General features: G+C 41.9%; 1 protein-coding gene across 2 annotated transcripts; it reads right to left on the reverse strand.

Moving 5' to 3' along the window:
- Positions 1 to 2,521: 2,521 nt before the first annotated feature.
- opn5 (opsin 5) lies at positions 2,522 to 50,015 on the reverse strand. 2 transcript variants are annotated; one of them, XM_080193286.1, is made up of 7 exons: positions 49,845 to 50,015; positions 37,899 to 38,049; positions 25,705 to 25,824; positions 18,082 to 18,252; positions 17,663 to 17,997; positions 13,836 to 14,083; positions 2,522 to 3,337 (listed from the first exon to the last, which is right to left on the reverse strand). In XM_080193286.1, exons 2-7 carry the CDS (start codon positions 38,029 to 38,031, stop codon positions 3,274 to 3,276), a joined length of 1,071 nt encoding a protein of 356 aa, XP_080049412.1. In that variant the 5' UTR covers positions 38,032 to 38,049; positions 49,845 to 50,015; the 3' UTR covers positions 2,522 to 3,273. The 2 variants fall into 2 exon arrangements, with proteins under 2 accessions (XP_080049412.1, XP_080049413.1); XM_080193287.1 differs by lacking the exon at positions 49,845 to 50,015 and adding an exon at positions 49,628 to 49,688.
- Between the last annotated feature and the right edge of the window lie 22,074 nt (positions 50,016 to 72,089).

The following is a 72,089-nucleotide window of genomic DNA, read 5'->3' on the forward strand; positions in this document are numbered from 1 at the left end:
GATGTTAATGTTTAAAAATCTCCGAAATGGAAACAATTACCAATAGGCAAGCCATAGAAAATTCAAGCTCTGCAGAGTACATGTCTCGTCTTTCAACCAAGAATACATAATTAGATAAAAACACAACATGCTGGGGAATATAAAATCAGCAGGCCTGGCAGCTTCTGTGGAGAAAGAAACAAATTCAACATTTTGAGTCCTGATGATTCTTCTTCAGACAGTACATAATGAGACTTGGCTAAGAACTCAAAAAGTGACCAGTGATTTGAGCCCCAGAGAAAACATTTCTTGATTGACAGTTCTGACTCTGATCTCTTCAATCGATTTCACAAAGTTTGTTTACACAAGACTAAGAGGTTTCAAGTGTCTGCAGTTTTAGCTATTGGGCAGCACAGTGCCTAACACTGCTGCCTCACAGCACTAGGAACCCGAATTCGATTCTGCAATTTCAGCTATTGGGTAGCACGGTGGTAGCACTGCTGCCTCACAGGGCCAGAGACCCAGATTCAATTCCCGATTTGACTCACTGTCTGTGGGGAGGTTGCACGTTCTGCCCATGTCTGCTTGGGTTTCCCTCGGTGCTCCAGTTTCCTCCAACAGTTTGAAAGATCTGCTGGTTAGATGCATTGACCCAAACAGATGCCGGACTGTGGCGACTAGGGGAATTTTATTGTATATTAATGTAACCCTTACTTGTGACTATTAATTAACTTTAACTTTTTGAAATGTTAAATAGTCTGTACGATTGAGACTCTGATTGGGATATTGTAAAAATTAGTCTTTTTTTGAGAAAGTGGTAAGTTTCAATGAGTGACTTTTTCAAACCTTTTTTATTTAGGCACCCTATTGCCACTATAGGGTTTATTGGTCTACAGAGTGCATAGCTGAATGGGCATGGAAGTGCCATAGCACATGATGGGAGCATGAGGGACCAAAGGGGATGGTTGTGGGGCACGCACTTACATGGGTGAACATGATGGACCATAAGGAATGGATGAGGTGCTTAAGGCAGCATGAATAGAGCTTGAGGTGTGCTCATGGGGTAAGCAGGTGTGAAGGGAGAAAGTTGGAGGTTCTTTGTGTTTTATTTTAACTGGGTTGAAATCCCACAGCACTGAGACGGACATCTCAAACAGCTACCTCAGAATCCAACAGCCCTGTGACTGCATCCAAACTTTTTCCCGGGTCTGCCGCAACCCCTTCCCCACAATGAAAATCCCATCCATGCAAGCACATTCTCCTGTGGCAGGTGGTTCAAGAAGTTTCCCAACTCGCCCTGCCTGCCTCAAAGATGGAAATCCAGATCAAAGTCACCATTTTCCTCACAGTGGTTGACACATGGAACAGACTACACTTATTGGTACCAACACTGTTTAGTACTGTTATTAAATAAATACTACTCTTCTCTGTCTTGTACCTCTCATTATAACACGTATTGTATGTGAATCACCAGGTCAAACTAGACGGTGCTGGAAAAACTCAGCAGGTCTGGCAGCATCTGGGGGGAGAGAAAAACAGAGTTAATGTTTTCAATGCAATCTGACCTTCCAATGGAACTGATGAAGTGGGGAAATGTGATGGGTTTTATGCAGCTGTAAAAAGTGCAGGGGTTCGGGTCTGGTAGAACAAAAGGGAAAATCAGGCCAGAGAGAGCCACCCTGTTATCCTCACTGCTGATATCCCTATCTCATGCCTGCGACATCTATTCTATGACCCTCAGTCTGCCATTATTCACCTGTGCCTTGGGCCGCTCTGAGATCTTGAATCTCGGGTAGGTGCATTGCTAATTGCAGCTATCGCGCCCCCTACTGCACTGCTGACCAATACACAGCTGCCAGTTGTTGACTGGCCAACAGCACACAGGGCTGGGATTTCTGTCCCTAGAGTCCTTGATCCCAAAGTTGTCCTGCTGCTGCCCATTTAACCCATTGTTTAGCACTTAATTCATCAGGACTTTCCGAAAGAGGGTGCTGGGGCTGTGACTAGTTCTCCAGCAGGTAAGGCCACCGTTGCTTCTGATAAATGCTGCCCACGAAATGCCATATCTGTGAAACCAACTGTGGGTTGGTGCATCTCAGACAGCAATTTTTAATTTTCTGCAATTCAGGGCACATTTTCCTTTACTTGAATTTGCAAAGATATCTGTGCATAAATAATTTTGGGCAGTATCACAGTTACTTTGATAGAATAGCATTTCATAAAGTGATGTAACGATAAATTAATCCCAACTGTTTCAAGTAGTTTAAGCACATCTCTGGTGGCAGTGCTGCTGACAGTCTCCTGAATGGTGATAAGACTGAATATGAGCACTGTTTGCCATAATTGGATACATTTTGCCCAGTTTGACTGGGCTGCTGCACAGAGCTCTTGAACCAGCAACTAACGTGGGATAAAATGACCATTTAGCATAGTCAGGAAGTAGTAAGAATAGTGAAATTAAAAGTAGGAAAAAACAGACGATATATTTTTTAAAATTTGTAATAATACTGAAATGTATTCACAATATATTTTTTCTGATAGCATTACATTTTGAAGATACAATTCAACAGTAAAAATGTTCATAGCCATGATAGATTGTCACTCATCAGCAGGAAACAAATATTTTGGTTATTATTACTCTATTTTGGAAATTAAAATTGTACTTTGTACACAGCAGTACTTGAATATTGAAAATAAATTAATGCTAAATGATTTTTCATTGCATGATCGTGGATACTACTACATAACATCTTTCACATATCTTTACTTGATGGTTATTAATCATAATATGAAGAAAATATAATTACATCAATCACAAAGAATACTTGCCTGGAACGCTATCTCTATTGATGTCATAAATGTCATATTTTAAACATGTATAGAACCACAGACTCCCTACAGTGCAGAGAGAAACCATCAGGCCCACTGAGTCTGCATTGGTTCTCCGAAAGAGCATCTCAGCATACTTCAAGCAAAACAAGTCAGTAGGTTCGTTCATTGCTATGTGTAATAGTTGTGATTTAAAATATTGAATTAGCAGTTATCTATTGTTACTGTGTTTAAATATGTATTGTCAGAAAACTGTTAGCATGATTTATAGGTTTTGGCAGATTTATCAAGATTTTTACAGGCGAAAAAAATGTTTTCCATAGCAGTAACCACAAGCTGCTACAATTACAACCCAAGACATGTTTATTGCCTACTTTTGGTCTTCACGAATTGGAACATGCTCAGAAAAATCAACTGACAAGGTGAAAATCAGAAAAGCTTTCAAGGAATGAATTTAGTCCAATTTCAGCTGCCCAGCTTTGTCTCATTCACTTCTATGTAACTACAACGTCCAGTTACTGGGGCAGATCTAAAACAAAATAAAGACAACAGTAAGAAGAAAAGTAATATTACATGAAACTACAATTAAAATGATGGTTAAATTTCAGTTCTTAAAATCTGACATTAGCTACATTTCCTGTGTTCAACATGTGTGGTCCTTGCTCATTCAACAGGATAGGATTTAAGCAACTTTCAGTATTCTCCAATATACTTCAATATTTATCTCTTTAATTAAACTTTTGTTTTTGCACAGCATTATATTGGAATATTTTAAACTAATCCACATTGTTGCAATTTATCATTTATCCAACGTTTTTAGCAATCATCATCCAATTCTGAATAGAGGAAATCAGCCAAAAGATTTCTCTTCCACATTAATGATTCTACATGGCTTATTCTCTTTCTGTTAGAAAATATGACAAAAAAATCTGTATTTTTGTAGCATATAGAAGTTTCTATAATTCAGTTGCTAGTCATCAATGCCAGTAAATATGGTAACATTTACTAAAACCATTGGGATGTACACACAAGTTCCCAGTGATACCCACCATAAGCATTAGTCTATTCTTGATTATCAGTAAAGTGATGGAAGGGGTCATCAACAATGCTATCAAGTGGTACTTGCTTAGCAATAACCTGCTCACTGGTGCTCAGTTTGGGTTTCACCAGGATTTTGACCTCATTATAGCCTTTGTTCAAACATGGAAAAAAGACCTGACCTCCAGAGAGATGAGAGAGTGACAGCTCTTGACATCAAATCAGATTTGACCAAGTATGGCATCAGGGAGGCCTAGCACAAAGGAAGGTAGTTATGGTTGTTGAATGTCAATTATTAATTTTAACACAGAGGGTGGTGAATATCTGGAACAAGCTGCCATAGTGGTAGAGGCGGGTACAATTTTACCTTTTAAAAAGCATTTAGATAGTTACATGGGTATGATGGGTATAGAGAGATATGGGTCAAACACGGGCAATTGGGGTTAGTTTAGGGGCTTTAAAAAAAAATGGTGGCATGGACAAATTGGGCCAAAAGGCCTGTTTCCATGCTGTAAACTTCTATGACTCTATCTCAGTTCCAGGACATTACTGCAAGAGTTCCTTGGGGTGGTGTCCTAGAACCAACTATCTCCAGCTGCTTCATCAATAATTTTCCTTCCATTTAAAGGTTAGAAGTGGGGATGTTTGCTCATGATTATACAATGTTCAGCACCATTTTTGATATTGAAGCAATCTATGTAGAAATGTATTAGTCCTAGGCAATTTCCAGATTTGAACTGACAAGTGACAAATAACATTCATGATAGACAAGTGCCAAGCAATGACCATCATCAATAAGAGACAATCTAGCTATCATCCCTTGACATTCAATAGCATTACCATTGCTGAATCCCCCAGTATCAACTTTCTGAGGGTTACCATTGACCAGAAACTGAATTGGACTGGCCATATAAATAGTGGTGCCCAGATCAGGTCAGAGCCAAGAGATCAGATGGAAAATAAGTCACCTCCTGATTTCCCAAAGACTACTACGTGGCAGAAGCCAGGGGTATGATGGAACACACTCCAGTTGCCTGGATGAATGCATCTCCAACAATAGTGAAGAAGCTTGACATCATTCAGGACAAAGCAGCTCAATTGATTGTTTTTGGAAGAAGTAGCAATCAACCCTCCACCACCGATGAACAGTGGCGGCAGTGTCTACCCTCTACAAGATGCAATGCAAGAACTCACCAAGGCTCCTTAGGCAGTACTTTCCAAACCAACGACCATCTCCATCTAGAAGGACAAGGGCAACTAATATTTGGGAACACCACCACCTGGAATGACCATATATTCCTTACTTGGAAATATATGGCCATTCATTCACTGTTGCTGGATCGAGATCCTTGAACTCCCTACCTAACAGCACTGTGAGTGTATTTACACCACATGCAGTGCAGAATTTCAAGAAGGCAGCTCACCACCACTTTCTCAATGGATGGGCAATTAATGTTGTCCCAGCCAGCAACGTTCACAACACATCAATGAAAAAACTCTATATTTCAACAAAATCTCTTGATATGCTGTCACATAGGAGATTAATCCAGCACATTGGAAGGCAAAAGATCAAGAGAAGCTCCACAGAAATTCAAAATCAGCAAGTCACAGATTTCACCAGAGGGTGTAGTATCACATGAGGAGGGAAGATAAAATGCTTAGCTGGAGGAATACAAGTGTATGGAGTTGACTGTCACACAAATTGACAAGTAGTTGGAGAAAAGAAATACTAAAAAGTTAGACTCTTGGAACAAACTGATTGACCACAATAGCTTTTCCAGGTTCTTTACATACTTAACTTCCATATTACAATCTCATGCCACCACAATTCCATTTGCTCAGAAGGACCACACAGCCAATTAACATAACCATTCCTTCTTTTGGGGGGGTCACTGACGAGCAAATTGGAAACTGGAGGTCTATTGAATAGGACATGCCAATGTCTCCACTTTCAGTGTGGTTCATAAGATGTCCCTTGACGGGAAGGATGCCTGCATGGACACCACTTGCACGTGCCAGAAGTCTCGGAATTAGCGCTGCCATGACATGAAACCACTGCACTGCTTGATTTAATGCACTATTTACAAACTCAGACAATAATGGCCCAGTTAAATTATTTACTTGTCTCTTACCAGTGAACATATGTTCAGCAGAAGGGGATTCAAGTAATATGGTTAGTTGAGGGGCTAGTCACCCGACTTACAGTACACATAATTTAGAACAATTTCTGCTATTGCAAAATCTTTGGGAGTACTCCACAGTGTTTCTAGTGGTGAAGTGGTGAATTCCTGTATTTGACAGGAGATACCACTGCATTGCAGCAGGGAGGGGAAAGCAGTTGATAACTTGCTCAAGGAAAGATTGTAACAGGTATCAAGGGCAACAGTTGCAGTGTGCTGGGTCTGAAAGATGGCATGGAAAGGAAGCAGACACAGCAGAGAGGGCAAACACTGTGTGATGTCTTCTGCAAACTTAGAGCTGGGATCATTCTTCAGTGAGCTGGCACACGAATTTGCCCTTCACCTAGCCCGGTGCAGGCTCCTTGTGCCCAATGGCTTATCACATCTTGATTCAAACACTATACTCATCTCCCAGATGGATGCAGTGCCAGTATCAGAGTTGGCCACTGTGCTTCTCAGAGCAAGTGATCAGACTGCTTCATCAGAGCTGTGCTGTTGCTTTCTCTCCTTGTCCTGAGGCTACTGTGACAGAAAAGACAGCTGTTCTTTGTTTGTTAAGAGCAAGAAATCAGAAGGGGAAGATTGGAATGTGAGTTGGCGGCGGCAGGGAGGAGCAGGGATGATGTGGTGGAAAGCAAGATGTCCTTAGTCATCACACCGTCAGCATCTTGCTGCTCATGCCAGAAAGCAGCATAAGGGTGAACTAGGAATGGAGAAAGGACTTAATGTCAGAACATGCCATCATCCTCAATGCTGCAGTGATACAGGATGCTGTTGCAGCCAGCTCCATAACCTTGAGAACCATTTCCTCTTATCAACCGAGAAGGTGCAAGTATCCTTCGCCCCCATTTCTCCGCTCTGCTTTTGTCTGCTTTGTTGGCGGCAATGGGAAGGACATAATACCAGTTTGCGTGTTTAGGAGCGGTGCGACTGGGTGCCAGGTTGGCACTCAGGTTAGCCCAACTTGGGACAAAAATACAATCACGAAAATGAGAAAGCAACATGTTTGTTCAGCCTACATCCACAGCACAGGCAGGTCTGATTTTTAAAAACTGTGCAGGATAATTTTTAGCCTGAATGTTCTTATAAATTTGCCATAGAACAAAGAACAAAAAAAATTACAGCACAGGAATAGGCCCTTCAGCCCTCCAAGCCTGCACTAACAATGCTGCCCATCTGAACTAAAAGCCCACCCCGGGATCATATCTCTCTACTCCCATCTTAGCCATGTATTCATCCAGACACCCCTTAAAAGTCACTATCCTACCCCTTCCACTATTTTCCCCAGCAGCAAGTTGCAGGAACCTACCAATCTCTGTGTAAAAAGCTTCCTTCGTACATCTCCTTTAAATCTTGCCCCTCACACCTTAAACTTAATCCCCCTCATAACTGACTCTTTCCAACCTGGGAAAAAGCTTATTATCCACTCCGCCCATGCCCGTCATAATCTTGTAGACTTCTATCGCCCCTCAATCTCCGTCGTTCCAGTGAGAACGAACCAAATTTCTCCAACCTCTCCTCATAGCTAATGCCTTCCATACCAGGCAACATGCTGGTAATCTTTTCTGTACCGTCTCCAAAGCTTCCACATCCTTCTGGTAGTGTGGTGACCAGAATTGAAGACTATATTCCAAGTAGTGCAGCCTAACCAAGGTTCCATAAAGCTACAACATGACTTGCCAATTTTTAAACTTGATATCCCGGCCGATGAAGGCAAGCATGCCATATGCCTTCTTGACTATCTTCTCCACCTGTGTTGCCACTTTCAGTGACCTGTGTACCTGTACACCAGATCTCTCTGCTTATCAATACCCTTAAGGGTTCTGCCATTTACTGTATATTTCACATCTGTACTAAACCTTCCAAAATGCATTACCTCACATTTGTCTGAAATAAACTCCATTTGCCATCTCTCTGCCCAAGTTTCCAACCGATCTGTATCCTGCTGTATCCTCTGGTGATCCTCATTGCTATCTGTAAATTCACCAACCTTTGTGTCGTCCACAAACTTACTAATCAAACCAGTTACTTTGTCTCCAAATCATCTGTATATATTACAAACAGCAAAGGTCCCAGCACTGATCCCTGAGAAACACTATTGGTCACAGCCCTCCATTCAGAAACACACCCTTCCACTGCTACCCTCTGTCTTCTATGACTAAGCCAGTTTTGTATCCATTTTACCAGCTCCACTCTGATCTCATGTGACTTCATCTTCTGTACCAGTATGCTTTGAGGGACCTTGTCAAAGGTCTTACTGAAGTCCATGCAGGCAACATCCACTGCCTTACCCTCATCAATCATCTTCATAATTTCCTCAAAAAATTCAATCAAGTTAGTGAGGCACAACCTCTCCTTCACATGTTGCCTCTCACTAATACTACCACTTATTTCCAAGTGGGAGTAAATCTTATCTTGAAGAATCCTTTCCAGTGATTTCCCTACCACTGACCAAAGACTCATCGGCCTGTAATTAGCTGGATTATTCTTGTTACCCTTTGTAAACAAAGGAACAACATTGGCTATTCTCCAATCTTCTGGGACCTCCCCTGTAGCTAATGAAGATACAAAGATTTCTCTCAAGACCCCAGCAATTTCCTCCGTTGCATCTCTCAGTAGTTTGGGATATATCCCATCAGGCCCTGGGGACTAGTCCACCTTAATGTTTTTCAAGACCCCCAATAGGTCCTCCTTTTTAATCTCAACATGATCCAAATTATCTACACATGGTTCCTCAGACTCATCATCCACCAAGTCCTTCTCTTTGGTGAATACTGACGCAAAGTACTCATTTAATACCTCACCTATTTCCTCTGGCTCCACACATAGATTCCTTCCCTTGTCCTTGAGTGGGCCAATCCTCTCCCTGACTACCCTATTGCTCTTTATATGCATGTATGTATGTGCGTTGCAAAGAATCACACTGACAGCATTCACTGAACATTATAATAGATATTGAAACACTTCAGTTCTTTATTACAATGCTCAGAGAAAATGTGGGACAAGTTGTGGGAAGAGATGATGTAGACCAAAAAGTGGAGTAGTCAGGATGTTAAAGGCCGATGGGCAGATTTGAACTTACATTTTTTTAAAGGCCACCTTCTGGATTATTGAATAATATCAATTGAAAATATTTTCTTCATCAGCATATCTCACTACACTGCTCATTTTGTGGTGACAATTGTGCAGACTCTATTGGGTTTTTAATTAATTACCACTTGATCATCCAAGTATTTGAAGTACAGTTTCAGGGTCTTTATCTCTGCAATTCTTGTATCAATCATTTATACCTGCAGTCTATATGGAATTGTCAAAGTCGTTTCCACAGCTGTTACCCCAAGCTCTCCAGGGAACCAAAATTTCAGTTGTTCTTTCCCCCAAATATTCTTGGGATTGTGATTTCTCCCTGGCAAATGGGCATTGACTTTTGAGAATTCTGTCCTGGCGGTCACATTGCAGCTGGAGGTTTAAAATATATAAGGTCTCTCAGTTTATTTAAGAACAGAATACTATAGCAGAAGCATGAATAACAATAAAATACAGTCAGTGACTTCCTGCGTTTCAGGAAACTAACAGTGAGTTATAAATGTGCTACCATAGCCATTTGTAGCTGTATGAAATTCTTGACATTGGGGTATTTTGATGAGAACTGTTAAGGTCCCGTTTACAATCAGTGCTTGAGGAAATTGGGCATTTAATGTATAAGCATCTCATTTTGTATGTGGTATTCCAGTGTTCTCCTGTCCATTATGATAGATTATAAACAATCTTCTAAGAGAAAAGCCCAAACCATCCTATCAAATACTGCAACCAGAGAAATTTGGGTACAGAAAATGGAATTATGCATTTATCTCAGGTAGTGCACATTCACATAGAGGATTCTTTGCTGTGCATTGCACATAAGCATCGATTAACTATGAGCATCAGCAGTTAATGGAATTCATAGCAAGTTACCTTATCTTCGTGTTAGTGAAAGGCCATCATGACAAATTTATTGTTACTGTCTTGTAAACACTATGGTTACAGGAATAGGGCAAAGGTTTTGCACTCTCTGACAAAGTTCAATTTCTTACCCCATCAAGAGGGAGGCCAATAGTTCCAAGCTGCAAATTCCAGTGGTTTTACAGCAGGAATGCAAGCAGTTTCTGGCTTTTTAAAAACAAGAAAAGACCAGAACACAAAAGCAAAATACTGCAAATGCTGGAAATCAGGTAAAAACAAAAACTGCTTTAAATACTTTTCTGGTGAAAGGTCAACTCAACCTAAGAGATTGGGCGGGATTTTTCAAGCACCCATATCTCATGTCTTGCGGCAGCGGAGGTGGCCCTTCATTGACTGACAGCAGGACCTTTTGATCCCACTGCTATCAACAGGTTTCTTGTTCAATGGACCTCCCCCAACAGCATCTCCACAGATGCTGCCTGACCTGCTGAGTATTCCCAGTCTTTTATAGTTTTATGTTATAAAATACCAGATCCATGATTCATGGAAATTCCGGGGAATACAATCCCAGTTTGTATGATTTCACCACCTTGTGATTTAACCCTTGCTGTCCTGATATCATTCTGGGAAATCTACACTGCGTACAAATGGATGGAGCAGTGTCACAGAAGATCAATATAAATCAGCAAAATCTAAGACCTAAGCGAGATAGTACTGCCCCAAGTAACCTCTCCCCCCATTTGGAGAACTCTTGCCATTATTGCCACTTCTTGGGGTGGCACGATGGCACAGTAGTTAGCACTGCTGCTTCACAGCGCCAGGGACCTGGGCTCGATTCCCTGCTTGGGTCACCGTCTGTGAGGAGTTTGCACTTTCTCCTCGTGTCTGCGTGGGTTTCCTCCCACTGTCCAAAGGTGTGCGGGTTAGGTTGATTGGCCATGCTAAAATTGTCGTTAGTGTCCTGAGATGTAAAGGTTAGAAGGATTAGTGGGTAAGTATATAGAGATATGGGGTAGGGCCTGGGTGGGATTGTGGTTGGTGCAGGCTTGATGGGCCGAACAGCCTCTTTCTGTACTGTAGGGTTTCTATGATCACGGTCTTTTATTTGGTGGTTCCAAAAGCAGTGATAACTGTGGCATGGTGGCACAGCGGTTAGCATTGTTGCCTCACAGCACCAGGGACCCGGGTTAGATTCCCACTTGGCTCATTGTCTGTGTGGAGTTTGCACTTACTGTGACTGCGTGGGTTTCCTCCAGGTGCTCCGGTTTTCTCCCACAGTCTGAAAGACATGCTGCTTAGGTGCATTGGCCAGGCTAAATTCTCCTTCAGTGTACCTGAATAGGCGCCAGAATGTGGCAAACAAAGCACAACACAGCACGGGAAACAGGCTCTTCGGCCCAATGAGCCCAGGCCGCGACTCGGGGATTGTCACAGTGCCTTTATTGCAGTGTTAATGTAAGCCTACTTGTGACACTAATGAATAAACTTAACTTAAACTGATTTGAACAAAAAATTCCTGGCTCCCCTCTTGTCACTATTGATACATATCAGTCAGTACAGAATGGCAAACCCAATAATTAGGGAAGGGAAATCCATGTCAGTGTGTCGAAGCTACAAAGGCCTTACTGTAAGATTTAGCTTCAACTCTGTTTTTAACAAGCCCAATTTGACAAGATCACAGAAGACAGACCAGCCCAAAATGCCATAATGAATACAAAACTATTAACATGCTGCACAAAGATGTAAAGAGATAATTAAAAAGATTCAGGAACATTACCATAAGATATAACGAGCGAACATCAAAACTGTAAAATTTTTACCCTAACATGTAAGAGAAAATATATAATTTATAAAACATTTCTTAACAAAAGCAAATCTTAACACAGGGGGATTGATTCTCATTTTTGACCAGCTGGTCACTAAACATTGTCCACAGTGAGCAAAGAAATGAAATCTTGGTAGGGAAATTTGCACCTCTCCTTACAGGACTCATCAGATATTCTTCCGTTAATATTACCAATGTACATTCCTGCCTGCTAGTTATTTCTATGCTTCACTTAAGGTGATGTGTGGATGGTAAAGACATGGCTCCAGATTTTGCTGAAAAACAACTGTGTGTGACAGCAGTCACACTTATTTATATACAAACTGACTTGAAACATATGCTGAGGAAGCAAGAATCTGTGAATTGTGAGCTGCCGCAAGTAGCTGACCTATTTTCACAGCTCTGTGAAAACAGCACTTCACCCATAAGCACCCTGCCTTCTCATGGAGTTACATCATTTTGCACATTAATTGCTGATAAAACTTGCCGCAAAAAGTAAATGTACTAATTAACCGAGTAAATACACTTCTAATGATGTGATAATTGTTAACAGCTCTCAATCGATTTCTCTAGCCAGAAAGTAAATTATTATAAATGTGGAGCACTATTGTTTCAGGGATAATAGAAAAGCACACTTTAAATTGTAATTTATCTTGCTTTTCTTTTTCTCTCTCCTAATCCAATTTTTCCTCCCACTTTATTTTCCTTTATGCATCTGATTTTACATCAAATTCATCCATTCTAATTCACTGCCCTCCTCACTACCTCCTTGGTTTCTCTTAATCTCATTGATTAAGGAGACACAATGTCTGTCCTGCTGTTCCCCAAGGTCATGATGTGGGTATGCCGGCGTTGGACTGGCGTAAACACAGTAAAAAGTCTGACAACACCAGGTTTTAGTCCAACCTATTTATTTGATAATATTCTCACAAGCTTTCGAGGGGACAGCCTCTTCGTCAGGTGAATGGAGAGTTTTGGCCTCAGACAGAGCATATAAAGCACAGACAGTTTAGAGATTACTGATTAAAATGCGAATCCTTACACCTAACCTGCTGTTCAAGACCTGAAGTGGCTGACAATGTGAGTGGTAGGAGCACTGATCACAGTTTAAAGAGATGTGTATTGTCTCCAGACAGTACAGTAAGTGAGGTTTTGCAAACCCAGGCAAGTCACGGGGGTTACAGATAGTGCGACATGAACCCAAGATCCCTGTTGAGACCGTCCTCATGTGTGCGGAACTTGGCTATCAGTCTCTGCTCAGCGACTCTGCGCTGTCGTGTGTTGTGAAGGCCGCCTTGGAGAATGCTTACCCGAAGGTCAGAGGCTGAATGCCCGTGACCACTGAAGTGTTCGCCAACAGGAAGGGAACAGTCTTGCCTGGTGACTGTCGCTCGACAGTCACCAGGCAAGACTGTTCCCTTCCTGTTGGCGAACACTTCAGTGGTCACGGGCATTCAGCCTCTGACCTTCGGGTAAGCATTCTCCAAGGCGGCCTTCACAACACACGACAGCGCAGAGTCGCTGAGCAGAGACTGATAGCCAAGTTCCGCACACATGAGGACGGTCTCAACAGGGATCTTGGGTTCATGTCGCACTATCTGTAACCCCCGTGACTTGCCTGGGTTTGCAAAACCTCACTTACTGTACTGTCTGGAGACAATACACATCTCTTTAAACTGTGATCAGTGCTCCTACCACTCACATTGTCAGCCACTTCAGGTCTTGAACAGCAGGTTAGGTGTAAGGATTCGCATTTTAATCAGTAATCTCTAAACTGTCTGTGCTTTATATGCTCTGTCTGAGGCCAAAACTCTCCATTCACCTGACGAAGAGGCTGTCCCCTCGAAAGCTTGTGAGAATATTATCAAATAAATAGGTTGGACTAAAACCTGGTGTTGTCAGACTTTTTACTGTGTTCCCCAAGGTGCCAGATGCCCTCATGTGCTCAATGCACTATTTAAAACCTAAACATTAACATTCAAGCCTAACAAAACGTTGTTTTGGAGTAACTCCAAAGATTATTCTCCCAGTGAGATATTTACCGAGAGTTTTGGTGTGATCGTTTTCGACGGGGCGATCTGAAGCATCCAGAAAATTTTCCAAAGCCACATCGGCAGTCAATGACCTGATAGATGATGGGATTGTACATTGCAGCTGACTTTGCAAACATGGTTGGTACAAAAGAAACTTTAATTGGCACTGAGTCAGGAGTACCAAAGGCTGACCAGACTGAAACAACAGCATATGGAATCCAAGCAATCAAGAACCCTGCGCATATTAACATTGTCACCTGGTGTGGAAACAAAAAGAAAAACATGCTTATCAATAGTCACAACGATCAACAATTGCAAGTGAGCAAGCTTTCAGTATGTAATGAGAATTGATATCAGAAATACAAGCTGAAAATACTCAGCAGGTCAGGCAGTATCAGTGTTCAAAACCCAGGATGAAACTGGCCCAATACAGGAATAAGTTAGAACGTAAGAACATAAAAAAAAGGAGCAGGAGTAGGCCATCTAGCCCTTTGAGCCTGCCCCGCCATTCAATAAGATCATGGCTGATCTGAAGTGGATCAGATTCAATTTCCTGCTTTCTCCCCATAACCCTTAATTCCCTTGTCTATCAGAAACCTATCTACCCGTGACTTAAATATATTTAGCAAGGTAGCCCCCACCACTTCAACGGGCAGAGAATTCCAGAGATTCACCACCCTTTGAGTGAAGAAGTTCCTCCTCAACTCCGATCTAAACTGCACCCCCCTTATCTTGAGGCTGTGCCCTCTAGTACTGCTATCCTTTCTAAGCGGGAAGAATCTCTCTACCTCCACCCTATCCATCCCTTTCATTATCTTATACGTCTCTATAAGATCCCCCCTCATCCTTCTAAACTCCAGTGAGTACAGACCCAATCTATTTAGTCTCTCTTCATAGTCCAACCCCCTCATCTCCAGTATCAGCCTAGTGAACCTCCTCTGCACTCCCTCCAAGGCCAAAATATCCTTGCGCAAGTGCGGCGACCAAAACTGCACACAGTACTCCAGCTGCGGCCTCACCAGTTACCCTGTACAGTTGCAGCAAGACCTCCCTGCTTTTATATTCTATCCCCCTCACTATAAAGGCCAATATCCCATTCGCCGCCTTGATCCCCTGCTGCACCTGCAGACTGGGTTTTTGCGACTCATGCACAAGGTCCCTCTGCACCGTAGCATGCTGCAGCTTTTCGCCCTTTAAGTAGTAATCCCTCCTACTATTATTTCTACCAAAGTGGATAACCTCACACTTGCTAACGTTATACTCCATCTGCCAGATCCTCGCCCACTCGCTCAGCCTATCTAGATCCCTCTGCAGATTTTCCACACCCTCCGCACAATTTGCTTTTCCACTCATCTTCGTGTCATCAGCAAATTTCGCCATCCTACACTCAGCCCCCTCCTCCAGATTACCTATATAAATGGTAAATAGCTGAGGCCCCAGCACCGATCCCTGCGGCACTCCACTAGTCACCAACCACCAATCCGAATAGCACCCATTGATACCAACTCTCTGCCTCCTATTAGACAGCCAATCTTCTATCCACGCTAACACCTTACCCCCAACTCCGTGCACCCTAACCTTCTGTAGCAACCTTTTGTGAGGCACCTTATCAAACGCCTTTTGAAAATCTAGAAACACCACATCCACTGGTTCTCCTCGGTCTACCGCACTGGTCACATCCTCATAGAATTCCAATAAATTTGTCAAACACAACTTCCCCTTAACGAATCCGTGCTGCATCTGCTCTATCAAACCATTCCTTTCCAGGTGCCTCGCTATTTCTTCTTTGATGAAGGATTCAAGCATTTTTCCAACTACAGACATTAAACTAACTGGCCTATAATTCCCTGCCTTTTGTCTGCTACCTTTTTTAAACAGCGGCGTAACATTAGCCGTTAGAACAGCAAACTCATTGCTAAAAATGTGGCTTTGAATTCTCACAGATAATTTTTGCCTGAAAGCATTTAGATTGTTCCATCCTTCATCAGAACTTAAAGGGTTGATTCACTCTTCTGATAGAATGTGAATGCCAAAAATTGCAGGCATGAGTCAAGCCACTGATTAAGTTACAAAATGTGGATCAGCAATTTTTCTGTCATGTGCTCCCTGTAAGCATTGCTGGAAATATAGGAGTTTGGGGTTAGTTCTTGTACTTCTTCAGACAGCCGCAGCAGTGTGTTGATTCTTAACTGCCCTCCAAGGGCAACTAGAGTTGACTATAAATGCTGGCCAGCCAGCAACGCCTATGTCCCATGAATGCATAAAAAAAATAAGATTTGGTGGAGCGCTGAAAAGTGATTAAGATCTATCTTCACTAAGGAAGAAGATACAGCCTAACTAGCGAAAGAGGAGGTGGTTGAGATACTGGCTGGGTTAAAATTAATAAAGAGGAAATATTAAAAGTGTTGGCTGCACTTAGCCTAATCCAGGACTGGTTGGGGTACATCCAAAGATACTGAGGGAAGTAAGGGAAGAAATTACAGGGGACATAAATTTCCAATCCTCCTCAGATACGTACGTGAATGTGAAAACAGGCACTCTGCACTCGCTAATAATACTGAAGTTCATTCAAATGCATGCTAAGGCATGTCACGTTCATTCTGGGTGTGAAACTGTTCACACCCAGAAAAGGTCACTGGAAAGATGGGAAAAGGCCTGGGTCTGGGCACATTTCCAATTTTTTGCTTCACATGCAATCTCACCACCTCGCATCGCCAAACAATGGGCAGGACATGGTCATAGGATCGTGGCCTAGTGTCATAAAAGTCTGAAAATGGTAGTGTTTCACACTAATCTTCTGGGCAAGCATGGCACTACAATCTATGATTGCAGATTTTGTGAACCCTTTATATATTTTGATTGCATAGTGCTTAAGGGGTAATACATTTGATTTCCTGTGGCTATATCTAGACCAATTGGACAAGGAGATCCTACTGATTCGAGATAACAAGGAACATATTTATCTTCACTCTCAGGGTAGAATAAATTGCCTGCCCTTTATAGAAACTAACCCAACTAACCAACCCATTGATCTTTATTCAATTAAAATCAGATTTAGCTTTAACTTGTAATCACTCATGAGTTACACCATGTGTTTAATGCAGTGCAAAGGTGTGTGGGTTAGATAGATTGGCCATGCTAAATTTGCCTCTTAGTGTCAGGGGTCTAACTAGGTAAATGCATGCGGTTATGGAGATAGGGTCTGTGTAGACTCGATGGGCCAAATGCCCTCCTTCTGCACTGTAGCGTTCTATGATTCTATGTTATTTTCTGATCAATTAACAAAAAAATGTCCGGGGGAGAAAACAACTATCAGAAAAGCTCTGTTTGTTGTTCCTCGAGGAATTATTTGAAAGATTAGGAGATTTTCATCCTGAGTTCTGCCAGTTCTTCAGCAAGGTTCAAGACATCAGGAGAGAAATGTCAGAAAGGAAAACATTCCAGCACATCCCTGGCACTTCCAAATATTCCCACATAAAGTAATGTTGAGTATAGAGTTTGTCAGCCCAACAATAGGCAAGTTTATTAACAAGAATAATAGATGAGGGAAACACTTCATGTCATGTATTTCTCAATCATTGCACTGTAGCAATATTAGTAGTTGAATTGGTGATAGGGCTACGTTGTTGTTCCTACTGACTGAAGCAGACTCAAGTAGATAAGAGCACTGTCAGTATCTGTCAACAATATTCAAATCATTCTAACTACTTAAATAATCAACTGTGGTCTAAGTGCACAAACAGGAAGTAGCACAAAACATTCTCACCTAAAAAAATGGCATTTTTTATAAGCCTCTTAAATATTGGTGGTAGATAAATAAACAAATCACTACTTACCTTTGTAAGCTTCATTTCCAGTAATTGGTTATTTTGAACACTTGGAGTGAAGTGTGCAACTTCTTTGGCAGATGATTTTACTTTGGTTATAATTTTTACATAGGAAAATACTATGATGGTTGTTGGAAACACAAGGCAGAAGAATAGTATGCTTAGAATGAAGACCTGTCCACCTACAGAGGCCTGAGCAAGCCACCAGTTCAGAGTGCATGATGTACCGAAAGGTTCAGGAGAATAGTCGCCCCATCCAAGTAAGGGAACAGTGGCCCAAAATGCAGCATACAGCCAGACGAAACCCAAGTACATGAAGGCATGGCGCCTTTGAAGCCAAACACCTGCAAAATTATTAACATAGATATTGAGAAAGCAGGTGACTGAATTACTGCTGCAGCAGAAATTCATACTTAGATGTTACTTACCATATTGGAAGTGGCAAATTTTGAGGTATCTGTCCAAGCTTATAATTGTTATTGTAATTAGACTTCCACATCCAAAGAAGAATCCAGACCATCCATGCCAGCGGCAGCCAATCCATCCAAAGACCCAGCGATGAGCAAAACAAGAGCTGCTCAGGAATGGTATCCCTCCAACTGAAAAACATATATGGATGATTCACATGACTGAAGTAAGGATATTATACACATGACTTAGTTATTGTTGTTTGGGAAGCAACTTAAATAAGGCCCTATATTGAAACCTTTGTAATTCTGAAATGCTCCTTTCGAAGTCTTGAAAAATGGACCAAAAAGCTTTGTGAAAAAAATTAAACATTTTCACCAACATCGTTAATTTTCTTTCCAGTTAGCAGTTAATCCCACTCTGCTGCTATAAGCAGCCTAGACCAAGACTGAATATTTCCCTTGCTCGGGCAGCTGGAAATCACTCCCAGAGCCCACTAAGTCTATGATTTTATGATGACTTTAACTGAATGACACTTGTATTGAAATATTTGCTGGGAGCACTGACAAACAAGCCAGACAGACAGCAAACTTTTGATTTGATTTATTATTGTCACACGTATTGCGATAGTGAAAATTATTGTTTCTTGTGCGCTATAGAGACAAAACATACCATTCATAGACAATATAAGGGAGAAGGCAAGTAGACAGTGCAGAATGTAGTATTACAGTGACAGCTTCGGTGCAAAGAAAGATCAGCTTCAATATAAGGTAGGTCCATTCAAAAGTCTGATGGCAGCAAGGAAGAAGCTGTTCCTGAGACTGTTGGTATGTGATTTCAGGCTTTAGTATCTTCTTTCTGACAGAAGAAGGTGGAAGAGAGAATGTCCAGGGTGTGTGGGATCCTGATTATACTGGTTGCTTTGCCAAGGCAGCGGGAAGTGTAGATGGATTTATATCAGCTCCCACTCAAGGTACAGAGTTTTGCAAATGATGTCAGTCAACTTAAGAATGATTTAGGCAAACATTTTGTTCGTGGTGAAAGAAGTATTTCAAGTTGTAAAAGGCTGAATCCCAAATTACCTCTGCAATATACATGTAATGTCAACTCTTGGAACATTTGAACACACTGTGAGAATGATTCATAACTATAGTATTCATTGGTCTCTGCTCTCCACAGATGCTGACTGATTTACTGGGGGTTTCCAAGTATTTTCTTCTTGTGGCTTGTTCTACTTACTTCGTTTGCTTTACCATGCTATCTTTATATTCCCAATGTAATATTGACAGGAGTAGAGAAAAAGGCAAAATACTAAGAAAGGAAGAATATTAAATGAAATTGCTTTGCAAAAATTAGAGTTGAAATGAATGACATTTCATAAACTAAATTGTTTTGACCGGCTGCTAACACCAATCACAAATAATTCTTATGGAGCCATTAGAGATCATGCTGAATGTTCAGTATGTTTGCCATTCATTGGTTCACAGCAGAAAACACTGTGCTAAATATTAATTCATTCTCATTTGAAAAGACTTCAAACCAATTGGTCAGAATAGCCTTTGTGTTTACAATGGTTTGATGGAAAGTAATGTCTTCAACGGTGTTTCTGGGCCAATGCACAAAATACGTGCTACGCCTCTGTGGTATTGTCAATGAAGATGTTTAAAGACAAGAATAGGAATTGGTGATATGCCACTGAAAACAATTAGGAAAAAAGAATTAAAATGCACCCCAAGTCAATCACATACATTTGTGCAGCGGCCTCAGGCAAGTTAGGAGTCTGCTTCCTAATCAATACCTCACAGTACCTAGATGTTACAACACTGGCACATTTCTGCTCCCCAGACCTACAACACCTGACACTAAAATGCTGCACCTACTACTTTCTGCAGGGGCTCATCTCCGTTATCCTGATGGCAATTTACATCCCACTCCATGCGGACATGAAGATTATGCTGGACGAATTATACACCACTACAAACAGCCTTGAGACGAAACATCTTGAGGCCTTGTTCATCATGGCTGGGGACTTCAATCAGACTAAGCTCAAGAGCATACTACCAAGTTACCACCAACACAACTGCTGTTTCACCAGAAGCCCAAATATCTTGAGCCACTGTTACACAAATTTCATACATGCCTACTGCTTTGTCGCCCACCCACACTTTGGCAAATCAGACCACATCACTGTGCTCCTGCTCCTGGCTTACAAGCAAAAACTGAAGCGGGAGAATCCATCAAAGAAAGTCATGTAATTTTGGTCTGCAGAATCAGATGATCTCCTTCAGGGCTGCTTTGAATCAAAGTACTAGTCAGTATTTAAAAACTCTGCAGTCAACCTGAACAGGTACGCCACTGCAGTAATTGACTTCATTAGTAAGTGTGTAGAAGACTGTGTGCCAAAGAAGCAAATCCACGTGTTTTCCAACCAGAAATCATGGATGAACAGGGATATCCAGTGTTGCTGAAGTCCAGTTCTAAGGCGTTCAAGTCAGATGATGCTGACCTATACAAGAAAGCCAGTTAGGATCTAAGGAGATCCATCAAAGATGCCAAAAGGCAGCACTGGACCAAGCTGGAGTCCCAGGCTAGCCACACCAACCCCCACTAACTATGGCAAGATCTGCAAGACATTACAGGGTACAAGAAGAAGACATATAAAATTGCTGGCTCCAATGCACCCGTCCCTGATGAGCTCAATGCATTCCACGCCCGTTTTGAGCTAGAGATCAGCGACAGCATGCCCTCCAACCTGGAAGCCCTGGATAAACCTGTATCTGGGGTCACCAATGCAGATTTCAAAGCAGCTTTCTCAAAGGCCAACCCACGGAAAGTGACTGAACCAGATGGGATACCCAGACAAGCACTCAGATCCTTGCTGATCAGCTGGTGGGGGATATTCACAGGCATCTTCAACCTCTCTTTTCAACAATCTGAGGTCCCTATCTGTTTCAAGAAGATGACCATCACCCCGGTACCTAAGAAAAAACAAGCAGCGTGTCTTAATGACTATCAGCCGATGACTCTGACATCCATCATTATGAAGTGCTTCGAAAGGCTAGTCATGGCATGAATTAATTCCAGTCTCCCAGACTACCTGGATCCACTACAGTTTGCCTATCACTGCAACAGGTCCAAAGCAGATGCCAGCTCCCTGGCCCTGCACTTAACCTTGGAACTCCTAGATAACAAACACACTATGTCAGACTCCTATTTATTGACTGCAGCTCAGCCTTCAATGCTATTATTCACACAAAACTCATCTCCAAACTTAGTGGCCTGGGCCTTGGCTCCTCCCTCTATGACGGGGTCCTGAACTTCCTAACTCTCAGACCACAATCAGTAAGGATAGGCACCTCCTCCACAATCATCCTCAACACCGGTGCCCCACAAGGCTGTGTTCTCAGCTCTCTACTATACTCCTTACCTATCTATGCCTGTCTGGTCAAATTCCCCTCCAATTCGATTTTGAAGTTTGCTGATAACACCACCATAGTGAGTCTGATCTCAATCCAAGCAAGTGAGTCCAAGCAATAATGAAACAGAGTACAAGAATGAGATGGAGAATCTGGGGAACTGGTGCGGTGACAATATTCTCTCCCTCAATGTCAAATGAAGGAGATTGTCATTGACTTTAGGAAGCATAAAGGAGAATGTGCCCCTGTCTACATCAACAGGGACAAAGTAGAAAGAACATAATAACATAAGAACATAAGAAATAGGAGCAGGAGTAGGCCATCTGGCCCTTCGCTTCAAGTTTTCAGGTGCCCAGATCATCAACAACCTGTCCTACTCCCCCCATGCCAACACTATAGTTAAGAAAGCCCACCAAGGCCTTTACTTTCTCAGAAGACTAAGGAAATTTGGCATGAGAGCTACGAATCTCACCAACTTTTATAGATGCACCATAGAAAGAATCCTTTCTGGTTGTATCACAGCTTGGTATGGCTCCAAATCTGCCCAAGACTGCAAGAAACTACAGAAAGTTTTGAATGTAGCCCTAATCATCATGCAAATCAGCCTCCTATCCATTGGCTCTGTCTACACTTCCCGTTGCCTCAGAAAAGCAGCCAGCATAATTAAGGATTGCACATACCTGGACATTTTCTCTTCCACCTTCTTCCATCGGGTAAAAGATACAAAAGTCTGAGAACACGTACCAACCGACTCAAGAACAGCTTCTTCCCTGCTGCCATCAGACTTTTGAATGGACCTATCTCACACTATCTTTCTCTGCACCCTAGCTATGACTGTAATACTACATTCTACACTCTGTTCTTTCCATCTCTATGAACGATATGCTTTGTCTGTATAACGCGTAAGAAACAACACTTTTCACTGTATGCTAGTACATGTGACAGGAATAAATCAAATCAAAATTAAACATTTGGCCGACTTCCCAAGTTGACAGGTTTCTTTAGTAGTCCTCAGCGTATCTCAGATGTTATCAATGAGATTTATCAGCATTTTCATCGGAAAAATACTCTTCAGAAATTACTTTTTACATGAATGAATGTAAATCTATAGGGAAACTAAAGTTAAAAGGAGCACTGTTGTTATACCAAGAACAATAGAAACACTACAGTGGAGAAGGGGGCCATTCAGCCCTTGAGCTTGCACCGACTCAGCATCTTATCCAAGCTCAAGACTATTCAGGAAAGCTCATTTATATAAGGACACATCTTTGCATCCCTGATGTTTGGCTTCACAACGATGGAGCTTAAATTTTGATTCTCTTGAAGAGAATTTAAATAATTTAGCTTCCAGAAAATATTTGAAATCTTCAGCAAATAAAATTAAAAATTAAAACTCACACTCTCTTCAGCTCACCAGACGCTGATGTTCATGATATATTGTAACATTATACACACAAGAGAAGGCACAGAGCTTATCATAATTCTTTTAATGACTGCAAACTGTGAAATTCAGTTTTGATCTGGGACATATCTACACTTCTACTGTTGTTAAGTTAAGCAGAATATCTAAGCTCCTATTTGTGTTGCAATATAAGCTTCTTCAAAGTATCTTTTGCTAGCTTTGAATGAAGCATAAAAAACCTAAAGCATCTTGGATATCACAACAGAATTAGATACTTATCTTTAATTTAATTGGTAATACAAAACTCACTGTCTTAGTGTTGTACTATGTGAATTTCACCAGTAGATAGCAGTACTAAACTATCAAATATCTACCCACTGTCCTTCTGCTGCAAGGTTTTAAAGCTGCTGTAGTGATTGAATGTTGTCCCCCATTCCTGGGTTCACGTTTGCTCTAGGGGAAGAGATGGGCAGAACGATGGCACAGTGGTTAGCACTGCTGTTTCACACCACTGCCAGGGACCCAGGTTCCATTCTGGCCTTGGGTGACTGTCTGTGTGGAGTTTGCACGTTCTCAGCAAATCTGCATGGATTTCCTCCGGGTCCTCCAGCTTCCTCCCATAGCCCAAAGATGTGCGGGTTATGTTGATTGGTCGTTATAAATTGCTCCTTCGTGTCAGGGGTGTAGCAGGGTCAATGCAGGAATACTGCCGAGGTGGGATTATTGTCAGTGAAAGCTCGATGGGCCGAATGACATTCTTCTGCACTGTAGAGATTCTGTGATTCTATAAACTAATGACTGGATCATCAAACTATAGAACAACTCTTGTTTTCAGTTGAAGCAAATGTTGGTAACTGGTTAGCACAAAAAGTGCTGGATGGAATATGATGGTCACAATGTTGTGGGAATTTGGAACATGAGTTGCATCCCTTGATCTGGAAATTGAGATCTCCCTTCTTGCCATTGCATTGGCCCGTCAGACTAATTCATCCTCTCAGTATGAATCTTTTGCCATCACATAGCCATAGGAAATTTGACTTTCATCAACTTTTACAGAGGCACCACAGGAAGCATTCTTTCTGATTGTATCACAGTTTGGTATAGCTCCTGCTCTGATCAAGACTGCAGGAAACTACAAAGGGTCATGAACGAATCCCTGTCCATCACTCAAACCAGCCTCCCACCCACTGACACTATCTATACTTCTCACTGCCTCAGCAAAGCAGCCAGCATAATTAAGGACTCCACACACTCTGGACATTCTCTCTTCCACCTTCTTCCATTGGGAAAAAGATACAAAATTCTGTGGACACGTACCAACTGAATCAAGAACTGCTGCCGTCAGACTTTTGAATGGGCTTACCATATATCAAGCCAATCTTTCTCTGCACTCTATCTGTAACTGTAACACTACACTCTGCACTCTCTCCCTTCCTTCTCCCCTATGTACTCTATGAACAGCATGTTTTGTCTGTATAGTGCAAGAAAAAATACCTTTTACTGTATCCCAATATATGCAACAATAAAATCAAATCAAATCTTGAACAGAGCCTATTCATTCCCTCCTGTCAAGATTAACAATCATGTTTTCTTTTTGTGAAAAGCACACAAGCTTATAGTTGCCACAGCATTTGAAGAATCTGTGTTATAATCAAGTGTTAAAAATGTATTTATAATTATAAAAGTTATAAACGTTTTTGTTCAAACTTATATTACAAGCTTTTATAAGATGTGTGAATAAATTACTTATTCTTTACTTGTCTCACAATTAAGATAATTAATGTCGTCTACTTAACTATTTTGGCATGTTTCCAATAATGCTGGTTCAGTTTTTATTAAAATGGCTTCTGTTAATTTTAATACAAAATGCTGAAGAACATATTAATTCAAACTACAAAATGATAGTCACACTAAAATTAGTGATTTTGAAACAACCAAGAGGAGAATAGGAGAGTGCTGCTTTCATGGAGGGGACAAGATGTCCTCCTGATAGCTGAAAGGTTCCAAGAGGATAAAACATTGTCCAACCATCAGGGTGTGCAGATGTTGGCGTTGGGCTGGGTTAACCACAGTAAGAAGTCTCACAAGACCAGGTTAAAGTTCAACAGGTTTATTTGATAGTAAACGCCACAAGCTTTCAGAACGCTGTTTCTTCATCAGCTGAGTCCCGTACTCACACTTGGACCTTAAATAGTTCAGGACTTCAGACATCTTGCATGGTCTGGTGAAGCAGGTGGGCTGGAGAAGGTGATATGAATGAGTTGGACTGGTGCTTAAACATAGCACCAGCACTTTCAAACCCGCTAGCTGAGGATGGGCGGATGAATCAGCTGCTGACCTGCAGATGACTCAGAGGAGAACTTGCTTGTGCATAATTAATGTGGCTTCAAATACAGAGTCTGGCAGCGGGACTGGAGAATCCCAGCCCTGGGCGAGTTCAGAGAATCCGTCGCTGAGAAACACGCAGCTGGAAAGCTAGAGAATCCCTCCCTTAGTCTCAAAATGGAAAAATTCCACCTTTAGAGTTGTATCTATTTTGTAGCAGTTCCTCTCCATAATTGTTAAAAGTGTATGTAGCTACACTTATTGTTTCAGCCTTCTTAATTAAGTCCATTGTAATCTCGTAGTTTTGCCACTGTAATTGGAAATGGCCAAACATTGCCCAAACAAAGAATACAGTCCAGATCCTGAAAGGTAATTAAAATGCTTGGAATAGTTAACTTTATTAGCACCAGATTCTGCTCCATTCCTGACCCTCATTGCCCTCACCCATAGTTGGCAATTTATTGTGATCCTAACAGAAGACAATTCAAAAATAAATTTACCTGCCATCCCAAAATCACAAAGTGCCAAGTTTATGGTCATTAATTCAGCAGGTTTCAGTTTTTCCTTCTGTTTGATTGACATATAAATCACATATCCGTTTCCAAATATTGATATGAATCCTTAAAAGAAACAAAAAATAGATTTATATTCTTAGTATTGACAAGAACAATACTTCCAGACATTTATCAAATAAAGACAGAGACAGAGATGAGTGATTCTGTACTGTGTCTTGTATTCTATGTATAGTGGAGGTCAATTGGAAGATTCACCAGAGACGAAGTGATAAAGTTCTATTGAATATTGAACTCTGAGCTGCAGCCACATCAATACCACTCACTCCAATGTAAGCAACCCTAAGGAAGGAACAGGAATATTGCGTCATGGGCAAAATTTAAAGGGGCATAGCCCCTTAAACGTAATTGATCATGAAAGAGTGAAATTACAATACAAATGGTCTAAATCTGTTCATGTCAGGCTTAAATTAATAAAGTTACTCCAAGAGAATAGAGAGAAACAAAATACATAAATTCATGGTTATGACAAACATAAATGGCATGTAATATATTTGGTCATTGTCTGATTTCCAAATATCCAAAGCTGCAAAGATCTATCTATCCTGAGTTAAATTGGCTGGCATTATTAAAGTAAGAAAGACAACCCAAGGGGTTGTCAATTAAGTACTATAGTTAATAATGTTGAAAACATGGTAGACAATTTGTGCACAGCAAGATCCCACACCATTAATCAAATAATGACCAAGGAATCTGTTTGAATGAGGTTGACGCAGGGATAAACAGTGGCCTGGGCATTGAATCCCTGCTCTTGTTCAGTGTCGGGGAGTGTGAACTTTCATGTTAACTAATGGAAGCAGCTGAGTCATTGATTTAATATCTCATCTGAAAGATGGTAGGTGGAATCTTTCCAAAAAATTGTCATAAAAGTTGAAAATAGCTGTGTGTCCACACCTGTTTTTTTGAGCGTTTGGCACTATAATCTCCCACGCACAGTTTTTTTGACTGCAGGGAGATTTGCATCGGTTGGGGAGGTGGTGGGGTGGGGGGGTGAGGGGCTGCAGGAAGAGGCTAAGATCGCAGGGTAACCAGTTCCAGAATACTCAGGTGCCTTTGTGCAGGGAGCCCCAATCTCAAGGTGATCTGGCAAACCACTTTCCAATTCCACTCCACCGTAGCTCCACACTCCCCATGGACAGTGGACCACTCATCACTGGCAGCATTCTCGCCCTCCCACACCAACACAGGCCACCAGCATCGGGGCATCAGGACTCTCCTGATGACAGCATTGCCAGGGAGCCAGGTGGGCACTGTCCAGCCAGTCCCTGATCACCCCAGAGCTTCACTGGCCTCCAATCTGTCCCCCACCTCCGGGTGGCAATCACATCTGGTGGAGAGCAGTAGTGATTCTCGCTGGTGTGACCTCACATCAGCGAGGAGAAAAGCAGCCATGAGACCAAAAGATGCTGTGAGGGATCTGTTAATGTCATTCAAATGAAAAACTGACTTTATGTCTCGCACACAATCTTACAGGCTCACCGCACCAATCGACTGGCATGATGAATTGATAAGAGTGTGCAATGGTCTCTCTGAGAGTGCTGCACTCCTTTGTACTGCACTGGAGTATCAACCTAGAATTTGATATGAACATAAATCCCTGAATCCACAAACTTCTAATTCACAGGCACAGTGCTACCATGGAAACCATGATTAATACTTCTAAGGAAAGAAGCATACAGGCAAAGAGTGGACTTTAATTCCAATTGTTGGTATTACCTTGACAGATAAAAATGGTATTTTGTTTTGCCATGGGCTAAACATTATACTGTTATATGTAATATTATCAAATCATAATTTAAATACTATTCAAAGAAGAAAAAAATGTTTGTATTTGGTGCTCTATCACATCTTTGGGACATTTTATCGCCAATGAATTACTTCTGAAGGCAATCTTTGTGTTATGTTTGCAATTTCAACACATAAATCTTGCAGCTGGCAAGGGCAACAGTATTAAATTGTTTTTGATAGTGTTAGCCAAGGGAAAAAAGTTGGCCAGGATGGCAGGAATACTTTGCTGTTATTCAACTTAAAAAGCACTGCATCAAAATTATGCAGTAAAAAGTCTGACAACACCAGGTTTTAGTCCAACCTATTTATTTGATAATATACTCACAAGCTTTTGAGGTTAGCCCCTTCGTCAGGTGAATGGAGAGTTCTGGCCTCAGGCAGAGCATATAAAGCACAGACAGTTTAGAGATTACTGATTAGAATGCGAATCCTTACACCTAACCTGCTGTTCAAGACCTGAAGTGGCTGACAATGTGAGTGGAAGGAGCACTGATCACAGGTTAAAGAGATGTGTATTGTCTCCAGACAGTACAGTAAGTGAGGTTTTGCAAACCCAGGCAAGTCACGGGGGTTACAGGTAGTGCGACATGAACCCAAGATCCCTGTTGAGACCGTCCTCATGTGTGTGGAACTTGGCTATCAGTCTCTGTTCAGCGACTCTGCGCTGTCATGTGTCGTGAAGGCCGCCTTGGAGAATGCTTACCCGAAGGTCAGAGGCTGAATGCCCGTGACCACTGAAGTGTTCGCCAACAGGAAGGGAACAGTCTTGCCTGGTGATTGTCGAGCGATGTTCATTCATCCGTTGTCGTAGCGTCTGCATGGTCTCCCCAATGTACCATGCTTCGGGACATCCTTTCTTGCAACGTATCAGGTAGACAATGTTGGCCGAGTTGCAAGACCTCACTTACTGTACTGTCTGGAGACAATACACATCTCTTTAACCTGTGATCAGTGCTCCTTCCACTCACATTATCAGCCACTTCAGGTCTTGAACAGCAGGTTAGGTGTAAGGATTCGCATTCTAATCAGTAATCTCTAAACTGTCTGTGCTTTATATGCTCTGTCTGAGGCCAGAACTCTCCATTCACCTGACGAAGGGGCTAACCCCGAAAGCTTGTGAGTATATTATCAAATAAATAGGTTGGACTAAAACCTGGTGTTGTCAGACTTTTTACTGTGTTTACGCCAGTCCAACGCCGGCATACCCACATCAAAATTATGCCACAGAAACAGGCTGTTATTACAGGCTAGATTTTTTCTTCGAATCCTTTAGTGAGAACTTGAAATGCATCAATTCGATTAGTTGAAAAGGATGTTGTCAACCAATAATTATCCCATCATTGTATTGAGATCAAGCACAAAACAATGACCAAGCGTTAGCATTCAAAATGAAAATAATTGGTCAAAACAGGTTTGGAATAAAAACAACATGAGGAAATATCATCAGAAGTTCATCGAATTAGCATTCAAAAATTTAGAATACCACTAAGAACATTAAATCATATTAAAGGGCAACCTCCAGGGGGGAGGGTGGGGGAGATGGAGGTGTAACTTGCTTTTACAATAATCAAACTCCAGGGAAAGTCATGGAGCTTATCTTTATACCCTTATCATAACAAACCTAATGATGTGAAAATATAGACACAAACTCTAAACAGAGAAGATAAGTTGAGGTCCAACTGCCTGCTCAAGTGAACAAACATTAATCCCATGGCACTATTTGAAGAACAGATTTCTCCGCTAGCGTTTTTCATTCAACTGCCATCCACTCCACAATAAAAGGGGCTGAGAGTTTCCTTGGAGATTTATTTTTGCCTGCAAGATGTTTCCTCAGTGTTGAATCCCCAGGAAGGTTCTCAGTAAGCACCTCTCTCATTGGCGATCTGCTGCCATCCTTTGGTCTTTTTCTTCCTAAATTTTGAGGAATCTCTCTTTGTTTTTATAGGATGTGTATATTTGGGGCAGAGGATTATAACTTCTAGCCGACCTGGAACTCCAGAGCATGGCAGGGAAAGGGGTAGGCTGTGCATATTCAGTTCTGGGTTTCCTTTGTTAGCTGTTCAGATAGGATGTGAAAATCTAAAAATGGGACCTGGAGAAACTGCATGAAATAAGAGATCAAGTAACCAGGGTTTAAGGCATGAATTTCATTAGCCCCAGAGAAAAGAGTCCTGTGAACAACAACAGTCTCCGGAAGTCTGTGAGCAGTGGTTGCTCAGTGCAGCTAGGTGTTGGGGTACTGGAAAAGCCCTGGGACCATGTCAGCTGAAGAGGGATCTGCTCAGTGTAGCTGGACAACTGGGATTGTGCTGATGATCAGGTGCTGGCGTGCAGCTTTGTGAATCCAGTGGGACACAGCCTTGAGAGATGAGAATGGACAACTGGGAGGTGAGCATTTTTTGGGAGCACTAGGCACCTCGGGGTCCTTGTGCATGAGTCGCAAAAACCCAGCCTGCGGGTGCAGCAGGTGGTCAGGAAGGCGAATGGGATGCTGGCCTTCATAGCGAGGGGGATTGAATATAAAAGTAGGGAGGTCTTGCTGCGGTTGTATAGGGCATTGGTGAGGCCGCAGCTGGAGTACTGTGTGCAGTTTTGGGCGCCGTACTTATGCAAGGATATTTTGGCCTTGGAGGGAGTGCAGAGGAGGTTTACTAGGCTGATACCGGAGTTGAGGGGGTTGAGCTATGAGGAGAGGCTGAATAAACTAGGCTTGTACTCATTAGAGTTTAGAAGAATGAGGGGAGATCTCATTGAGACATATAAGATGATGAATGGGATGGATAGGATAGAGGTGAATAGACTCTTCCCGCTCAGAAAGGACAGTAGGACTAGGGGGCACAGCCTCAAGATAAAGGGGGGGGCAGTTTAGAACAGAGTTGAGGAGGAACTTCTTCACTCAAAGGGTGGTGAATCTCTGGAATTCTCTGCCTGTTGAAGTGGTGGAGGCTGCCTCGCTAAATATTTTTAAGACGCGGGTTGATGGGTTTTTGATAAGCGAGGGGGTTAAGGGTTATGGGGAGAGGGTGGGAATGTGGAACTGAGCCACCACAGATCAGCCATGATCTTATTGAATGGTGGGGCAGGCTCGAAGGGCTAGATGGCCTACTCCTGCTCCTATTTCTTATGTTCTTATTATGTTCTTATGAGCTGCAACCCTGTTGCTTGACAACTCAGTGCAGTCAAAAGAAAAAGGTGGCTTCCAGGTTGAATTGGAGCTGTTACTGAGGGAAATCAAGGTGTGATCCTCAAAGTAGAGGAGCTGAAATCCCTCATGACAAAGTCAGAGTTTAAAGGATTTATTTTGACTCACCGTGATCACTAATATCTAGGTGGACTGCTGAGGAAATTTGTGAATCTGTCTGCCATTTAATGTACAATATGTGGCATGGTTGACCATGCTTTCCTTGTTAATTCATGTTTATCTCATGTTAACTCTCGATGTTAGGGTATAGCTTTGTTGACTCTTGTAAAGTAAAACTTCTTCTGATTGTTTAAGACCATTGAATCTTGTGGGTTTAGTGCTCTTAGCAAATAACTTGGCTTTCCAATATCATCTATTTTAAAATAAAAGTTCCTAACCAGATTGTAACAAAATCTTCTCTTCTGCTGTTTATGTTCTTCAAGTTCTAACTGTATGCCAAACTACAAATTAACTGTTAGTTTAAATATCCTTTGTCCAAATAACGTCCCCCAATGTTACTTTGCAAGCTCTTACAAAGATCTGAAAAAGACCAGGAGATGTGGATTAAACATAGCTTCTAGACATCAGGACCAGATTTCTGCACTGAACTATATTGGAATAAATTATAATACATTGCTTGATTCTGTAATCAGTTGCCTTTCTCTGCACATTGAGCTGTGGAAGAGTGCTGGAAAATCTAGATCTAGATCTTTCCTCAATCCTAACTTCAGATTCCTGGAGTTCTCTTGTCATCAAAAAGATGATTCTGCTCTGGACTGCACTGGACATACTGTAGGACCCAACTTCCAATTTGGTGTGCCTTTGAGATACTGGAAGTAACTTGAATCAGTGCGCAGAGCTTCCCCATAAATGATGTGACCATGAAACTTCAGTCTCCTGCTGAGCCGATGACCGGCCACTGCTTATACCATGTTTTCAGCTTCAGTCTGTTCCTAGCCAGCAAGTCAGTCACCTGGGCTAAAGAACAAACTTAGCTGCTGCTTCTGGATTTTATGGTGCTCTTCAACTTTGCTATTGTCTTTCTAATCCTGTAACAAACCCTGTACACCAACTAATATCATTTCCATCAGAATACCCTTCACTACACTAACCTCAAAGACCTGCTGGGCTGACACAGCTGACAGGATCAATGAGCTGTTTTCAGTCTCCAAACTCAGAAAACAGTTCATTGATACTGTGTGATGATTCCAAACCTACTCCATCATATTCCACCATGGGATCTATAAATTTAACTCTGGATCCCTTCTGCTTATCTACATCTATTTCTGATTTACAGTTATGTTTTTAATGTTTACTAATTTATATGTAACTGGGACTGCGCAACATGACCTTTCCCTCAGTCCAATTGCATGTTTACTTTTGCTGCCATTGTTCTATTTCCACTTTCTTATTTTCATAGGCTCATCTAGTATCTACACTTCTCCTCTCTCAGGTACTCTGCCTCCCGATTCGTCAACCTTCCTGCTTTCTTGCTGATAACCCAGGCTTGGCTTTCTGTTAGGAAAACTGATTCATTCTGTGTCTCTCTTGACAAATTCAGCAAGGCATTCAGAGCTGACTCACTATAAGTCGCAACCCCAACCATTAATCTCATCTGAGTTCATTGCCCTCTTATCCTGTCTAGTTTCTCTCTCCGTTTAAGCTTTCCTACCCATATTCATGGCCAGCCTCTTGAACATGCCATCTCATGTGATCTTGGTAGCGTCATTGTGTCAATCACAGATAAGGCTATCTTTGGTCATTTCCTTGTATCACACTCCCCCAAAATTCCTATTCCACGCCCCAGTTTTACTCTCTTCTATGTTCTCCCCTGGAGGAAACTACCCTTGAAATAATTTACAATGGCCTTTCCCCAATAAAACCTTAATCTTTCACACCCGAGTAATTCCTCCTTACACACAGTCCTAAAGAAAAGCAGCCTTTGACCACACAGCACTTGCAAAATACTGCAGATGCTGGAAATCTAAAATAAAAACAGAAATGTTGGAAAAACTCAGCGGGTACAAATTTCCAGCGTGCTTGCCCCAACACAATTCCTGTGACAGGTGGGATGGGAAAACTCCTCCTCCCTTCCCAACAAGCCTGGCAGTCTCTAGGGAGAGTGAAACATAGTTAATGCTACAGAACTTCCATTACTTGGTGTCTGTATCCTGGAAATATTCCAGAAGATACACTGCCTGGAAGTGTGGTGGAGGCAGGTACAATTGAAGCATTCAAGAGATTATTAGATGATGATTTGAACAGGAATAATGTGCAGCAGAATGGGAAAAAGACAGAGCATTGGCACTAACACATGAATCTCGGGACATTGTGGCTTTGGCCAACATCAATTTGGTGTAGGTGGCAGAAGTCTGAGGTGGATTGTTGACAGGCAAGGGCACTGGCAGAGGGGTTATGGTGGGTGACTTCTGTCATCGCGACTGAACAGCAGTTCATACCCATTGAGTTACTGCCATTTCTCATGGGCAGCATTACAACATTCCTAGTAATCCGCTGGAGTACAGATTGCCTCTTTAACTTGATAGTATGCATATTCTGTTGAGCACTGAGATCTGCAGCCATGATAGCAGCAGTCAAGGCCAACACAGCAACAAAAATGGAGCTCATGGCCACAATTTGAGCTTCCACTGCAGCTCAGATGTTGCGTGGCTTCTACTACGCGATTCTCTTAGTAATCTCATTGCAATGTCAATGTAAGCCTATTTATGATACTAATAAATAAATTTAAAACTTAAAGCTGGTGCTCATTAGTGACCACCAGCAGGTCCGCATGTCACAGACATGGCCATCAATTCCATGCTGGAAAGGGTGAGTCCAAGATTTGGACACTGGAACCAGAATCCTCCATGTTCCTTGTCAGTGATTTGAAGCTGTCTGCCAGGTTTGCCAATGCACCAAATATCCTGGCAGGCATGTTTATCCACTTTCAAAGATTATAGAAATATAGGAGCATGAGTCGGCCATTCAACCCCCCTCCCCCCATGCCCCACCCAAATATAAGAATTACCTGAGTCTTAAGAACATAAGAACATAAGAAATAGGAGCAGGAGTAGGCCATCCAGCCCTTCGAGCCTGCCCCGCCATTCAATAAGATCATGGCTGATCTGTCGCTGCTCAGTTCCACTTTCCCGCCCTCTCCCCATAACCCTTAATCCCCTCTCCTATCAAAAACCCATCAACCCACGTCTTAAAAATATTTAGCGAGGCAGCCTCCACCACTTCAACGGGCAGAGAATTCCAGAGATTCACCACCCTTTGAGTGAAGAAGTTCCTCCTCAACTCCGTTCTAAACCGCCCCCCTTTTATCTTGAGGCTGTGCCCCCTAGTCCTATTGTCTTTTTTGAGCGGGAAGAGTCTTTCCACCTCTATCCTATCCATCCCATTCATCATCTTATACGTCTCAATGAGATCTCCCCTCATTCTTCTAAACTCTAACGAGTACAAGCCCAGTTTATTCAGCCTCTCCTCATAGCTCAACCCCTTCAACTCCGGTATCAGCCTAGTAAACCTCCTCTGCACTCCCTCCAAGGCCAAAATATCTTTGCGCAGGTGCGGCGCCCAAAAATGCACACAGTACTCCAGTTGCGGCCTCACCAATGCCCTATACAGCTGCAGCAAGACCTCCCTACTTTTATATTCAATCCCCTTCGCTATGAAGGCCAGCATCCCATTCGCCTTCCTGACCACCTGCTGCACCTGCAAGCTGGGTTTTTGCGACTCATGCACAAGGACCCCGAGGTCCCTCTGCACCATCGCCTGCTGCAGTTTTTCGCCTCGTAAGTAATAGTCCTTCCTACCATTTTTCCTACCAAAGTGGACCACCTCACACTTGCCAACATTAAATTCCATTTGCCATTTCCTGGCCCATTCGCCCAGCCTATCTAGATCCTTCTGCAGACTCTCCACACCCTCCGCACAATTTGCCGTTCCCCCAATCTTGGTGTCATCAGCAAATTTCAACACTCTACACTCGGTTCCCTCCTCCAGATCATCTATATAAATGGTAAAAAGCTGAGGCCCCAGCACCGACCCCTGGAGCACTCCACTAGTCACCATCCGCCAATCCGAATAGCACCCGTTGACCCCCACTCTCTGCCTCCTATTTGACAACCAATCCTCTATCCACGCTAACACCCTACCCCCAACTCCATGTCCCTCGACCTTCTGCAATAACCTCTTGTGAGGCACTTTGTCAAACGCTTTCTGAAAATCTAGAAAGACCACATCCACCGGCTCTCCTCTATCCACCGCCCTAGACACATCCTCATAGAACTCCAGTAAATTTGTCAGACACGACTTCCCTTTAATGAAACCGTGCTGCGTCTGCTCTATCAAGCAATTCCCTTCAAGATGCCTCGCAATTTCCTCCTTAATGACAGATTCTAACATTTTACCTACCACAGATGTTAAACTAACCGGCCTATAATTCCCCGCCTTTTGCCTGGCACCCTTCTTAAACAACGGCGTAACATTAGCCGTTTTCCAATCATCCGGCACTTCCCCGGAATCCAGCGACGTTTGGAAAATAACCACCAAGGCATCCACTATCACCTCCGCCATTTCTTTCAGAACCCTCGGATGCATTCCATCCGGTCCTGGGGACTTGTCCACAATCAGCCCCTCCAGTCTGTCGAGCACCGCCTTTCTAGTAACAGTAATGTCATTAAGACCCTCCAGTCCTACCACCTTTCTATCGCTAACACCCGGCAAATTATTCACGTCCTCCTCCGTGAAGACAGAAACAAAAAAGTTATTCAATACCTTAGCCATATCCCCATCCCCTACCACTAGGTCCCCTTTCTCATCTTCTAAAGGACCAACATTTACCCTAGCCCGCCTCTTCCTTTTTATATATTTACAAAAACTCTTGCTATCCTTTTTTATATTAAGCGCTAGCCCAGCTTCATAGTTTCTCCTACCCTTCTTTATCAACTTCTTTGTCAATCTTTGTTGACATTTAAACCTCTCCCAATCCTCTTCTCGCCCACTGCTCTTAGCTACTCTAAATTCCTCCGCTTTTAGTTTAACACTTTCCTTCACCTCCTTCGTTATCCACGGCTTATTACCTCTCCTCCTACTATCCTTTTTGACCATCGGAATAAATTTCCGTTGAGCACCAAGAAAGATCTCCTTAAAGATCCTCCACTGCTCCTTAACAGACCCTCCCTCCAACGCGCTCTCCCAGTCCACATTCGCCAATTCTTCTCTCATCCTACCGTATTTCCCTCTATTCAATGATCTATTGAACTCTTCATCATTGGAATTCTTGCTAGTACTGCCGGCAACTCTCTTCGTCCCACTGAGGGGCAGAAGTCCCGCTATCTGCTTGTTTTGGCCACCTACAGTGTGATATCACTCCAGAGCAGTCTTTGTTTAAAGTCGGTTAAAACCTCACTACCATTTCCTACAAAGTGACGAACAATATGCACCCACAATAAACCCAACCTAAGGGAACATAAACTTTAAAAAGAGCTTTCCATTTAGGGATGAAGGCAGTTTTTCATGCAAAGGGCAGTGAAAATCTGGAAGTCTTGCTCCATAAATGATGGTAGAAAGGTAGAAGTTGGGCTTAGAATGCTTTAAAAGAATGGTAAGAATAGATTTTCTTGGTAAGATTTGTTGGTAAGGGTGTCAAGCAATATGGAGCAAGGGGATTAAGGTCCAAATTATCCACAGTTGAATCGAATAATGGAACAGATTAGTGGGCTGAATGAATTTATTCCTGCTCCTATCTTCTTATTTCTGTGTAACTCTGTTCTGCTCCAATGTCCTCCTCCACAGGTTCCTGTTTATCTGAAAGCACTTCCATGGCTTCAACCCAGGAAGAACTTTGCAGCCCAGTTACTTTTTGAACATGAGCAAAGTGGTTTTAAAAAGTGCTCGTCAATTGGGATAATAGTTAAATCTAAAGGTAAATTGAATAAAAACAAACCATTTTTCCCACTGCATTATGCCAATTATCTCTATATCCTTCATCACCTGAAGATATTGGGTTGAATTTGTTTTTACTTATGGTTGGAAATGAGGTAATGAGGCGTATAGCCAAATCCTCATCCCAGCCAGCAACACCAAAAATGCTTCTACACTGAGGTTGCCATACCTCCAGAATTGTCCTGGCATCATCAGAAATTAAAAATTAACCTCTTGTAATATGTGAGCAACCCAGGAAAAAGTCATAAGGGCTGTAAATAATATGCTTTTTAATGGTCTTAGGTACAAGATCTGACCTCCACTAGCATCACCAATCCTCTACTCTTGTGCAAACCCATCTTGGCTTGCAGATCATCAAACATACAGCATGGACATCCAGTTAAATTACATCTCCGAGGGCTGAAGAGGGATAAGAGGTGATGGTGCGATGGGGGTGGCAGGGCAGCACCACATTGGGTACCCAAAAAGGCTCAAGAGCTCCATATAAAAAAGTCACTGCAGTCTTTCAAGTTTTTGGCTGAGACTGAGGCCTACAAGAGTAAATATTGGAGCAAAACTGGAAGGAGGGCAGGTCTCTACTTCACCTTTTGCTTCCAATTGTAGATATTAGATCCAATATCATCAATACCCCAGCCTACTGGTAACTCCCATTAGTCCGATGAGGGACACAAGAGAAAGGAAACGGGCCGGGGGTATGTTAACTTGTTGGTATTTACATGCAAGGAGCAGGAAAAGGGCAATGGCCAGCAGTTCTAATGAGGCTGGATGGAGAAAAATGAGGCTCACAATAGGAGGCAGCAGTGGGCCTCAATGTCCTATTTTTTCCGACACCTCTGCTACTGTCCCATCTAATCTGGGGTGAGATCGCACAGGAAAATCCAGCTCAGTGTACCAAAGAATAGCTGGCAACAATGACACATTCCAACTGAAACACCACTTCACCCTTGATTTCTTTCCTATTTCGCTTTCAAACCTTTTGGATTATACGTTCAACCTTCTTGTCCTTTCACAACACCAATAAGCATGTCAGTTATACCAATAAACCTTTGAGAGGAATAAATATACCTGAACCACACAAGTGTTATCATTCAGGGAATACTATTGATTTATCAGTAATAATTCTGTTAAATGCTTATAAGAATTTTTACAGATTCTGCCTTGGTCACAAACAAGTCCCAAGATGAAAATTAAATTGCCTTACCTATGACAATTAGGTAGATTCCTGCGATTACGTCAGCTTCCCAGGAAAGCTTTGAAGTGAATGGATCTTCATGGAGCAGAGAGGGAGGAAGATCACTCGAGAGAGGAACTGTATTGTTCTCACTCTGTGACATTCTTATACAATATTTCACCTTTAAAGAAAAACAAAAATCAGTTAATAATCTTTTCAAAAAGCAAATCATGCATATATACTCTAAAACAATAACCTTTTCAGCTACAGTTTGACAGTATCCTAACGTGTACCAAACTTCATTCACTTATCACTCCTGTGTTCGCTGACCGACACTGCCCCAGGTCTAGCTATGCCTTCATTTAAAATTCTCACCCTTACATTCTAATTCTTCCATCCCTTCACTCTAATTCTGTCAGCTCTCTGACAGCTTTGTGTTCATGCTATGCTGGCCTCTTATGCATCCTCAATTTCCATCACCACACTATTGATGGTCGTCCTTTAAACTATAGAAGTCCTAGGTCTCTGTCTTTCTATTTTTATCTTCTTCTTTAGACAAACTTTAAAACCTACCTCTTTAATTAATTTTTTGGTTACCAGTTTTAATATCTCTTTATGTAGTTCAGTGACTCCTATGAAGAAACTTGGAATGTTTTGAAATGTTAAACGCAAACTGCCGTTTGCTGAAATGCTTTATAGGTGATCTCAAGAGAAACCCTAGCAATTAGTCAATGATAAAATGTACTGAGTTGCTAATGCGATTTGGATTTGTAACAAAAACTCTGACTTATTAGCTTCACGAGTTTCAAGTTAAGAAATTTGGCTTAAACTACAATAAACCCCTGATGTGAATATCTTGTGGATTTTCATGTGAATCAAAAGCTGGCACATGAACTGAACAGACAACGTTTTATCTCTAAGGATTGAAACTTTTCTCCTAATGGAAACACAGGAACATGAGTCGACTATTCAGCCTCTCGAGTCTATTCCATCATTCAATAAGATTATGGTTATTGTACATCTTTATTCCATCCATCTACTTTGGTTCCATATCCTGTGATGATAGTAATGCAATTGACATAGGGAGATATTTATGCTTAAGTGGAATGTTTAAAAAAAACAGCTTTATTCTACAGGTAGTCAGTATGTCTTGTAGGAATGCAGCTCAGGTGCTGGAAGAGCAGGGTAATCATTCTTTTCAGCTAGGAATGTTAGGATAGAACTAATGGACTTCTGTTTATACTAAAGATTCTTTGGGAATTTGATTGACAAGGTCATATGAGGGTATGGTTAAGGGGCAGAGCTGGGTCTGTAGCAGAGAGAAGAAACTTTTCCAATTTGGAGTTGCAATTCTAGCTAGGAAATGTTTGAGGATAGGGGCTTCTAAAAAATGCTCTGAAATTCATTTCTCTCTCTAAGAACTTCAAGACTGTTTACATTCTTTAATGCAAGTACATTTATGACTGCTGACTGTATTTAAAATGGTATTTAAGTCTGAAAGAGGAATGTTACTTATTTGGAATGGGAACAGTTATAAGCTAAAAAGTAAAGTTGCTTCCTTTCATTTTTAAATATTGTTCAATTGTTCATGGTTAAGCTGCTTCATTTGCTTGAGTTATATTTAAACTGTGTTATTAAATAAAGTTTGTTTTGCTGCAGAAGATCCCCATTTTTGTCAACAGAACTATTCCTGGAGCAAAGCATCCTATCCTGTCAAAATAGAACAACTGTTGGGTTCTAGTCTGGCATTCTAATATAATTTGGGGGACTGGTTCAGTACCCTAAAAACCCTATTAGACCCAGCCTAGCAAAAAACTATCAATATCAAGATTTAAATGATTAATTGAGCTGGCATCAATTGCTTTCTATGGAACAAAGTTTAATATTCCTACCACCCTTTTCATGAAAAAGTGCTTCCAAACCCCTCGCCTGATTTTAAAGTTATTTCCCTGGTCCTAGTCCTTCCACCAGTGGAAAAGTTTCTAGCTACCCTATTAATTATTTTTGTATCCTAAAACCTTAATCAAATCATCCCTTAATCTTCTTATTGTCCGGGCAATATGAAGTTTACTTAATTTCTCTTCATAACCTAACAGTTGGAGGCTCAGAGATATTCTGATCATTCTGTTTGTCACCCCATTCCAAAACAAATCTATCTTTGCTGCAGTGATGTAAAATGTACGCAGTAGTCCATGTGTGGTTTAACTGAGACTTTGCAGTGCTATAGCAAAACTTCCTTGTCTTGATACCCAAGATCTCAAGTTATAAAGACTCATGTTGTATTAGCCTTTTTCTATTTTATGTGCCTGACTACAACTTATGCAACATTACTTTTCGATGTGTTAACATTAATACAGATTTTAATGAAGGCATGAACTGTCAGCTTGATTCACCAGGTAGCAGTCAGTGAGGAAAGCCATTGAAGACAGTGGGCTGAAATTTCCTCAGAGATGCTCCTGCTCTGCTGTTGCAACTTTGCCAAAGTTCTGCAGATGCCCCATCCTGTTTGCTGTGCAGTATAGAGCTCTTATCAATGCAACATATACAAGAACACAAGCATTCAGAACAGGAGTATTCCATTCAGTGCCTATAATCTGCTCCGCCATTCGATAAAAGCATGGGTGAATCTAACTGGCTTCAACTTCACTTTCCTGCCTGCCACTAATTTTTAAACTGTGTCTCCTTGTTCAAGACAAGAAAAAACATTTCCTCAACATCCATGCTACTAAGTCCCTTCTGGATTTTATACGTTTCAGTTTGGTCATCTCTCATTCTTCTAAACTCCAATGACTTTCGGTCCAATCTGCTCAACTATAATTGTCTCATAAAATAATCCCCTCATTCCAGGAATCAATCAAGTAAACCTTCTCTGAATTACTTCTAGTGCAATGCTATCCTTTCTTAAAAGAGGTTAGGTCATCTTTTGAATCATCAAATGCAGCAATGCAGGAAATATGGACCTGAAGTTTCAAGATGGCAGGGGCTTGGCCCTCACCATCCGAGGTGTCGATGGGAAAATGATGGTAGCAGCCCTGATGCCAAATTACACTTTACCAAGCATTGATTGGCATGAGGTGGGATCTATGCCCCTCACTTGGGAGGGGGTCTCGTCATGGAGAGATGCTAGAATCTTGGCCTATAGCTCTCCAGTCCCTCCAGGCACAGTACAGCAGCAACTGGAAGAGCAATGCAGGTAACTGCCTGGCACTACGTTCCTGAATGTGTAATACTGTAAAATGAGTAGTAATCTAGCCTATTTTTGGTTCCATTTAATTTGATGCATGCAATTACTAATGTTAAAACTCACTTCCAGTGGATTTGTGACCTTGTCATTCATTAGGTGTTATCTACTCTGGATATAAGTTCTTTAAAGGATATGAAGAAGTTATTGGGTGGGCAGCTAGCCTCTGGCACGTGTTGGAGACCAGATCAGAAACCCCAAGATGTATTATGAAGTTAGACTAGACCCCAACTTTTTCATTTTGGCATTATTGTGAAGATACGATGTTTCACTCCAGGTGTGTCTCTATCGACCCACTAGCAGGCTTTTATCAAAATAACCTTTATTTAACAAAACAGTTTAACTATAATGAATGAATTAGCTTAACTTTTACCAAATAAGATACTTAAACATGCCAAGATAAAACTCTTAGCTGCCAATCTATCTTTGTTAGTTCTAACTTAAACAATATTCCTCATATACTTAAACTCTGCTTCAAAATCCATTAGCAAACAACACAGGCTTATGCGCTGATATGTAAGCTGCCAGTCCTCAAGCCTTTAAACATTTCTGGAGATAGGAAGGCAGAGAGACACCTGTCTTCTGACACACAAACAGCAGCCTTCAGAGAAAGAGAGGGATTCTACCCAAATCCCTAATGTTTAATTTTTCATGTTTATAAAATGTTGAGAGGAATAGATAGGGTGGATTCTCAGAGGCTATTTCCCCGGGTTGAAATGGTCGCTACGAGAGGACACAGATTTAAGGTGCGGGGAGGAAAGTACAGAAGTGATGTTAGGGGTAAGTTTTTCACTCAGAGGGTGGTGAGTGAATGGAATCGGCTGCTGTCAGTGGTGGTGGAGGTGAACTCGCTGGGGTCTTTTAAAAGACTTCTGGACGAGTATATGGGGTTTAATGGGATTGGGGGTTATAGATAGGTCTATAGATTGGTAGGTGTTGATGTGATCGGTGCAACTCGTGGGCCGAAGGGCCTGTTTGTGCTGTAGTGTTCTATGTTCTGTGTTCTATCTAGGTTCTTTCAGGATCAAGCAGAAATTCAGTAATTTTCCCTGTAAGCTTAAATCCAGTCTTTCACTTGACTCTGTCTCTTGTCAATTAACCTAATTAAACCATACTCTGAAATCACAAGGGAAAATCCAAAACTGAACCAGGAATGCATTAGCTCAGATGAAGACAAACACCATAATACCTAGAATCAATTATTCTCTTGCATCGTCAGCATATGAGCTGTCTGCTTTTCCAACAAATCAGCACCAAGTAAACCAAAACTGAATTTTAAACATACCCATCACAAGAAATACAATACAAATACATTTCTTAAAGGCACAGTATCATCACACATGACTGCATAATTGCTGCAAGTTGAACACTTTTGATCTGTCCAACTTTGACAGCTCTGCTAGTCAGAAAGTGTCACTGTAAGAAAAAGGTTTAGTTTTCAACTAGATGGGTTCTGTTGTTGGGGAAGGTTGGTTCATAGGTTAGAATGCTCAAAGCCCATTGTGCATCAATTTAATGTTCGTGCAGTTTGAATTTTGAGTCGACAACTGTCTCTGATTAAAAAATAAATACATGATTCTATCCAAATTCCTAATGTTTAATTTTTCATCAGAACAGTTGGTTAGATTTTCCAATGTGACGTAATTCAAATGTTTAGGCGATAATATACACCTTTTTTCTACCAGTAATTTACAGACCATAAATAATGGCTAATAGTGGAAAATGTTTGACAATTCATATGTTGAATAAGGAATGATATTTTAAATGATCATACAATTACTGTGAGCAACACGGTAGCATAGTTGTTAGCACTGCTGCCTCACAGTACGTGGATCCCGTGTTCAATTCCCGACTTGCATTACTGTCTGTATGGAGTTTGCATGTGGTTTCTTCTGGGTGCTATGGTTTCCTCCCACAGTCTGAAAAACATGCTAGTTAGGTGCATTGACCCGAACAGGCACCAGCGTGTGGCAACTAGGGGAATTTCACAGTACCTTCATTGCAACGTCAATGTAAGTCTTACTTCTGACTAAACCTTAACTTAATCAACAACTGGTGTTAAAGAAATATAAAGAACTGCATTAAGGAAGATGAAAGACTAATTAACAGAGTCAACCAAAGGCAATGCCAAAGTCTTATTTCTTCAGTGTTGTTCTGTAAACTGCGCAAACGTGGAAGTAGACAAAAGTACTTACCTCTAATTGGAAAATGTTTATAAACAGCAGGATGATTTTCATCCATCAAACGTTCCATCATTTCTGCCAGTATCACACTCAACTCAACATTTGATCATTGAAACAATTCAAGAAACTTCAGGTCTGGGAGATTGGATATCATAAATCAGAGGTTAAATTAACTATAATCTGTAAAAGTGCACTGTTTTCATTTGTGTAAGTGTATCTGTATGTGTGGAGGTGTGTGTGCCTGAGACCAAGTATATGAAATTGCATTTTTGGGGGGGTAAGTGTGTGATGATAAATAACCTTCTTTACTTTAAACTCACAATTGTTTGCTGCTGAATTATTCAATTGGCATATACCTTCCAAAGGTAAAAAAAGACACACTTCATTCCACACAAAATATACTCAGCCATAGCTCCTGGCTCCCCAGAATTACACTTCGGGGGTGTTGCATGAGGGAACCCCTCTTGTAACTTCCCATGTAAGAGTTTACCAGGCAATTGTCCAGAAGGGCTTCTATCCCTTGGAGAATTGCACCAGGCTAGAACCATCTGAAGAAGTGTTTTAAATTGCTAACTTTGGATAGTTCCCCCAGTTTTCAACTCATAGGATGGGATTTTCTGGCTATTCCCACTGGCCAGATATTCTGGTCTGTGGATTGTCCAATGGGAGAGTGTGCAAACAATAAGAAATCCCATTGACAGCGATGGAACAAATGATATGCCTCAGTCAATAGTGGGCTGCCTCTACCACTGCAAAACCCACCATACAGAGGATGGAAGAACCTGCCCAAAGTTTCTCTAAAACACTTTTAACTTCAGAATAGCTATTTTAAACATTCAGGCCAAGCCATGTATGGTACACTCCCCACAACCCCGACTCCTTAGATGGCTTCCCTCCCACCCCCCACACCTGCAAACCCCCTGCCAAATAAGCACATCACCCCGCATGGTATTTGCGCCCAGCCTTGACACCTTGTAACCCAACCACCCCTCTGACTCGAACAACAACCATTGGCCAGCACCTCCTTCTTAGTCCTCACTGAGGCTTGGTGTTGTTTGCAATGTAGAAGAAAATTGAAAGGAAATTTCAGTATCTGGTGGGCTAACTGAGATAGGCTGTGTGGCCTGTAAAGGCACATGAAATATCTGTTTCCAAAAGTCTTTGCATTCCCACTCTTTGAGTTAGCATTGCTAAACATGGTCCAAACAACCTTACAGCTGCCATTGGCCTTCCTACCTCTCCACCCCATCAGTTGTGCCTGTTCAGGAGTACTAGCATCTCTTGCTGGTGTTGGCGGGAGATTAAATTCATGGAAGACACTGGAGGTTGGACAAAGCATTTTGTTAATAGTTTAGGTGGGAAAGAGTAATAGGAATTGCAAACAGGTACAATCAGGTTTGGTGGGAAATGGAAGGTTTTGTACATTATGAGGGAAGATGAACTTTCAGATTCTTTATTGGAGAGGGATGAGCCAAACACATGGATTAAAACACATATATTAAAAACATAAAACACATATATTAAAAATCTTTGGCGCAGCTCTGAAACACAGCAAAGCTTGAACGGCTGTCACAAATACAAACAAAGGTAAATGGGATGAATCTATCTTACCTAGGCAGCCATGGTGATATTGTAACTGTACTTTACACTGCACTGGAATCCTTAGACTTAGCGAGCTATAAGTAAAATCCAGAGTAATCATTCCTCTCAATGCACAGATGGTGAGCTTTCTACTACCAAACTCAAATAGTTAACTCCTTCAATGCAGCTCATTTAAAAGCACATCCAAGTCTGATTTGGAGCACTTTGCAGCTTGTCATTTTCTCAACACTCTTTCTGCATCTTCAGTTGTAACTTTGAAATCCTTTAAGTGGCCACAGCATAAATAAGCTTGGTAAGGTAGCACTTCCACAGCCTGCCCACTTGTAGCTATACAAATGATACAATTAGAAATGTGATTTGATTTGAATTATTATTGTAACATGTATTGGGATACAGTAAAAAGTATTGTTTCTTGTGCACTATACAAAGCATACCATTCATAGAGTACATAGGGGAGAAGGAAAGGGAGTTAGCACCGGGGTCCCCCTGCACTTCCAGCAAAAGTGCAGCATTTGTTTCCTGCAGAATTTCAAGGATCTTTGTATGTATGTTTCCAGGGATTCTTCAGATTACAGGATTTGCACTGCCTTTAAGTTTCATCTTGTGAAGTTTTCAGAAATTTGAATTCTGAGTGTACAGATTCTATTGAGTTTTAAAAAGTTGATGAGGCACTGTTTAATTGCACAAGTGACCTTATCAAATTTTTGACTCATCAAAAGATGACAAAATACTTAACCTTTAGAAGCACCGTTATGTAAATATCAAATATTAACCATGGAAATTAGTTTTCTTGTTTAATGACAGCTCTTACATATGCGTTAAGCTATTGTCGGGCTGAAAAGGTCAAGGAAGTCAATGTTGTAGCACAATTTGGGATGATTATACCAGTATTGTGCTAAACTCAAACTTCCTCACTCTTTATTGCAGTGTAAATCTTACACCTGCGAAAGCTCTTCAGAATCCAACTTTTTTTTAATGTTTGTTTGTATATTAGTGTCACAAATAGACTTACATTGACACCGCAATGAAGTTACAGTGAACATCCCCTAGTCGCCACACTCCAGTGCCTGTTCGGGTACACTGAGGGAGAATTAATTATGGCCAATGCAGCTAATCAGCATATCTTTTGCACTGTGAGAGGGAACTGGAACACCCAGATAAAACCTATGCAGACACGGGGAGAACATGCAGACTCTGCACACACAGTGACCCAAGCCTGGGAATTGAACCCAGGTATCTGGCGCAGTGCTAACAACTGTAACATCATGCTACCTCAAGTATAACTGTGGTATGACAGTATAATTGTGTAGCTATATTGTTCAATTGAAATGAGGTCCCTTGTGTTTATGCCACTTCTGTAATTGGCAGTAGCTTATGTGCAAAAACAATCAATTCAGCCAAATTTAAGTGAGAATGTGGTGAACTGAAGATGGCACCAGCTTCATTTACTGAATACAGATTTTTGAGGAGCTGTTTTTAAATTGCTCCCTTCCTATATTTTAATTACCAACATCTTTATTTTACCATAACGTTTTCCACTTTGCCCAGAAAAAGTATGGTTAATCCATACTTCTTCATCCTGAACCCACACTCAGATTGATTGCAGACAAGGGATGGTTTCCTCATGGGCATCCAACACTGTGGCCACAAAAATAAAGCAGCATTAGATGCATTTCTCCAAGAATATCACTGGGCTTCTCTGTCAACTGTATTACAAAGATTTGCAGACTACCTCCACTGCCACTACACTGTGGAAACTGAAGTAACAGCAACACTAAACTTTTACTGCTCCACATCCTCCCAGGCTACCATGTGGCACGTGTCTCATTTACCCCATGCATCTGGGTCAGGTATCTGACATTCTTTTTCATACGTCAACTCAATTTCTCCATTTGGCCATTACTTATTGGCAGCAGATGCACAGAAACAGGGACGCCTACTGGATGTTAGAGCAAAGTACTGCAAATGCTGTAAATCTGAAATACTAACATGAAATGCTGAAATCACAGAGTCACCAATCAGAAACATTGGGTGCAACCTTACCATCTTGTTATGCCTGTTGATCAGCGTGGTGAGGTGAGAAAACAGCATGCAATGATTTGTGACTGGTGCCAAACAGTTTGCTATCTTCCCAGTCCCTGTTAACTTGTGTGAATTGCTTCATGCCCAAAATGGGCATGAGGATTATTGGCATACATTTGAATGGATTTCAATATCATCAGCGAGGTTGGCATGCATGCTTCCTACCTCTTCAGCAAGATGACACTCTAGCGCAAATCACCACTGCTCTATGAAAGTGTCATTTAGGTGCAGCAGTAGTGAAGGAGAGCGAGGAGGTGAGTACCACTAAGCACCAACCTCCAGGATGCGGAGGGGGTCTCAGTCACTGCCAAAATACTTTGTATCTCTGCTCCTCTCCCTATTTTAATTTTTCTTCTCCCTCTGTGCTATTCTCTGTTTCATTCTGATGTGAGCTCTGTTACTCTCATGATCTGTTGAATGTCTTTTCCTCAAGTGATTTCCAATTGATTTTTCAAGCAACGTTTCCCAAATTTATATTCTCTGAACAAATCACTGCTGAGTTTATAAAATGGGAATTAAAACTGTATCTCCAGAGTACAAGCAGTGGTGTTGCTGCAATTCAACTCCAAAACATACACAACTCTCCTCTACTGTTATAGCTTTGATGTTTTAATGTGTTTGAACTGCTGGTTTGAGAAATTTGGAAAGAGTTGTTCTGAGCACTGTCGCTTCATTTTGTACAAATCTGAAATTAGAACACCAGGATATAGCATAAGCAACTTCAGTTGGATGGAAACTAATAGGTACATGAATTTAAACTTTATATGGCCTCAAACAGCAGTAGTATGAATGTAACTGATCAAAACGGTGCACTGACACAGTGGTTAGCACTGCTTCCTCACAGCACCACGGAGTTGGGTTCAATTCTGGCCTGGAGTCGCTGTCTGTGTGGAGTTTGCACATCCTCCCTGTGTCTGCATAGGTTTCCTCCCACACTCCAAAATGTGCAAGTTAGATTGATTGGCCACACTAAATTGCTCCTTAGTGTCCGCAGATTAGCAGGGTAAACACCTGCCATTACAAGGATAGGGCCTGAGTGGGATTATTGTCAGTGCAGGTTTTACAGGCCGAATGGCCAACTCCTACACGATAGGGATTCTATAATTCTGTAAGAAATGAAAATGTCTGTACATCCCTCATACTGCATTCAAAAGTCTTTGGAGTGTCCAATGGGTGATCAGTGAACATTACAGAAACTGACACACAATCCACATTTGCCTTTTCAATGTTTTATGCATGACCTCCCAATTCTTATTCTCTGCTCCAGTAATAAAGGCAACTATCACCTCTGTGTCTTGATCACCTTACCTGCCTGTCTAATTTCAAGCATCTGTGGACCTGCACCTAAATTACACTTTCATACACCAGCAGTGATTTGCGCTAGAGCGTCGTCTTGTTGAAGAGGTGGGAAGCATGCATGCCAACCTCGCAAATGATACTGAAATCCATTCAAATGTATGCTAATAATCCTCATGCCCATTTTGGGCATGAAGCAATTCACGCAAGTTAAAAGGAGCTGGGAAGACAGCAAACTGTTTAACACCAGTCGCAAATCATCGCATGCTGTTTCCTCACCTCACCACGCTGATCAACAGGCGTAACGAGATGGTAACTCCTCTACACTTCTCAATTGCCTTATTTGCCTTCCCCAGATGAACCAACTCATTCTTTTCCCCGTCTGAACTCCACTTTGCCATATTCCGACCAGTACATAGGTATCTTCCTGCGGCTTTCCGCTTGTCAACCCTATAGCAACACATCAACTCTAAATACCCCTTTCTACGCTTCACCTACATCTTTATTACTTACTTTCTTTTGCATGCATCATGTTGCTTCTTGAATGGTAATTGCTATCTGCTTTAACTGCTCAACAGTGGAGCGAATACCCCACTCTGTAAAGGAACATCTCCTAAATCCTTCACTTGATCTGTTAGTGGTTGCTTCGTATTTCTGCCGCCTTGTTCGGTACGTGCCCGCAAGTGGACAGCTTTTCAACATCCGCTCTGTCTAACTCCTTTATAAATTAAAGAAAGCAAGTTTCCTTTTATCCAGCAGGATTGGAAATGTCAATCAAAGTGCTGTAATGTCTATTGCTCATCTCATCCTGAAACCCCTTTGAAAGTGGCATAGTGATTAAGAATGAAGAGCAATGCAAACATCCTAAAAAACATCGTCGGTCCTAATATTGGGTTCTTTTCTGCTTAGGCTCAATTGACTGACCGACGGAGTATGTATTATAAATGACAAGTTGCGTATTTAGCAGTGTTTCTAAGTCCACGCCCCACCACCTCAATCCGCCTCTTTCAGAATCTACTGCGCTAAAAGTTACTGTAACAATCTTGTTTAAAAAAAAACTTAATTCATCACCGCTAAAATTTCAGAGATATTTTAGAAACACGTGTTTTAGTAAACCGGTATTAATGAACAATCACATTGATTAAATTCCAAGGCCGCTAAAACATGACCACTTAATGTAACAAATGTTTTTTTAAATAACAACTATGAAATGACAGCCAGAAGAGCAGGAATGTCTAATGAGGCCGTGCCGAGGAACAAAGGAAAATAAATAAAGATTGAACACTCAAAGACCGAAAGATTAGGTGCGCGAGAGAAATAGATATAACACTCAACTCGACCATAGAGTTCACAACCTTGGCAATGGTATCTGAAATCTACTCCGTGCCTGGAATCTCAAAGCAGACGCTGCAAAATAATATTGGCGCCTCTTGGAAGTCGATAGCGTGTCTGCTTCCGAGCAGAGCTGACCGTACCACTTGGTCTAACCTTTACATTAACACTCAGTAACTGCTAAAACACTGCGCTCCACTCCCTGCCCGCTCAATGACACTGACTGTCCGAGCTAGTCACCTGAAACTGCACGCACTCCCTGTTCAAATGTTCCAGTTGGTCTGTTCAAAGCTGGGCTTGTACAGCATATTCAACAATGACATCTTCATTCTTAAATCAAGTCACATGCAAATTCATGCTACCAGGCACCCTCGGGCAAAGTGCGACGCACAAAGAAAGATCCAGCATTTTACCCACAATTGAAACTCCTCAGAGCTTCGCAGCTAATGAAGTACTTCCGAATGTCAATGTGTTTCAGTGTTTTAATCGAAGGTTAAATGTTGTTGGCCCCGGCAGTGAGAGAATTTTCCTGATCTTCTGGAAATATTGCCACGAGGATTTTTTTATGTCTACCTGAAAGGTTTAACCAAAAATGACACTTTGGACAGTGAAGGACACTGATGGGGTAAATAGAAATAAATTTTCCCTCTTAGTAGAGGAGTCCATAAGCAAGGGGGCATAGATTTAAGGTAAGGAGCTGGGGATTCGGAGGGAATTTGAGGAAAAACCTTTTCATTCAGAGGGTGGTGGGAATCTGGAACTCTCTGCCTGAAAGGGTGGTAGAAGCGGGAATGCTCACAACATTTAAAAAGCTTTCAAATGAGCGCTTGAAACACAATAGTATACAAGGCTACAGGCCAAGTGCTGGAAAATGGGATTAGAATAGATAGGTGCATGATGGCCAGTGCAGATACCATGGGGTGAAAGGCCTCTTTCTGTGGGCGCAATTTTTTGTCTGCTGCATCAATCGATCAGCATGGAGAGCCGGGAGGATAGCATGGGAGGTCAAAAATCCAATTGGCACCCTTAGAAATGATAAAGTTTAAAAGGACTTACCTGGTTCGGCCTAGGTGCTTCCACCCTCCCAGATGCTTCTGCCCTTGGCGGCATGATGTCACACCAACAAGAATCACTTCTACCCTGCAGTAGCAGAGACCGGGCACCATGACCACACTGGGGGTGTCAGAGATATTGAAACCCTTGGGGGGGGGGGGGGGTAGGGAGCATGGCAACTGGCACCCTGGCAGTATCTACCTGGCACCATGGCAGTGCCCAGTTGGGCACTATGTGTGCCAGGAGCAGTGATATGGGGTGGGGCTTGAGTGGGGATGAGGCCATGGTGGAGGGGATTATGCACATTGATAGAGTGCTAATGCCGAGGGGAGATCTGCAAGTTCTGTCATGCAGGGGAGGACTTGTGGAGGATGTGGGGGGATGTGCAGGGGGATGCTCAAGGGGAGCGTGAGGAGAGGTGTGCAGGAGGGGTGCATGCGGAAGAGGGTGTGCGAGGGTGGGAAAAGAAGGGTTTTACCTTGGGGAGGCATTAGGGGGTCTGCCAGGGCACTTATCAAGAGGGTCTTGATGCCCCAATGCCAGCAACTGATGTTGGTATCAGGGGTGACAGTGCTGCTGATGACGGGAGGGTCCAGTGTCTGCAGGGAGAGGGGGGTGGGAGGTCATCTCAATGCAGCACTCCCTCAGCACTGCACCAAAGTGTACAGCTCTGAGGAAATTATAGGAAATGTATTCCTGATTAAAGTTTGCCATGTTACCAGGAACCCATTCAAAAGACATTTAAATTTTTGAAATTCCACCTGTCTTGAAAAATTAAGCTGCAAATGCGTATGCTATATATTTTTGTGATTCTATATATAACGTACATACATGTAGCACACATACAATTGTATAATGTGTACAGGAACAGTGGGACCTGGGATTTATGTGCATAGATACCTGAAGATGGCAGGATAGAATAAGTAACGAGAGTATCTAGCAAAACATTTGGAATTTGTAAATAGAAGAAGTGAGAACAGAAGCAGGGATACAATATTGCATCTTTCTAATGGTCTCCTCAGGCCATAATTGGCTGATGGTATTAGGATTAGCAGAATGAAGTTCAAGGATTTGGGCAAGAGATGCAAAATGGATGCGAGGAAGCACTTTTTTTTAATGCAGTGAGTGGTAATGATCTGGGAATTGCTGCCAATGAGGCTGGTAAAGGCAGAGATGACCATTGATTTCAAAAGGAAATTGGAAAGGCACTTGAGGAAAATAAACTTAAAGAGCTACAAGGATAGAATGAACATAGAATATAGAACATGGGGGAAGAATTCTAATACAGCTCTCTCTTCGAAATCAAAGATACACGCTGCTTCTACAGTTAGTCAGTACACAGAACATTGTTTAAAGCTTTGCTCTTCCCCTACATAGCTGCATTGTTAAACATTCACCAGAAGCACGTCTGTCATCTCCTCTTAGCTAGACTCTATCTGCTCCAAAATAAACAACTAAGGTTTTGGTGGAGGGTTCTTGCTGATCTCAGGTCCTTGAAGGTGTGTAACGTTGTCTCAGTGTATAAACATTTAACTACCATGTGCTCTTTATTCTTAGCTCTACTTTTTTACTAAGTCTATTACCCTAATAGTACATAATTCAAATAACAGTTAAATGGTGTGCCTGATTGGCAAAAATTAGAGGTGTAATTCTGAAAATGAAGAAGTGCTATCAGAACATTCTCCGGTATTTAGGAAGGAAAGGCAAAATTTGCAATCTGCATTCAAACCTCTTGAAGCAGACATCTCGGCGCTCAACTCTTCAGCTTCTTCAGGAGTGAGCCAAGCAGAATTAAAACTTTAACTAGCAGATTTGAAGGTCAGGGATACATGGATCTTCAAATTAAGAAGCTTGGTAACCCAACTTGAAGATCTGGAAAGGGAGAAATTTACCTTGGCACTTCAACACTGAATGGACTGAAATGCACGATCTGAAAAAAATAGCCCCGGATTGTGGAGGAATCTTCAAATTCTTTGATGGACCTGCTGTGACTTGAAAAGATACACATATGGCATACTGTCAATCTTCAGATCTATTTACCTGTATGAACAAATGTTTTCAAATGTTAATTTATTCAACAGCGAGTTGAGAAGCTAATTGAATAATGAAAGTTTACAGTCCTGTTGGAAAATAGAAACAGCAGCATGAATGATAAGGAGTTCCACAGCAGAAATCGCATTAAAGGAAGAGGCTTTTTTTGTCCATTTAAGGAAGAGATGTTAATTAAATGATGCATTTTGTTGTTTTAAAATTTATTAACATACTTGTGAAAAAGTTTCAATTAGCAAGTTTCTGTAAAAACTATTAAAATTTTGTTAGTAATCAAATGTCCTCTTTCATTGATATTAATATGAGAACATGTATGACGATCAGTAAAAATGTATTGCGTGGAAGTCCCTGAATGTAGTTCTGTCTTGTTTTCGTTTTCACCAATATTGGCACTTGAGTAATGACATTGCCACTCTTAAAATATTGTTTTTGACTAAATTGGAAAAAATAGCTATCTTGTTATTAAAGTTAAAAATCCCTGAGTTAGGTTGACTGTTAATGGTACAACCTGGGAAATTGTACACACTCACAGTTCATGATTTTGGGCTGAATCTTCCTCATTTAATCCCTGCTGAATTATTTTCATGTTAAAAGAATGTATGGTTTATAGGAGGATGCTAGGGCAGTACAGCAGGCCAGGAGATTTAAGCAGAGACTGTTTCACAGGCTTCCCACTGGGCACTATGGCCTCTGCACATCTCTGCCCATTGATTTCCAGCGCCACCAACTCTGTGCCAGGGTTTTACATCAGCTCCCCACTAGTGGCGGCATGACCCCGCTGGAGTGAAGGAGGGTAAAGGGGAGTGCCCCTGGGAAATGCCAGCTTGGCAATGCCAACCTGGCCCCCCAGCACTATCCAAGGGGCAAAGCCCAGAGGGCATTGACTGGGCAGTGCCAAGGAAGCAGGGCCCAGAGGGAGTGGGGCCTATAGGGAGCAGGGAGGCCAGTGGTCAGGGCATAGAGGGGATAACACAGCCTGTGATGAGGGGTGGTGGAGCAGCGATCGAGTGGCCAGTGATCGGTAGACTGGCAGTGTGAGGGTACTGCGCATGCGCCAATCTCCATTCTGACAGATCGACGCATCGCAATAGCCCACTCAGTGCTATGCTGTCAGCCTCTCCAGTGGGAATAGATTTTTAGTGTGATTTCATGTTAGGGCATTCTGTGATGCACAGGGTGTGGGAGATTCGTTTTGAAAATCCTGTTGCAAAAACCAATGGAATTTACTCCAGTTTTTGCGTGAATTTGCCACTTGGGATTTCCTGGGAGAATCACACCCATGGTCTTTCCCAGAGTAACACAATTATCATCTGGTTCCCCAAGCAAGCAAAGAGGACAGGTGAGATGATACACCTAAACTGGCAAAGTAGGATCTTTATTTAAAGGGAGCTGAGCAGAACTCACAATGGTAGCAGTGATTGCTGGAAACAAGCCAGTCTGAGAGCGCAAAGAATTGCAGCATGAATGAAAGACATGGAAAGACTTTGTTAATGGGTTTGGCCCTGGGGGTGATGATTCATGAGTTATCCAGTCATACAATGCTGAAAAGGCCCTTCAGCCCAACAATTCTGCACCAACATTAACTAATAAGAACATAACATAAGAAATAGGAGCAGGAGTAGGCCATCTAGCCCTTCGAGCCTGCCCCGCCATTCAGTAAGATCATGGCGGATCTGAAGTGGCTCAGTTCCACTTCCCGGCTTTCCCCCCATAACCCTTAATTCCCTTGTCTATCAAAAACCTATCTACCTGTGACTTAAATATATTTAGCGAGGCAGCCTCCACCACTTCAACGGGCAGAGAATTCCAGAGATTCACCACCCTTTGAGTGAAGAAGTTCCTCCTCAACTCTGATCTAAATTGCACCCCCCCCACCTTATCTTGCGGCTGTGCCCTCTAGTCCTGCTATCCTTTCTAAGGGGGAAGAATCTCTCTACCTCTACCCTATCCATCCCCTTCATTATCTTACACGTCTCTATAAGATCCCCCCTCATTCTTCTAAACTCCAACGAGTACAGACCCAGTCTATTTAGTCTCTCTTCATAGCCTAGTGAACCTCCTGTGCACTCCCTCCAAGGCCAATATATCCTTGCGCAAGTGCGGCGACCAAAACTGCACACAGTACTCCAGCTGCGGCCTCACCAGTGCCCTGTACAGTTGCAGCAAGACCTCCCTACTCTTATATTCAATCCCCCTCGCTATGAAGGCCAGCATCCCATTTGCCTTCTTGATCACCTGCTGCATCTGCAGACTGGGTTTTTGCGATTCGTGCACAAGGACTCCCAGGTCCCTCTGCACCGTAGCATGCTGCAGCTTTTTGCCTTTTAAATAATAATCCCACCTACTATTATTTCTGCCAAAGTGGATAACCTCACACTTGCTAACATTATACTCCATCTGCCAGATCTTCGCCCACACGCTTACCCTATCCAGATCTCTCTGCAGACTTTCCACACCCTCCATGCAATTTGCTTTTCCACTCATCTTCGTGTCATCAGCAAATTTTGTCACCCTACACTCAGCCCCCTCCTCCAGATCATCTATGTAAATGGTAAATAGCCGAGGCGCCAGCACTGATCCCTGCGGCACTCCACTAGTCACCAACCGTCAATCAGAATAGCACCCATTGATACCAACTCTCTGCTTCCTATTAGACAACCAATCCTCTATCCACGCAAACACCTTACCCCCAACTCTGTGCATCCTAACCTTCTGTAGCAAGCTTTTGTGAGGCACCTTATCAAACGCCTTTTGAAAATCTAAAAACACCACATCCACGGTTCCCCTCTGTCTACCGCACTAGTCACATCCTCATAGAAATCCAATAAATTCGTCAAACACGACTTCCCCTTAACGAATCCGTGCTGCGTCTGCTCGATCAAACCGTTTGTTTTTATGTGCCTCGCTATTTCTTCTTTGATGACGGATTCAAGCATTTTTCCAACTACAGACGTTAAACTAACCGGCCTATAATTCCCTGCCTTTTGTCTGCTACCATTTTTAAACAGCGGCGTAACATTAGCCATTTTCCAATCTTCTAGCACTTTCCCGGAATCCAGTGAATTTTGGTAAATAATTACTAAGGCATCCACTATCACCTCTGCCATTTCCTTCAGAACCCTGGGATGCATTCCATTTGGTCCCGGGGACTTGTCCACCTCCAGTCCCATTAGTCTATCAAGCACTACCTCCCTAGTGACAGTAATCGCATTCAGGCCCTCAACTCCGACCATCCTTCTATCTTTAATATCCGGCAAACTATTCGTGTCCTCCTCGTGAAGACCGAGGCAAAAAACTTATTTAAAGCCTCAGTCATCTCCTCATCTCCCACCGCTAAGTCCCCCCTCTCATCCTCTAAGGGTCCAACATTCACTCTAGACAGCCTTCTCTTCTTTATATATTTGTAAAAACTTTTACCGTCCTTTTTTATATTTAGTGCTTGTTTAGCTTCATAGTCTATCCTTCCTTTCTTTATCAACTTCTTAGTCATTCTTTGTTGATTTTTAAATTTTTCCCAATCTTCTGATCGCCCACTACTCTTAGCCACTCTGAACGCATCAGCTTTTAATTTAATACTCTCCTTTATTTCCTTAGATAACCACGACTGGTTACCCCTTCTCCTACATTCCTTCTTTACCATCGGAATTTTTTCGGCTAAGTGCCGAAAATGATCTCCTTAAAAATCCTCCACTGTCCCTCAGCCGTTCTACCAACCAATCTGTGCCCCCAATCTACATTCGCCAATTCCTCTCTCATCCTATCGTACTCCCCTCTGTTCAAAGAGAAGACACAGGTTTGGGACCCTATTTCTCATCCTCCATCTGCATCAAAAATTCGACCATACAATGATCACTTAGAAATCGCACAATAAGATCCCTAATTCTACCTGCCTCATTACACAACACCAGATCTAAGATAGCTCGTTCCCTCGTAGGTTCCGTCACATACTTTTCAAGGAAACTATCCCGACAGCATTCCAAGAACTCTTCCTCAAGTCCACCGCATCCGACTTGGGTCATCCAATCAATATGCAGATTAAAATCCCCCATAATTATCGCCGTTCCATTTAAGAACATAAGAACATAAGAAGTAGGAGCAGGAGTAGGCCATCCAGCCCTTTGAGCCTGCCCCGCCATTCAATAAGATCATGGCTGATCTGTCGCTGCTCAGTTCCACTTTCCCGCCCTCTCCCCATAACGCTTAATCCCCTCACACAGTACTCCAGTTGCGGCCTCACCAATGCCCTATACAGCTGCAGCAAGACCTCCCTACTTTTATATTCAATCCCCTTCGCTATGAAGGCCAGCATCCCATTCGCCTTCCTGACCACCTGCTGCACCTGCAAGCTGGGTTTTTGCGACTCATGCACAAGGACCCCGAGGTCCCTCTGCACCGTCGCCTGCTGCAGTTTTTTGCCCTGTAAGTAATAGTCCTTCCTACCATTCTTCCTACCAAAGTGGACCACCTCACACTTGCCAACATTAAATTCCATTTGCCATTTCCTGGCCCATTCGCCCAGCCTATCTAGATCCTTCTGCAGACTCTGCACGCATCATTTATTTCCTTGTTTATAGCCCACCCCACCTCTAAGTTATTATTTGGGGGCCTATAGACCACACCCGCCAGCGTCTTCCTCCCCTTACTATTCCTTATCTCCACCCACGTTTTGTTCTTTGGAGCCTATATCTTCCCTTACTACTGCCCTGATATTATCCTTAATTAACAGAGCTATCCCACCCCATTTTTCCTCCCATCTATCCTTCCTAAACACTTGATACCCCTGGACATTCAGCTCCCAGTCCCTGTCATCTTGCAATCACGTTTCCGTAATGACCACTAGATCATATCCATTTGTGCTGATCTGCGCTAACAGCTCATTCACTTTGTTCCGAATGCTTCATGCATTCAGCTAAAGTGTCTTTGTACCAGCTTTTACCTGGACCTTATTTGAAGGAACGTTACTAACCTCTCTCATGCCCTCTACTCCTTTTATTATCGGGACATCCTCAACATTTTCCCGCGCCCTTACCTACTCCTTTACTTTAGATTTTGCAATTTCTCCCACCCCTGCACCCTCCCCCCCCTCCCCCCCAATTAGTTTAAAGCCCTATCTACAGTCCTACTTATACGATTTGCCAGGGCTCTGGTCCTGGCATGGTTCAGACTAAGGCACCTGAACAGGTCCCATCTGCCCCAATACTGGTGCCAATGCCCCATAAATTCAAACCCATTCCTCCCACACCAATCTCGGAGCCACCCATTCATCTCCTTAATCCTATTTACCCTGCACCCATCTGCATGTGGTGCAGGTAGTAATCCAGAGATAGCCACCTTGTCAGTTCTGCTTTTTAATTTGATTCCCAGCTTTGCATACTCCCTCTGCATATCCTTCATTCCCATTTTGCCTATGTCGTTGTCACCCATATGTATCACAATGACCGGATTCTCACCCTCCCACTCCATGTTCCTCTGCAGCCCAGATGAGACATCCTGGACCCAGGCAGACAACACACCCTTCTGTATTCTTTATCATTATCACAAAGGACCGTGTCTATGCCCCTAACTACACTATCCCCAATTACCACTAAATTCCTCTTTACTTATTCCTCTTTGTCCTGTGTCTGCACCACTGTACTGTGGGCAGTTTGCTCGTCAACCTTGCAGCCCTCGTTCTTGTCCGCACTGGGAGTAAGAACCTAAAATCTGTTGTGCAGATTCAGGGGCTGAGGCCTTTGGGTCCCCCCCTCCTTCCTCCCCACTCCCCCCTCCTTCCTCTCCCCTTTCCTCCCCACTCCCCCCTCCTTCCTCTCACCCTTCCTCCTCACTCCCCCCTCCTTCCTCTCACCCTTCCTCCCCTCAGCAACACCCTCTTGTTCCTGACCCTCAGAGTTAGCCAGTCTAGGGGATGTGACTCTCTCTTGTAACCCATTATCCAGGTTACACTCCCCCTCCCTGGTGAGCCTCAGTCTTCAGTTCGTCTACTTTGAACTGGAGCTCTTCAAGCAACCAGCACTTACTGCAGACATGGTCACTGGGAAGGACCTTGGGGGTCCACCAGCTCCCACATCATACAGAAACAGCACATCACATGTCCCTCCATCCCAGTCTCCTAGTGATTTCCAAACACAGTTAAAAATTTAAACCTACCTGGCCCTTTTCTCCCAAGCCCTATGATCCAGAGCCCTTACAGCTCACTTTGCTTCCTTCTCACTCCGCTGCCCGCTGTCTACAGCAACCCTCCTTTTACACATTGAGCGGTAAAAAAATCTCTTCCCACAAAGCCCCGCGGCCCACTTCCTGTCTAACTTTTAAAGCAGAAATACCGTTAAAAAGCCCGCGAATAACTACCACTAAAGGTGCACTAATCCTATTTTCCTGCACTTGTCCCATATCCTTGCATATGATATTTCGAGTGCTCACCCAAATATCTCTGAAAGGATGCAAGATCTCCGGCCTCCACTACCTTCCCACACAGTGCATTCCAGATTCTCACCACTCTGAGTGAATTTTGTTTCTCAAATATCCTCTGAATCTCCTGCCCCTCACTCTAAAACTATGCCCCCTCATAATTGACCTCTCAACCAAGGGGAACAGCTGCTTCCTATTCACTCTCTCCATACCCCTCAAAATCATATGCATCTCAATCATGTCCTCCCTCAGCCTTCATTGCTCTAAAGAAAACAACCAAAGCCCATCCAGTCTCTCCTTTTAGTTCAAATGTTCCATCCCGGCAACATCCTGGTGAACCTCTTCGGTTACCTTCTCATGCTGTAACATCTTTCCTAAAATGAGATGACCAGAGCTGCGCACAGCATTCCATCTGCTGCCTAACCAACACTCTGTACAACTCCAACATTACCTCCTTGCTCTTATACTCTGTGTCACGACATTCCCTGCTCAACTATGTCACTATGTAGCATAGTTCCAGAAGGCGCTATTCTTTTCTCACACAGTAGGTCAAGAGTCATACCTGGCAGCAGCTTTTATCTTTGAGTTTGACAGGTACAATTATCTTTAGCAAGGCTCAATTCCATGAACCCTCTCTATTTTGGTGCATGGCAGTCGTGATAGTGTAGCTTTCTAGAGTTTCTTTCTAACTGACTAACCATTCACAGCTTGGTTTGTAGTTTGGCCATTTCTAGAAAAATCTTCCACTCTAGCATTCCTAAGCTATCCACACAGCCAACAAGATTTTATATCTACTTTAGCCCACTCACATATTGCCTTTTTCTCTGTCAAATAGAATAGCTGACCACTGCTTGAGAACAATTTGATTCTTCTCCTCACAAAAAGTCTTTATGTTCCTCTTGGTGGCTTTGCCAGCTTTCTCTTTTTGTCTGCATCTGAGCCTTTATCCTCCACTTCCTTTGCTTGTAGCTCTCCTTTATATCTGGCCACACCGTGCTCCTATTTTAACTTCCTTCCTACTGGTCCTGCTTCCAGGTCAAGGGTCACCAGGCCACATGGACCAGTATTTTCAATGATACAAAAAAGATACAATTGTTCCCTTTAAAATTGATATAAATATTTCATTCTTTTTTTAAGAAATGATATTTTAGACATTTTAATAGAATCACTAATGATCTTAACCGCATTGCTTCCAGATCAAATATCATCACAACTTCAATTAGCAATCCAGATGTAGTTGTGATGCAGTGGCCATATAAGTTTTACAAGTAGTGGGAAATGAACATGAGGGTTCTCATGAGGTTAGTAACACAGGATTATTCTAGAGCCAGTCCTATTCCTACTAGCTCTATATTGAGATAAGCATAAAACACAAAATTTATCTTTGCATTGGTGAACTCCAGCAGCCCTTTCGAGGACTCTTAGGCTACAGAAATCCAGAAGCATTGAAACATAGAAAGTAGAAGCAGGAGTAGGCCATTCAGCCCTTTGAGCCTGCTCCACTATTCATTTTGATCATGGCAGAGCAAATTCAATATCCTGATTCCGCCTTCTCCCTATATCCCTTGATTCTTTTAGCCCCAAGAGCCATATCTAATTTCTTCTTGAAATCACACAATGTTTTTGCCACAACTACTTTCTGTATTGCGAATTCCACAGATTCACCACTCTCTGGGTGAAGGCACTTCTCCTCACCTCAGTCCTAAAAGTTTGACCCCTTATGACCCCTAGTTCTGGAGAAAATATGTGCAAAATAAGACTTTTCAGTTCCTGAAAAAATTGGGAACACCATTCTTAAACAGATGTTAGGCCCCAGGTTACCTGATGCAAGTGGCCATTTACCTGTTTGAGGTTTGTGCTTTAACACATGGAAAGCACAGGCTTCCAATCTGGCAGCCAGTACACTCCTGTGAGGCTTGAAGGAATATTTGTGCCACTGCTTAAAACTTACACCCCATACCCTTGTTTTACTGCCAATAAATCAATCATGATGATCAATGAAAAATAAAAAAGCCTTGATCATAAACTAGTACTATTTTAGAAGAATGTCCCTAGGTTCTGTGTGCTTTTTAGTACAAATCCATCTAGGCTGGTGATTTCAGTGGTAATGATTCAAGTAACAGGAAAATTGAGCTGAGGAAAGGGAAAAAATAAGTGTGAGGTCTTCTTTATGATTTTATACTTTGAAATTTTTGGAAGAAATGGCTTGATTTTGTACTGTTTAATGCATTGGGGAGTTCAGAATTAATGTTCAGAGGCCCAATGGAAAGATGAGGTGTTAAGAGTTCCTGTTTATGAAATTGATTTTTATTCTCAAGATCAACCTTCAAAAAAATAACTTTCAGATTTAATTAATAAGGAAAATTATTTCTACATTATTTGTATTGGTTCCACATACTAGCTATGGCTCTGTTGGTGGTACTCACGCTGCTAAGTCACAAGGATTTGGGTTCAGGTCCCACTCCAGGGCTTGAGCATAAAAGTTTAGCCTGAGTGCAGTGCTGAGGAAGTGCTGCATTGTTGGAGGTGTTGTCTTTTGGTGAGATTTTAAACTGGGGCCCCAGTAGCTTGGCTGGGTGGATGTAAAATGTCCCATGGAACTATTTTGAAGAATAGTGGGTGAGTTATTCTGAATTCCTGGCCAATGTTTATCCCTCAACCCACACAACAGAAACTGATTATCGGGTTATTATCGTTTTGCTGTTTGTACAAGTTTGCTCTGAACAAATTGGTTGCTGTGTCATGAAGAGTGTAATGAAAAGCACTATATAAATGCAAGTCTTTTTTTTAATACAGGCATATTCTTGCATGTGCATGTAACAGGACCAGGAAATAGTTTAACTGATTTAAATAAACTTACATTCTGAAATACTTTCCTCAACAGGATTGTGCTGTAATATTTTACAGAGACATGTAAGGTTGTCTTGTCAGCTTGGATCAGGAATATCTCAACTTGTTGAGACTCTGAATTGGACTTGATTTGATTGATTTGGGAAAAAAAAATAATATTATCGTTCACCGATGAATGGCTCCTGTATACTTTGTCATGTTTGCATTTCCTGAGGCTACAAGTTACACAAGCTGAGCTATATCTGAGTTGCGTGGGCACCTGCATTTCTTCCATTAATGTGAATTTCTTATATTCCTTTAAACCCATGGCAGCCATTAACAGCCAGAAGAATGTCAGCGCAGTGCTGAGGAAGCTACTATTGGCAGCAGCAGTACTGTTGAGACAGAAGATCTCCAATGTTGCAGAGTTCAGCAATACAGTGTTCAGAAACAGTGTTGCAGAACCAATGTTGTAGAAACAACACTTATTTGGCAAGTGAAATAAAGCAGCAAACTTCAAATTGCGAAAGAAAGACAAGAAGATGTTCTAAGTATGGAATTGAGCATTGTGGAAGATTAAATGGATGGGCAGTACACAAATAGTGTAGGGTCACTGGAATTAAACATAGAACTATTTTAACTACACGCCAGGGTTGTAAAAATTCACATCAGCCATGGATGCTGCCTCAGGGTTAGCATACAAATCATGTGACCTTACTATGAAAGCAGTTAATTCACACTGCTTTAATAGGGCCTGGACAAATAACAATAGCAATCATTTATAGCCTGAATGAAATATAAAATTTCTGTCCATGTATTTCTTAATTACTTTAATGCTGGGCTGAGCCAACACCAAAATCTGGTTTGAATCATTACTGAAATGAAATTTCAGTAATGATGAAATTAACTAAGATGAAATTTACCAAGTAATCACTCCAGAATCCCAGTGAAAGAGAAATCATGTTTGACTCATTTATTAGAGTTATTTAAGGAAATAACAAGTGATGTGGATAAATGGAAATTGTAGACGCGATGTATCGGGATTTCCAAAAGGTAAGGTATCAGATCAAAGGTTGTGACACAAAATAAAAGTTAATGGTGTAGGGGGCAAGATATTCAAATGGATAATGAACTGGTTAACTAATGGAAACAGAGGGGGGGTGTAAATGTGTCATTTTTGGGTTGCATGACCAGCTGTAACTGTAGAGTAGCACCATGATAAGTACTATATTCTCAAATATTTATAATGGTTTGGATTAAGAAGCCAATTGTATGGTGCTAAATTTACTGATGACACAAAAATAAATAGGAAAATAACGCAAGGAGCACATAAAGAGCCTAAAAGGCTTTAGAATACTTAAATGAGTGGGAAAAAAAATGGTAGATTGTATCTAACTTGGGATAATGTGAACTTGGAAGAATGGGACAATTGTAGGTGTGGGGGTACTTGAAATGCATTCAGCTGTGAAGGAAGAGATTAACAAACAAGAACTGGGCTGAAATTTAACGGAAGCAAGGCTTTTCAAAGGATTTGAAGGGACTTCAAAGGCTTTGAGCTTTCTATGAAGGCTCAGAGACATGAAATAAATGCTGTGTTAAAAGAATGGGTCTGTGAATCCCGCCTAGTGAAAATGACTGACTTCAGTCAGTCAGAATACTTGAAAGGGATCTACTCACAACTGCAGTTTCTCAGAGAAAGAAAGGGGAATCCTTTCTGCAGAATGGAATGCTGCTATAATATGGAAGGCTGCCAGATGTCCAGGGGACGTGGAGGTTAAAGTGACCAGCCCTTCCTCTGCAGCCTGGCAGCAGCAGAGAGCAGATAGGCACTGCACTTACCTCCTTAACCCCTCCTTGGGATCCAATGCACCACCAAAGTCTGCCTGGCGCAGCTCCCACTAGGAAGGTGGGTGAATGGCAGGATGGATTTGAATTGGGCTTCAAGTCTGCTAATTATATTTGATGCAGATCTTTTGAATAATTACAATGTTCCCACCCACTCTGGAAACCTGATTGGAACCAGCGTTGTGGGCTGGGAGCATTCTGAAAGGTTTGGCGTTCAATGCAAAGCCTGTTTTCCCGATCAAGAGAGGGCAAGTGGGCCAGGAGAATCCCCATCTTCTCCCTTGTCTCATGCTATACGACTCACCCAAACTATCATGCATGCACACAAATTAAATGGAGATGAAGATAAAACAGTAATAAAAATGAAATTTAGCTCTGTCTCTATTTTGACGCAGGCCTGTCTGAAGTTAGTCAAATTATTACATCTTGCAGATGTAGAGATTTCTCAATCATTGCAATGGTTGATTTAATTGATTTCTCTGTAGCTTAATTTCTCAGGTGATCTTCAAGATGGAACAGATTAGAGAAGATCATGAGCCCTCATTCTCTTTCAAGGTAGCGTGGTTAGACACTTTGGCTGCTTAGTTGACAGCTGTAGACAGATGACTTTGCATGCCAGAGCCCCACCTCTCTGATAGGATTCTGTCTCTGATCAAAAGCAGTTTGAATTTTTTGCCATAACTTTTAGCAGGAAGCAAAGATGGGCATCTAAACCTCGTGACCTTGTTCAAATAAGGTAATGTGGTCATTCAAACAGCAGTCTGCTTTCCTTCTCTCATCTGTGGTTTCAGATGGCCAAATCATTTAGGGACAAATTTTCCTTTTCCGTCCACCATGGGAACTGTAATGATGAGGGGCAGACCATGGAAAGGTCTGTTGACATTGAACGGGATTTTCCAGTTTCAGGGCGAGCACAGCTGGAAAATCCCACCCTCTGTTTTGAATTAAATAAGTCTGAACTTAACAATAAAGGTGTGAAGGAGTTTGTTTTAACTCCTGACCCAAACCACTGAGTCATAATCAAATCAAATATTAACATTGCCCTCTCGAGAAATAAGACAATTTGATTAACAAAACCATGTGGTAGTCCTCTAAGTCATCTACAATTCCAGTCTTTTAAAATATAGTATTAAAGATTTTTATCACCATCATGCAGGTAATAGTGTCATAGAATTTTACAGCACAGAAGGAGACCATTTAACCTATCGTGTCTGCATTGGCTCCCTAAAGAGCTACCCAGCTATTCCCCTTCTCCCTCTTTATCGCCTTAGCCCTTTAAATTAATCACTTTCAAATATGCATCCAGCTCTCTTTTGATACCTCCTATGGAATCTGTCTCCACCAATCTCCCAGAACAGTATTCCAAATCCCAGCAATTCTGACTAAACAAGTTTCTCCCCATCTCACTCTTTGCTCTCTTGTTGACCATTTTGAAATTGTGATCACTCCTAGTCACTGACATACTGGCTAGTGGAAACAGAATGTCTTTCTGTATCCTGTCAAAATAGTTTATAATTTTGAACACCTCAATAAGGTCAACTCATTCTTCTCTGCTCCAATGAGAATAAGCCCAATTTCTCTAATCTTTCCTTGAATCTAAACTTCCTCATTCCTGGTATCATTCCAGTAAATCTCCTTTGCATGCTCTCTTGGGCTTTAACATCCTTTCTTAAATAAGGTGCTCAGAGCTAAATACAATACTCCAAATGTGATCTGACCAATGCCTTCCTTGTTTTTATACCCTATGCCTCTATTTATAAAATCAAGCATCCAATAAGCCTTCTTAACAAATTGCCTGGCCACCATCAGAGAATTATGCATTTGAACCCCAAAGTCCCCCTGCTCCTGTACTCCTCTGAAAGTTATACCATTGAGTCTGCATTGTCTCCCCTTGTTTCTTCTATCAGTTACATTTCCTCACATTTTGCTGCATTGAAATTCATCTGCCAGGTGTCTACCCATTTGGCCAACTTGTCAATGACCTTCTGAAGTCACTCTGTATCATCCTCACAATTCATTATTCAACTTCACTTTGTGTCAACTGCTAATTCAGAGATTTTTTCCACAACATCCTCTTACAAATCATTTATATAAGTCAGAAAAAAGCAAAGGTCCCAACACTGACTCCTGGGGAATACCACTTTCAGCTCGACTCCAGTCTGAAAAATGCCCATCTATACCTACTCTCTGCTCCCGTCTCTTAACCAATTTCTAATCCACGCTGCCCAGGCCCCCTCAACCCCAAACCTTTCTAATTTGTTTACCAATCTGTCATATGGCACCATTTCAAAAGCTTTCTGAAGGTCTAAATATATAACATCCACAGCACTCCCCTCATTGACTACCTGTGTCACCTTGTCAAAGAACTTAATCAAATTCGTCAGATATGACCTGTCATTAACAAAGGCATGTTGTCTACTATTAACTTATTTTTCACTAACCATATATTTATCTTATCCCATATTATGGCTTCCATCCTTTTTCCAACTATTGATGTTAAGTTGACAGGTCTGTAGTTTCCTGGATTATCCTTTGCCCCTGCTTTAAACAACAGTATCACATTTGCAATTCTCCAGGCCCCCGGGTCTAATCCTACTTCAGAGGGGTCTGGAAAATTTCTGTTAATAGATCTGCAATTTTCTTCCTTACCTGAGAGAGGACAGTGCAACAAGTTCAGAAGGAGACAAGTTAGTGTGGGTGAGAGGGGCAGAGAAATTGAGATGGTCAATGTGACACTGACAGTTCTCAATGAAAAGATCAAGAGCAGGTAAGAAGCCAGAGGGAGGGAGAAAGTTGGAGGTGAGTGAAAGGATCTGCCAGATGGGGAGAGGACTCCTAGCCAAAGAAGTGAGCATAGAGATGAAGGCAGCAGAAGGAGAATTCACCAACATATCGAACCTGAAACTCATTGAGGCAGGGGTATAAAGGTACGAAGCTGAGTCCTTTGCTGAGAACAGCACATTCATCCTCAGCAAGGATATGGTGAATACACAGCAAGGAGAGGGTTAGAAGGTATGGAGTCCAAAGGATGAGAAGGAGCGGAGGATCCTTGATGGGCTTTGGTGTCAATGAATTTTTGGAGCTTTCATTTCTTAACACCTGAAAGTGAGAGAAGTTGTTTTTGGTTAAGGCAAAACTGACTCCTATTTCCAGTTTTCTTTAGCTCTGACTGAAAGTGTTAACTCTATTCTCTCTCCACAGATGCTGTCAGACCTGCTAAGACTTTCTAGCATTTTCTGTTTTTGTTTCAGCTGAGGGGTCTTGGGAAAGAATGAGGAAAAGTATAGACCATTGTAGCAAAAGTTATGAATTCAATAAAATCAGAACCTAGTAAGGGCACTGATTGGAGTCACATCTAATACAAAGGAAAATGACTGTAGTTTTATGAACTCAACCATCTCAGCCCCAAGGCATTGCTGTAGGAATTATATAGTCTCTGAGGCCCAACTACCTTCAATTGCTTCATTAGTGATCTTCCCTCCAACATAAAGTCAGAAGTAGGGATGTCTGCTGATGATTGCACAATGTGTCACATTATTTGCAACTCCTCAGATACTGAAGGAGTCCATGCCGATATGCAGCAGAAACATGGATGACGTTTTTGGCTTCACCAAAATTATATCTCACCATGCTCTCTTTTTTCTGTCTCATCATAATCTAGCAAAGTAGCTTGTTGAGGTCCTGGACCCCATTTTCACTTAGGCAGGTCTATTCTTCCACTGGTGTCTTCCTCTGGTCCCACTGCTGTGCTCTCCTTCATCGCTGTTCTAGCTTCTTCTAAATTGATGATAGTTGTTATTCATTGATTTGCAGCTGTCTTTGTTCTTGGACTTTCTTCAGTCATAGGCCAGATAAAATATTGTCCCCTTGACCTTTTGATTTTACCCCTTTTCACTAAGATTGCTCCACCTGCATCCTTGATTGAACACTTATTTTCTCAATCTATCTCTCATAACTGCTATTCTGAAGATATCTTTTTGCCTCTCTTTGGTATTCAGACTTTCATAGATTTCTCCCATCACCTTCTTTGCATTCATTTTTGCCTTTTTGTATTGTTTCTTTCACTGGCACCCCATCCACCAACCTAAACATTCACTCCTTCCACCACCAGTGCAGAGTGGCGGCAGTGTGTGGAACCTCCAAGACACACTGCATCATATCGTCAAGCCTCCTTTGGCAGCATGTTTCAAACTCACAACCGTGTCACTTAAGTCAACAGGGGTTATTGTCCCAAAGATTCCCTTCAAGTCACACAGACTTTAACTTCAGACCTTCACTGTTATTTGGTCAAAATACCAGAACTCTCTTCCTAACAGCACTGTGGGTGTATATACACAACACAACTACATAGACCACAGCAGTCCAAGAAGGTGACTCACTGCTACCTTATGTATGGGTGACAAATGCCGGTCTTGCCAACAAAACTCACATTCCACGAATGACTCAAAAAAATGACTAAGAAATTACTCGGTAGTTTATCTGAAGTGTGAAAAGAATAAGGAAGTGCAATGGAGCACTAATAGTAGTATTGACAAAACAGAGATAAAAAAAATGGTTATGCCGTGGTTTGGGACTGCAAAGGACATCACCTATTAAAATAAAAGGTTTTTCTTGTACGCTGCACAGGGGTGTGAATGAGCTGTTAAAGGGCCACGTCAAACATGAGAATAACACTTACTCTCAGAGGGGCAGCCTTTATAAATAATTAAGTGCACTTCGGGAGAAAAGAGATGTTTGGCAAAAGAGACTGGAAAGCACAGATTCACCATCCTTGCAAATTATCATCCCACCTCCTATCGCCCTTTCCTATCCAAAGTCCATTAATGTGTTGTCACCTTCCAAATCCACTCCTATTTTTCTCCAAATGCCACGTTCAAAACCCTCCAACCAGGTTTCTGGAGCTACCATAAGAACCAAAACCGTTCTTAGCAGAGTCACAAATGAAATCCTATGTTACTGTGATAAAGGTAAACATTCCCTCCTCACAGTTCTCAACCTGTCTGCAGACTTTGACATCGTTGACCAAATCATCCTCCTTCAATGTCTCTTCACTGTTATCCAAATGGGTGAGATTGTTCTAACTTGGCTCACAGAAACACAGAAACATAGAGCAGGAGTAGGCCATTCAGCCCATTGACGCTGTTCTGCCATTCAATGTGATTATGGCTAATCCTCTATCTGACCACCATACTCCCACATTCTCCCCATATCTCGACACCTTTATTATCTTGAAGTAAGGCTCCACAGCCTTATGTGGTAGACACTTCCATAGGTTCACCACCCTCTGAGTGAAATAGTTTCTCCTTATCTCAGTGCTAAATGGCCTAGCCTGTATCCTTAACCATGACTCTCTATCCTAGACCCCCAGCCAGAGGAAACAACATCCCTGCATCCAGTCTGTTAAGCCCTGTCAGAATTTTATGTTTTAATCAGATTCCCTTAATTCTTCTAAACTCCCGTGAACACACAGGCTTTCACCTCATAGGACAATCTTGCCATCCCATTTAGCCTGTGAACATTTGCTATGCTCCCGCTATGGAAAATACATCTTTTCTGAGGTAAGAAGACCAAAGCTGCACATATTAGTTACCCCAGATGTGATCTCACCAAGGCTCTGAACAAGTGCAATAAAACATCTGTAGTCCTGTACTCAAGTGCTCTTGCAATGAAGGCCAGCAAATCATCTGCCTTCCTAATTACTTGCCGCAGCTGCATGCTTGCTTTCAGTGACTGGTGTGCAAGGCCACCTGGACCTTTTGCAAGTCAACATTTCCCAATCTATCACCATTTACATAATAATCTGCCATTCTGTTTTTCCTAGCAAAGTGGATAACTTCACACTTGTTCATGTTATACTGCACCTGTCATCTAATTCTGATGTCCGCTAAGGATCGGGCCCCTCCTATTTCTCACCTACATGCTGTCCCTTGTTGACATTATTTAAAAGCACAGCATTAGTTTCACATTTGCTTGATAACACCCTGCTCTATCTCAACACTACCCCACCCAACTTGCTCAACTATCAAGTTGCTTATCTGCTATCCAGCCCTGGATGAGAATAAATTTCCTCCAATTAAATACTGGAAAGACTGAAGACATCTATAGCAGGGCATACTGAAACCACTGCTTAAGGGGCTTTTAAACCTGATTAGGTTAGTTAGGGACCATATTGTGCTTTACACTAACGGTTTCATCACTATCTGCCTCCTATATATATTATGCAAAGATATTGTTTATTAACCATATCAATAGTAATGGATTTTTAACAAGTATTGTAACTTTGAAATGTAATTTAAAGGTATTCGTGAGCTTTGGTCAAAAGCAACTGCCCCACAGCGCAATGGGAAAAACTGAAATCAGACAGGCTGCATTCTCTGGTAATGACAGGATATAGAATTATTTGAGTAAAATCTTTGCAGCTGGAGAATTGCTGAGATTATAAAGTAATAGAAATGTTTAAGTGCTAATTGCAGTGAATGGAAGTATGCAGCTTTTGCTGACAATAGGTATGACTGGCCAAACAGGGTAAGTGACTCCTTATCAATTCTCGTGGTCTGATACCAGCCTCGTGTGCTAAGCGATAGAGGAAGGATTTTTAGGTCCAATTAGCCAATGAATTCCTAATTATGCCAGGAGGTAGAATGCTATTGGCCCAGGTAAATAATGTGTAATAATGTAAATGGACCATCCAGTTTGTATGATAGATTGGGTGGAGAATACAAACCTTCAAAAAATGGTATATCAATTGTGTTCATGTGATGTAACTTTATGGAGAAGTTAGAAATCCTTCCTGCATCTCTCTCCCAATATGTAAATAACAGTTAAATAAAGGCACATCGTTGAATCAGGACACTGAATTAGCAAGTCTTGTATTTAGCTTAAATTTTTGCAATACACAGCCTCCAAAGAAAACCTCTCTCAACACCATCATATTTGGTTCTTCCTCCAAGGCCTGGTCTCTAACTACTCTCCCAGTCAACAGTCTGAGGTTAAGCCCATCTACTTAACAATGAGATGAGTTTCCAATCTCGTATACATACCACCACTATGACCACCTATTTCTAGATCTGTGAGATCAGAATAGTGTAGAGTGTGTCTTGGATGTTGTCAACAGTGAAGATTTCTCATCAGGCTTCACATTCCAGTATCCATTCCTGGCATCAAGTTTGCTGAAAACCTTTGTCCTTACCAGCGCTGGAGTGATCTCTTCCAGTGTGGGAATAAGTAATGATTCCTCAGTATTGCTTGATTACAATCTTTAAGATCCAGGAAAATTCTTAACTGTCCACTTGATTTTCTTCTCATAATGGTGCTGGTTACACAGTCTGTAGGTCTTCTGACATTAGCAATTACTTCCTTGTCTTCTGTTTTTCAAAGCTATCTTTCAAGCTTTCCTTTAAGTTCTATTGGAACTTTATTAGAACATAAATACATAAGAACTAGGAGCACAAGTAGGCCATCTGGTCCCTTGAGGCTGCTCCACTATTCAATAAGATCACGGGCGATCTTTTTGTGGACTCAGCTCCAGTTACCCACCCAATCGTAACTCTTAATTCCTTTACTGTTCAAAAAGTTATCAATCCTTGCTTTAAAAACACTCAATGAGGTCGCCTCAACTGCTTCACTGGGCAGGGAATTCCACAGATTCACAAACCTTTGTGTGAAGAAGTTCCTCCTCAACTCAGTCCTAAATTTATTTCCCCTTACTTTGAGGCTATGCCCCCAACTTCTAGTTTCACCCGCCGGTGGAAACAACTTCCCTGCTATCTTATCTATTCCCTTCTTAAAGTTATACGTTTCTATAAGTTCTCCTCTTATTTTTCTGAATTCCTTTGAGTATAGCGCCAGTCTACTCAGTCTCTCCTCATAAGCCAACCCTCTCAACTCTGGAATCAACCTAGTGAATCTCCTCTGCACCTCCTCCAGCGCCATGATATCCTTTCTCAAGTAAGGAGACCAAAACTGTACACCATACTCCAGGTGTGGCCTCACCAGTATCTTACACAACTGCAACACAACCTCGCTGTTTTTAAACTCCATCCCTCTACCAATGAAGGACAAAATTCCATTTGCCTTCTTAATTACCTGCTGCACCTGCAAACCAACTCCTTGAGATTCCTGCACAAGGACACCCAGATCCCTCTGCACAGCACCATGTTGCAATTTTTTACCACTTAAATAACAGTCCATTTTGCTGTTATTCCTACCAAAATGGATGACCTCACATTTACCAACATTGTACTCCATCTGTCAGACCCTCGCCCACTCACTTAGACTATTTATATTCCTTAGCAGACTTTG

This window comes from Carcharhinus amblyrhynchos, chromosome 7, assembly GCF_965287045.1.
Source record: "Carcharhinus amblyrhynchos chromosome 7, sCarAmb.v2.hapA, whole genome shotgun sequence".
NCBI lineage: Eukaryota > Metazoa > Chordata > Chondrichthyes > Carcharhiniformes > Carcharhinidae > Carcharhinus > Carcharhinus amblyrhynchos.

What these genes read in the sequence shown, in the direction of transcription:
- opn5 (XM_080193286.1), bottom strand. Translation starts at nt 38,031, where the DNA reads ATGTCACAGAGTGAGAACAATACAGTTCCTCTCTCGAGTGATCTTCCT. An exon ending in TTGTGATTTTGGGATGGCAG is followed by an intron (nt 18,253 to 25,704) that starts GTAAATTTATTT and finishes TATGTTTTTCAG; the next exon opens with TTGGAGGGATACCATTCCTG. An exon ending in TGGAAATGAAGCTTACAAAG is followed by an intron (nt 14,084 to 17,662) that starts GTAAGTAGTGAT and finishes TTTCCACACCAG; the next exon opens with GTGACAATGTTAATATGCGC.